Here is a 71,789-nt window from a genome sequence, read left to right on the forward strand (position 1 = left end):
TAGCATTAACCACCAAAGCGGCAGGGACACCATGTGGTCAGAATGGGAACTGCAGTCCCTATGATGAAGCCGGAAATCCCAATGGAATGGCATCAGAAGTAGGGATTTGGAGGGCAATTAGGGTTGGGGGGTGTCTTTAGAAGTAACTTTCCTGGTGGGACTCACAACTGTGTAAGAAGAGAAAGGGGGAGAAGGGACAAAATATCTCTCTGCTGGTAAGACACAGGGATAGACAAACTTTTATGAACTAGGCAGTGGGCTCCCACCAGAAGTTCAAAGAGCCTGTGCCTTAACCCTGCACTTCCCAGTCTCCAGAAGTGGGACATAGACATGCCAATGTCTAGCCCCCGAGCCTGTGGTGTTCTGTGGCAGCATCCTGAGCTGGCAGACAGACCCACAGGGGATGCTCCTCCTACCCAGGCCTCCCAGGCATGGCCACCACGGTACCAATGCTACTGCTCTGCCCACTGTCTCCACAGTTCCTCATGGTTCCCTCACACAGCTCCTCTCTGATGCCCAACAGTCCATCACAGTAAAGAAATCTATCTCTTAAATCACAGTCCCCTCAGAGACGGGGTGGGCAATCACACCCCCTTTCCTCCAGTCTCTCAGCTTCCCTGTGCCGTCCTTCTTGTGCCTGAATCATTGACCTTGAGCCCCCAGGTCCACCCCAAGCCCTGTTGTCCCTGTCTTCAACCCCCTCCCCCCGAATCTGATGACGCTCTCTTTGCTTGGCACCCTCTCATCCTGTCACAGACCAGCCATACTGATCCTTACATTCTCCCTTAGTCCCAGCACTCAAGTTCAAGTCCAAAGCCAAAAATAATTCTTTTGAAATATCAGTCTGGTCATGTCACTCCTCTGATGGGCGTTTTGCTGTGGCTTCCCTCATGACACTGGTGTGAAAGTCCACACACTCCTACTCTCTGCTGCCTGTGCACAGGTTCCCAGCCTTTGCTCGCTCTGATTTTCCACACACGCCCTGCCACACTCCTGGCTGTCCCTCTGGTGCCCCACTCCATGCCTGTCCCAGAGTCTCTGCACATCTCACTGTCTCATTTTAGAACCCCCTTTCCTTGGGTCGCCTTGGGCTCCCTCCCTCTCTTCCTTCGAATCTTTGCTTGATAACGTTTCATCTGGAAGAACATTCTTGGCTGCCTGTTCAAACTGCTACTCTCCTGGAATTCCCGATCCAGTTCCCAACTCTCTTGCTCTCTGGCTCAAGCCCCTCAGCATGCCCTCTATGGCACTCTGTTCTTCTTCCTTACTGGAAACTAAGCTCCACCAGGCCCTGGTTTTCTTTCTGTTTATCTTCTCTTTCTCCTCTGATGTTTCAAGTACCCAGCACCCAGTCCTGTTAACTATTTGTCCAATCAATAGATGTACTTCTTGGATGTCTCTGGCTCTCAGTACTGTCTTGGAGGTCCTCAGAACAAGTCAGAAATCCTTTCCTGCTTAAACCAAGTCCAAAAGTAACAACTACAAGAAATAATGGTATATTTTACTGCATTAAAATGAACAACTATCCATCAAAACACAGCTTAAAGAGAATGGAACTATAAAATGAGATAAGATACTTGTAAGAAATATAACCTGAGCCAGGCGGTGGTGGTGCAGACCTTTAATTCCAGCACTTGGGAAGCAGAGCCAGGCAGATCTCTGTGAGTTCAAGGCCAGCCTGGTCTACAGAGTGAGATCCAGGACAGGCTCCAAAACTACACAGAGAAACCCTGTCTCAAAAAACCAAAAAGAAAAAACAAAGAAATATGACCCAAATACCTGAAAGAGCAGCTTAAAGGAAGGATTTATTCATTTTGGCTCAAGGTTTTAGAGATTTTAATCATGCTTGGCTTGGCTCTATGGCTATGGTAAGGCTTAAAATCAGAGGGCTGAGATGTGCAGATGAGAAGACTGCTAATCTCTGGGTAGACAGGGAGAGGAGAAGATGGTGGGGGAAGGAGAGAGGAAAGAGAGAGAGAGAGAGAGAGAGAGAGAGAGAGAGAGAGAGAGAGAGGAGGGAAGGGAGGAAGGAGGAAGCAGGGAGGGAGAGAGAGACTTCTTTATTCAACTAGGCCTTACCTCCTACTTTTCATTCCCTCATCATAATGTTATCATATTAAAAAATCTATCAATGGACTAACGTATTGATCAGGTCCGAGCTCTCAGGATGCAATCTCTTCCCTAAACCCTGCCAGCTGGCGACCAAGCTCACACTCCATGAGTATGTGGGGAACATTAAATACTCAAACCACAGAAGTACGACAATTCCGTTATTTGATGTGTTGTATAATACAAACATGTCAAACTGGATGGGAGTAAGAAAGTTTACGGCAGGCTAGGGTGATGACGTAGTGGAAAACCCGCCTGCTGTGTAAGTGTGAGGCCCCGTGTTCGGATCCCCAGCGCCCACAGAAAAGCCATAAATGATGGACCAGCCTGGACGTCCCTTTGTCATGCCAGCACTTGGGAGGCAGACAGGGAACCAATGAGTTCTGGGTTCAGTGACTCCCTGCCTCAATAAATAAAGTGGGGAGTAACTGAGGAAGACACCCAATGTCAACCTTTGACCTCCACACACAAGTATATGCACACCCACAAACACACCCACACTCACACACATCACACACATGCAAGAAATACAACATTTTGCAATTGTCTAGTGATGTGTAGATTATCTGCAACTTGCTCCTCTAGAGGCGATGTTCTGAGTCCATGCATTTGGAGGTAACTCACTCAAATTACTGCAGTGTTTCCCAGCACAGACATCTCAACGGTCTGTTCAGTCGGCCACTGGGGGTGAATGTGCTGATCATCCATTTTTACCATCTCCAGGCAGTTCCGGGCAGTCCCTGAGATCTCTTGCCACGGTGATGTTGACTGGGTCCAAATCCCAGCTCTTCCCTCACTAATCATGTGCTTCGCCTAAATTTCAACTCTTTACCTGATATAGAGGAAGACAGCAACTGTTGGTTCCTAGGCTTGCTTTAGGGATTGAGACCTTCCATGTAGGGAAGAATGTAATTCTGTGTCTGGCTACGTTATGCACGCTTAGAAACACCAGCTCTCTACCCTGCAATGGAATCTCTCTCTCTCTCTCTCTCTCTCTCTCTCTCTCTCTCTCTCTCTCTCTCTCTCCCTCCCTCCCTTCCTCCCTCTCTGACAAGGTCTCACTATGAGCTCTTGGCCGTTTGGAACTCACAGAGGTAGAGTGTGCCTACCATACCTGGCTTGCTTTCAAAAATTATTTTAGGGGAGGTCTGAGAGAGGCATGATCCACCAAAAGGTATGAGTATGTTCATCTTCATTAGAACCACGTAATTACTTGTCTCAAAGATTGACCCAAGTCACATTTCAAGCAACAACAAATGCAAGATTGCATAGCACTTTTACCTTACATCTACCGAACTAAAGGGTATCAGGTTTTGGTTTGTCAATGAGATGGGAAAACATAATCAACTAACTTAGTACTTTTTTTGTCTTTATTCAGTCACCCAGATAGATACATATTTTTTTTTTACTTAACTCGATATATCTAAAATATTATCTCTCAAGTAACTACAGAGTGTTTGTATTGTATAGGGCCGTACAGGCCATTTTCATGGCAGCTCTTCCTTCAAGTGCAATTACAAATCTGATTGAAGATTTTTTTTCCAGGCCAGTCACATGATCTGAATTAACTTTTGCAAGTTTGTCATGTTAGAAGTGTTAGGATTCTGCCACTCCAGCTATATGACCGCACATGCGCAGTTCAGTAGCTAAGCAAGGGGTCTTACGTCTCACATCATCAGTGCGCTGCATGATTGTGCAAATGCGCGCAGTGTGGCCACACAGTCAGTGCATGCGTGGCATAGCTCCATAAGCCCACCTGTGCATGTGCAGAGGAATCCTTAAAAAGCCGGACACAGACTCCTCCCTCCTCTTCTACCCTCCCTCCCCCCGCTATTCTCTCTCTCCTGCATGTGTCTCTGGCCCAGGCCTGGCCACACTCTCTTCTGTCCTTCCCCATCCTCCTAATAAAGCTCTGATACTGAATTTTGTCATGCCTCTGACCTTTCCTCGCGCGGTAAAAGCGCCTTATTTAAAACCAACAAGAAGACAAATAGCTGGGTGTTATTAGGCAGGGTTCTCTAGAGGAACTACACTGTGTGTGTGTGTGTGTGTGTGTGTGTGTGTGTGTGTGTGCCCCCATGAACGCTAGCAATAAAGATTTATTAGATTGGATTACATGATCTGGGCGGAGGAGAGAGAGAGAGAGAGAGAGAGAGAGAGAGAGAGAGAGAGAGGAGAAGGAGAAGGAGAAGGGAAGAGAAGAGAAGAGAAGAGAAGAGAAGAGAAGAGAAGAGAAGAGAAGAGAAGAGAAGAGAAGAGAAGAGAAGAAAGGAGGGAAATGAATATGAATCCTTGTGTGAAAGAAATACCATGATCAGAATAGAAGGAGCTGGGGTCAGAAGATATTTCATAGCTCCACCTAGTGGAAGGACTGCATAACAACCCTCTTTGACCACCAAGGCTGTGCTTCCTACTTTTGCTAGAACAATCTGATCTCCACCTTTCCCCCTTGTTATTATTGCTGTATGTGTGGGTGGATGTGCATGCTCTTATACCATGGCACATGAGGGTCAGCGGACAATTTGTGGAGTCGGTTCTCTCTATCCACCTTACATGGGTTCTGGAGTTAAAACTCGGGTCATCAAGCTTCAGCTGCCATCACCTTTATCCCCTGAGCCATCTCACAGGCCCAATTTTCCCTCTTCAGATTCAGTCCTTGAAGGATTTCTTTCACTGAAGTCATCCCTGGTTAACCTGCTTTGGTCCCTCGCACAAGGGAACGGCCATGTGCATGAGACAGTCTTGTATTACCTGGGGGAAGGCATTGTAAAGGTTTTCTTTTCAAAATGTTAGCAACAAGAGTGTTAGAAAGTGTTCTTTAGGTGAAGCGTCCCCAGAATACATTGTTAAAGCGACAGCAAACAGCTAAGAGCTGGAGTTGTATTCGTGCAGAATTCCTAAAGACCATAGTCACAAAGTCAAAGCCAATTCTCCCGTAAACCGACCTGGGTTGTAGCAGACTGCTGTGGGATGGTCTGTATGTCAAGTGTGTTGCTGATTGGTCAGTAAATAAATCACTGATTGGCCATTGGCTAGGCAGGAAGTATAGGCAGGACAAAGAGAAGAATTCTGGGAAGTGGAAGGCTGAGAGAGAGACACTGCCAGCCGCCACCATGACAAGCCGCATGTGAAGATGCCGGAAAGCCACGAGCCACATGGCAAGGTATAAATTAATGGAAATGGATTAATTTAAGCTGTAAGAACAGTTAGCAAGAAGCCTGCCATGGCCATACAGTTTGTAACCAATATAAGTCTCTGTGTTTATTTGGTTGGGTCTGAGTGGCTGTAGGACTGGCGGGTGAGAGAGATTTGCCCAGACTGTGGGCCAGGCAGGGAAACTCTAGCTACAGCAGACCATTTGGGTGCAGTGTACTGTGTTAGGGGTGGGCTGTGGCATTGTGGTAGAGTGCTTGTCTGGCATTACAGGAGTCCATCCTCAACATTGAAAACCAAATGGAAACCAAGACCTCCCCTCATCAAACCCTACAACTATGCTGGGTTATTATTTAGGGGAGAGTATGTTCTTTTTTTTTTCCTTCTTTCTTTCTAATAAGAGTTTTTTTTTTAATTCTTTTCAAGATTTATTTATTTATTATGTATACAGTGTTCTGCCTGCATGTATGTCTGCAGGCCAGAAGAGGGCACCAGATCTCATTACAGATGGTTGTGAGCCACCATGTGGTTGCTGGGAATTGAACTCAGGACCTCTGAAGGAGCAATCAGTGCTCTTAACCTCTTAACCTCTGAACCATCTCTCCAGCCCCAGTATGTTCTTTTAAATGAAGCAAATTATAAAAACACATAAATATTCTAGGGGCTGTCGCAAAAATTCTGAGTTTATTCTTTCCTAGCATTCCATTTCTCTGAGACTTCAATCATGCAGAATATCAAGAATTGTGCTTTAGCATTTCGGTTGGGGATGAAGTTCCCAATGTATGAACTTTGGGGACATATTCAAGTCAAAACAGAAAAATGGCTGGGGTATTTCAGAAAACTCTGTGCTACCATAACCAGAACAAAAAGATTTCACAAAGCTGAGTAGAGCTCATTAAATGTTTAAGTGTCTGAATCCTTTTTTGGCCTAAAATCTGGGTAATAAAGCTTATGGTGAGAGAAGATAAACTCTTTAAGAAGAGGAAATGCCAAGTCTGGGCAGAGACAGGGCAGGTAATCTTTTGAGAACTGTCCAGTGCAAAAAGGGGTAAAAAGTGGAATTCATGCAGCCCGTGGTAAGCCTGAGAGAGTTGGAATTTTTTTTTTAGAAATAATACAATAAGGGCCAGTGATACGGCTTAACATGGAAAGGCACCAAGCTCAATGACTTGAGTTCCATCCCTGAGTTGGTAGAAAGAACCAACTCCTTCCAGTTGTTCTCTAACCTCTGAATAAATTCTGTGTGCACACACCCACGTTCCCAACAATCAACGTAATGAAAAAGTAATAATTCAGTAAACATCAGCCCTCTGCTTCCAAAGATGCATCTCCTGCCTTCCGGAAACTTTGCCACACATCAATTTGTCCCTTTCCTGTCAGTCAGGGTTACTTGAATTCCGGTCTCCCAACAAAACAACGCAATGTCTAGGACGTTTATCAGATGAGTGGTTGGACAGGAAGGAAGCGCCCTCCTTTACCCTCCATTTAGCTGAGTTTATTGTTTAAACAAAGAGTATGACTTTGAAACCTATCAACAACATATTCCGCAAAGCGCTCTCTGAACTTTTCCCTGGGCAGAAATCCCTGAGGCCTGATTTTTTTTCTTGTGGTTGTTGTTTGTTTCAGTCTCGAACAAGTTACAAACCCAGGCTGTTGATAGAAGTGTTCAAGTGGCCATGAAGTGCGAGGCTAGGATGACGCCCCTGCCTGACAGGATTCTGGGGACGGGGTGAAGATCAAAGTCCAGAATGGCCCTGCAGCAGCTCTCGGCCATTCCTAATGGATATTTTAATAGAGAGCGGGACTCTGCATGTCAACAAATTCTTCCTTTGTGAAGAGGAGGCAGATGGTGGAGGCCATCAGCCCCCAGACGCGGTGAGCGGACAAAGGCTGTCTGTGCTATTGTCTTTCCAAGTTGGCTGCACCTTCCAAGTCATGTTTGGGGATGAGCAGGGTGGCCCTTTGTCTTCTGATAACATTTCTGAAGGAAGATGTGCTGACAGGTCTGGCAGGAACTTCTCGGCTCCGTGGCCAGTGTGAGGCGCAACTCCCCACCCTCCGTGCCAACTCTTAGCATTTCATGATCTAGAAGAACAAACCAAACAATGAAGCAACATAAACAAGCAAAGTACAACCTAAAGTCATAGGGCAAATGGAAAAAGTACTTAAACCAAGCACGAAACCAAGGCTGTGTGTTGTGATCTGTTAACGTTGTTAAGCTTCTGGGTCTGGTACCTCCTTTCTACCAAAATGAATAACAGCTACATCTTTACTCACATAGGTATTTTCAGGTATTTATCTGTTTTTTTTTTGTGGTTGGTTGTTTGTCTTCAAGACAGAGTTTCTCTGTGTAGCCTTGGTTATCCTGGAACTTGCACTGTAGACCAGGCTGGCCTTGAACTCACAGAGATTCACCTGCCTCTGTTGTGACTCAAGGCCTGCACCAGCACCCCCAGCTGATTTCTGTTATTTACACTCAGTCTTGTATTTACTGCACTGTCTCCAAACGAGTTGTTTGTTTTCACACTCTGTAGTATTCTTCCCAGCAATGGCCTGGGCGCCCTGCTTGGAGGCTCTGTTCTCCCGACTCATATTTCCCTTGGCGTTTCTCTTACATCCTTTCCAACAAATGCCTTCGGCTTATCTACAGCTCCCATCAACCAGCCACCTTCTCTTTCCATCTGTCTCTATGTCTATTTTTAAGCACGGCTCAGGCCCACCCTCCGCCTTCAAGAAAATCTGTTTATATATCCTAAGAATGGCTGAAAGAGGTTTATAGCTTCTAATTTGATCTTTTCTGGCAGTTGGTGGTTGGAACTGAAGTTCTCTGAAGAAGCCACATGTGTGGTGAAGATCCGTCGGACGGACTGACCGACTCTGACTATGGCTTTCTGCTTTTGGAGAGGTGGAATGTTGCAGATTAAAAGGCAACATTATCGTGTACTGGTTAGTCTTCTCACTGGCCACTCACTACCAGCCTCCACATCTTTGTGACTATTGGGTAAATCTTTGGGAACGCACTGCTAACCTTAGCAGACCTCCAGCTGTCACCAACTCTACAGCTAAGAATGTTCTAACTGTAAGAGCCAAAGTTAATCTGTAAGCCCCACTTGCCCAAGGGCAAGGTAAATTCCCGGAATTCTGGGGGCTGTAGTTCTTGGGAAATAACAAGCCACATGTTTTCACTCCCCTAAACAAGTTTGTTTGACCCATCTGCCCCGGATGTGCTTGATCACGTGGGCGGGAGGTACCTAGGGAGAGAAATACGTCAGGATGTATGCTTACCCCTGATTGTACCTGATGGGAAACACAATGAATTGCGGGTTTTCCTTTCTTAAGCCCCTGCAAAGGGTGACTTGTGGCCATTTCCTGGGAACCCAGGGGTGGACCTAGCCAGAGTCCATGAACCTGGTTGGTATTCAATTAAAGCTTGCTTCAAATTTGCCTCCAAATTGTGAAATTGGTTTTTCCTCTCAAGAAGCCCAGGATTAGCAATAACATTTGAATCTTTCAGGAGAGGTTTTTCCCACTCTGAGGCAACCTGTGTAAACTGATGTCGCCACCAACATGTGTGGCAAACACACTGACTTGTGACTTTTGTTCTCTGACTATAAAAGGTTATACGAGCACATCCACAACGCAACGTATCATCCAGAGTAACCCGAATCTGTGTGTGCTTCCAGGCCGTAGCTGTTCATATTTAGCTCACAACAAACTAGGAGCAAAAGTGGTTCGTTCTGGTTTCACGTCTGTGAGTGTGATAAAATACCCCGACAAAAAGCAGCTTTGGGGAGGGGAAGAGTTGATTTGGCTTGCCATTCTGGGCTACAGGTCGAGCTGGGCTCTTGGGCAGCTACCCACATCACATTGACAGCCAAGAGCAGAGAGACACTAATGCCCCCATACCACCTGCTTGCTTTTGTTCTCAGTTAGCTCTTTCCTCTTTTATACTGTTCTATACCCCAACTAGGGAATAGTGAAATGAATGATAAACAGCGCTGGTTACCGGCACTGGTTACCGTTTGGAAAGGTCATGGTCACGACAGAATCCGTTGTCAGTTTCAGAGCTTTATTAAGAGGAAGAGGGGTGGGGCATGGGGAGAAAAACCAGGCCTGGGAAAGGAGCACGTGCAGAGAGAGGGAAAGATGGTGGGGGAAGTGGGAGCAGCGGGGAGAGAGAGAGAGGGTGGGGTCTGAGTCACGGCTCTTTAAGGAGCAAGTGGACCTACAGAGCTACACCCTGCGTGAGCTGACTGCGTGACCACGCCACGCGCATACGTGATCACCAGCACACACTGATGATGTAAGACGCAAGACCCTTTGCTTAACTCCTAAACTGCACATGTGCGGTCATGCAGCTGGAGTGAGGGCAGAATCCTAACAAATAGTGCTGCCCACAGTGGGCTGGATTTTACTCCTTCAGCTAACAAGCAACCTCCCCACAGACATGCCAACCTGATGTAGTCAATTCCACAACTGATACTCTCTTGGTGATTCTAGGTTGTGGCAAGTTGACATCTGAAACCATCCATCCAGTGGGCTGGAAAGATGGCTCTGCTGTTAAAGGCTGGGCTCACAACCCAAAACCAACCAGCACAGTGGTATTTTGCATCCATGTTAGTAATAGTCATATTAGAAATTCTCTAGAAATAAAAGCTTTAAGCTTAGTGCCCTGTTGGTTTCCCTTGTCACCTGGGAAGAGGGTGACAATTTTATTAAGAATTGCCATGATTAGATCGGCCTGTGGCCATGTCTTTGAGAGACTGTTTTGATTGATGCTTGATGTGGAAGGGTTCAACCACTGTGGGTTGCACCACCTCTGGGCAGGTGGTTCTGGGCTGTACAAAAAAGCCAGAGAGCAAGTCAGTAAGGAATATTTCTCCAAGGTTTGTTTCTGCTTCAGTTCTTGCCCTGACTTCCCTCAATGATGGACTGTCACCCGGAAGTGGAAGCTGAAACAAATTCTTTCCTCCCCAAAGTTGCCTTTGGTCATAGTGTTTTTCACAGCAACAGAAAGCAAACCAGAACACTTAGAACTGCAAACTGGCTTAAGGTGGAATTCACACCCCATTGGCAAACCTGAGGGAACATCCAGGGCCCACTGGGCATTTCTTAGGAAGGAGACAGTGAAAGTTGGCTCCACGTAAGGGACTAAAAAGGCCTTTGCTGTTACTATCTATGGAACTGACTGAGAATAAAATCAACCCAGTCAAGAAAAAAAAATTTTTTTTTTTAATTTGGTGCTAATCAGGCTTGTAACTTGAAAGACACAGGCTCATGGTCTTGAAAATGGTCTCTGAGATGTTCCAAAATAGTGGCTGTATTGATAGCTTTGCTGACAGGGCAGTTGGAAATCGCACTGTTTGTCAGAAATTATGAGGGATATTGGAGAAAGTCAAGCTCTCTTGTAGAAATGGTTTTGGGTGCTCTAGGTGTCTGTGTAGTTTTGTGGAAGAGGTCTGTTGTGCTGGTCAGCCCAAGATAACCATGTTTCAGGTAGCTGTTGCTCAGTTCAAGGGTTCGCTGTCAGGTGTCCAAGATCTGATGAACCATGGCCTCCCAACGCCATGTTAAGTGCCCAAACCAATGCTCTTCCATTTTGATTTTTCATTGACAATACATACTAGTTTTTTTTAAAGAAAAATTTATTTTATGAATTATGCCTACGTGTATGTATGTGTACCACATGTGTGCAGTGCCCATGCAGGTCAGAGGAGGGTATGGGGTTCCCTGGAACTAGAGTTACAGACAGCTGGGTGCTGGGAACTGAACTCGGATGCTCTGCCAAAGCAGCAAATGCTCTTCATTCCTGAGTCATCTCTCCGGCCCCCCATTCATTTCTTTTTCTTGTCTGTGTGTAAAAAGGCACTTCAAAACAGAAACCTTACTTTTGTGTGTGTATGCCCATGTATGGGAAGGCCAGAGATCAACCTCCTGTGTTGTTCCTCAGATGCTGCCCACCTTATTGTCTGAGGCAGGATCTCTTGCTGGCCTGGAGTTCACCAAGCTGGGCTGGCTGGCCAGCAAGCCCCAGGGATCTGCCAGTCTCTGCACACGATGCTGGGGTTACAAGCATGTGCCACCATGTCCGACTTTTACACATGGTTTCTAGAGATCAAATTCAGGTCCTCAGGCCTGCATGGCACAGTGCCTTACCAACTGAGCTATCTCCCCAGACCACAGTGACCTTATAAGTAGCTACCTCAGTTAGGCTTAACATTGCATGTCGGTAAGTCTCGCTCCTTGGGAAGCTCCTGATTTCTGCGCTACAGGACGCAGTGCCTGCGACCCTGACGGTTGCTCAAGCTGCAAGCTCAACACGACAGAAACAAAGTGTGTGTAGGTTCAGCTTATTTTGCTGAGTCCATTCATTCTAACGGGATGAAGACATCAGAGGGAAGTCTATTTAAATCACAAGCAGACGAGCATGTATGGCTCTGGCTCCCTGGAAGAGCCTTTATCTTCAACATCCATCCATGTCTAAGTGTGGGACAGGGGGCTGGAAAGTAGACACACATATGCTTCCCCAAATAATAATTCTTACTCTGAAAGAGCAGCTATCACTTAAAAAACGAAACAAAAAACAATTAAAGGTGCCCCTTTAGCTTTGTAATCCCTAACTGTAAAACAACTCAGTCACAAAGCATTCTCCCAGATTGGTCACGGCACCTAGATCAGTGGTTCTCAACCTGTGGGCCGAGACCCCTTTGCAGGTTGACCAACCCTTTCAGAGGGGTCGCCTAAGACCGTCTACATATCAGATATTTACACTAGGATTCATAACAGTAGCAAAATTAGTGTTATTAATAATTTTATGGTTGGGGTCAGCACACCATGAGAAACTGTAGTCGCAGATTCGGGAAGGTTGAGAACCACTGACTTAGGGGGATATTCAGCACTGGAGAATATGGAGCACTGAAATAAATGAGTGATTTATGTAAAGGTAGTTTTGCTGTACTGCACATTATCACACAGGACTCAAAGATGGAGGTGATATTCTTGTTAAAGCTTGGCAAGCATAAATATATATATAGGTTCCTTGCTGATCCATGCTTCTGATAAGGAACACTGTTCTATGTTGGCCTAGGTTAAAATGAATTGTCTGTTCAAGGGTTGGTTACACTATGGTGCACAGGGTTGGGTATCAGTGAAGTGTGACCGACCTTCAGGGTGGTCAGGCTGAGACCTATGACCCTCGCCTTATGCCACCAGCTTCTCCATCACCTATGCCTGAGGCAGAAGCCCAGCTAAAGCCAGAGGTTTAGAGCTAAAATGTGCAGAGCCCGGAGAGTGCAGTTCTGTTTGCCTTTTCCTGTGAAGTGCCTGAAATTTGAGAACACGCCAGAGTGGTTTAAAACCCATCTGGAAAGAGGCTACGGGAAGTGTGCATTTACTACTGGGTCTTTCTGTCAGGTATTCAGGAAGAATTTGACAAAGCTTTCTAGCAAATTCCCAGACCAGTGTCTTCTGCTTTCTACCTCGGATGCACAGCTCACTGGCTTCCTGGACAGCTACTAAGTGACAGGAATCCTTATCCCAAAGCAGCTTTATCCTTGGCTGCCTCTCACTCACGCCATCTTCAGAGAAGCACTGGGTGGCCTTCTGCATGGTATCAACAAACAGCCTTGAGAAGTTGCAGGCCACCTCTGAGCCGGGATTGCTCTGACTCAGAAACCCCTCAGGGCCACATGAGCTTCCTAAAGAGCTGTTTTTGGTTGCTCTTAAATTTTGGGAAGAGTAGGTTTCCTGATTTGACGAAAGTGAACCTTGGAATAATCTAATGCAAAGAAGTGAAATGTATCTAAGCAGGTATTTTAAGACTGATGTGGTCACTTCCCATGTGGGAACTGACCAGTAGCTCACTGAGTTCCAATGCTGCAGCTCACTTGTAGGAGCAGGCTGAGTGCCACCAGGTTGAGTCTGCAATGTCCCCAAAGGCTCCTGGGTCAGAGGCTGGTCCCTGGCTCAGTGTTAGGGGAGGCAGAGGAACTTTTAAGATGGGACTTAGGCAGGACGATTCTCAGGTCACTAGGGGTGTGCCCCTGAAGGGGAGCATGGTACTCAGCCCCCTCTCCCCAATCTTCGCTCTTGGCTGAAGGGGAGCATGTGGGGCCCAAGCCCCGTCCCCCTCTGCTCTTAGTTGAGAAGCAGGTGGTTCGGGCACTAGTCCGTGCTCCTGCCATAGTGTGCTGCCTCAGCACCAGCCCCAGACAGGGCCGACTGAACCTGAGGAAACCCTGAAGCCACGAGATAAGGGCGATCTTTTTTCTTTGTCAGCTGATAGTCTCAGGGGTTTGTGATAGTAACAGGAAGCCCACACAGCAATGGTCAGCAAACTTCTCTAAAGGACATGGTAAACAGTTTGGACCTTCTGAGGCCATGCGGAGTCTGTTGTACATTCTTTAACTTCTTTGTTTTGGTGGTGGGGATAGGATCTATGTAGCCCAGGCTGCCTTGCAATCTTTATCCCTTTGCCTCAGCCTCCCTGTGCTGGGATTACAAGTGTGTGCCACTTTGCTTAACTTTTTTTTTCCTATTTAAAAACAAAACAAAACAAAACACAACAATCCTCTTCTTTTTTAAGATCGTGTTTGTCTGGAACTCCCTATGTAGACCAGGCTGGCCCTGCCTCCTGAGGAATGAATTAACAGTGTGCACCAAGTTCAACTAGAGCAATCCTTTCAAAAGTTGAAAATAACACTCTTAGCTCAAAAGTCTTCCAGATTTCCAATGCTTGCTAGGTCTTGCTCTGGGAGTTATCAGAAAACATGGTGGGGGGGGGGGAGGGTTACTTTGGAAAGTAAGGTTGGTCCTTGCAGCAGGGATCCTGTTACAGGCCGAGAGTGCCTGTTTGTTTCCATTCTGTCCCAAACTTCAAGAGCAGGACCAGACCAGCGGCCTCTACATCAGCAGTGGCTACGCAGGGGAGGAAGTCTTGAGGAAGGCTCTTTATTGGCTTTTCCTTGCCTTGGTTTTAAAGGCAAATCCCCCAAATTCAAGGCGTTTATAGATTTTCATTGCAAAGATTATGAGGCCTCACCAGCAATGGGAGAGGGATACAGACTAAAGTCTAACACACTTCCTCTTTAGTACCAAGGCCACAGCCAGTTCACAGGGCACACCCCTGTGGGAATTCAAGGAAAAGATGCCAGCATGACTGCTAGAGTTCCAATGACAGGCTAGTTGTGGCAGGCCTGAGGCTGCTGGTGGCCAGCCCTTCAGAAACTGGCTCTCTCAAGTATACAGCAATATTCATTCCACTATATGTCCTCTGGGGCATGATCCACACATGGGCTGCTCAACACCACGCCCTCTACCTCTCCACGAGTGTTCTTCATCTAGAATAGTCACTTTGAAGAGATAGGGGCTCTGCATTTCCTTCATAAATTTGAAGTCTTTTAAGTGGTCAATGCAGCATAAACCACACCTTTTCTCTAAAGGTAACAGGACTTCGGAATCACCATTCTTCTAGAATCTCAGAGTTTTAAATAAACAGCTGAAGGTCCTCAAAATAGCCACTTGCTATCAGCTACTTCAACTTAAGTGTTGTAGAGCTAGGAAATACATGTACCACTACCACCACCACCACCACCACCACCACCACCACCACCACCACCTCCACCACCTCCACCTCCACCTCCACCTCCACCACCACCACCACCACACAACCACCAAAACCAAAGCCTTTGAAAAACAAACCCCCACGGACAGGGGATTTCTTTTTTTTTTTTTTTTTTTTTTTTTTTTTTGGTTTTTCGAGACAGGGTTTCTCTGTGTAGCTTTGCACCTTTCCTGGAACTCACTTGGTAGTCCAGGCTGGCCTCGAACTCACAGAGATCCGCCTGGCTCTGCCTCCCAAGTGCTGGGATTAAAGGCGTGCGCCACCAAACTAAACGCATAAAAACAAACAAATGAACGAACCCCCCACCAGCCTCAGGTATCCCCCAGATGTCTTCTCAGGTCTCTGCTTAAAACGTCACATTTGCTTTCAAAACGTGCCTTTATTTCTTGTTTTCAACTCAGGCTCTTCCATGGCATGGGCTTACCGTGGCATTTCCAACAACAATCAACCATGGGTGACGATGAGAACTGTCAACAGTGTGTGAGGTGTCCTGGAGGAAAACACTGAGGCTATCTGAACAGTGGGGTGCCGACCTGAAAGTGGAAGAGACCAGAGCAGCTGGCCAGCACAGACTTGCTTCCTGGAAGTGCTGGAGTACCTGCAGGGGACACTCCAGTTCTCAGACCTTTAAAAACCAGGGACCTTTAAAAACTTTCTGGCTTAAAAACAAACAAAACCAATGAACATACAAACAAAAACCCTAATTCTGCTGTAAGAGGGCAACAGAGTGTCCTAAACCCAGGGACAAGAATGGCTAATTTACAGGCATGGGCTTCGGCTGCAGCCAGACAAGGCTCTCCTCAGCAGTCCTTACACTCACAGCTCTTCAGGATGACCCCCTGGGCCAACATTCTGTCGCTGTTTGCTGTGAATGACTGACTCCTTAAGTCTGCCAAGAAAACACAGATAGGGACAGACCTGAACAGTAAATGAGATCGACACCTCTCTTCTAGGTTGGAGGTTTTCAGACAGGAGAAAGAAGATCTAACTCACTCCTTGCTTCTGTCCCAGGACCATCTGCAGTCCCATCTACACTGATGGAAACCTGCCCAGTGCCCCCCGCTATCCCGTGCATGCACTGAAAACGTAGCACGGCCTACAGACAACCGAAAACCTTACTGATGTGTGGCAGATACTGTGCAGCCCAAATTGAGTGAATTCCCTTCTGCCACTCCTCCAGTAGTGCTGCATTCAAACGGCAATGCCTCTGGACAGAGGGCTGACAATCAGCGGGTTTCATTTTAACAGGAAGGAAAGGGACCACAAAACCGTGGAGCACACAGAAACCCTGAGGCAAAAATGGCTTTTCCTGTAGAGTCCTCAAGTTGACACTGGCTCACAAGGGACCAGGGCCCTTCTGGGAGGGCAAGCCTTCCTCTATCCACAGAGAGCCAGTCCGGGGCGCCCTGCGGTGGATGCGCCGCAGCCGAAGCAGGTAGAGGAGGATAGACAGCAGGACCACCAAGAAGCAGCCAGAGAACAGGTAGTGGTTGTAGACGAAGGACACACCCCGCCAGTGCCCGTGGCCGGCCCGGAACACCTCCTGCCGGATGTCTCTGCGGGCATGGAGACAGACAGACAGACAGTGAGAAGGGCGCAGGACAGGGCTGCTGTCCCTGGCTCTCCTTACCGCTGGGACAGCCGACAGTTGGCCCAAAGTGAGTTCGCTGCCCACGCTATGCTCTTAGTGCTAAGACAATGACATGTGAAGGCTTGTCCATAAGACCCCGGCATTATAAACTGATAAATGTAAGGGCCAGGGTTTTGCTGTTACAAGGCAGTTAATGGAACGAACACATGCACATGGAACTATGTATAATCAGCAATAGCTACTGCACAGCATTTCTGGAGCTGACCCAACTAAAACTATCAGATAAATACAGTTTTTAGTGTGGGTCAGCTGAGCCAGTTCTGTGAACTTAAATGGGAAATCTGTATGTCTGTTTGACCAGCTGTGGACTGGAATTCAGTTATTTCCTTATGACATGAATCTACGTAGACAATGTCACAGTCTTAAAAGAAAAGGATTAATCGACACTTCAGTGCTGAGGGCAGTGACTGATGTTTTTGGCCCACATGATAGCCAGTGTCTCAGCTGTCACTCATCATCATGGTGAAGGAATGGACACGATGGTTCTGCTGTCAGACATTACAAGTCAGTGTGTAAATCAAGATGCCCTCTGACATCAACAATCTGTTTGCTACAACAGTGTCAGAAATGCATTTCAATACGATTTCTTCCACAGTCCTAGACATTATAATACCCATGGAAGGGGCCCAAAGCCATAAGAGTCACCACGGGACAGACCCTTCTGCAGGGGTTAGGGAATAGACAGCTGGGACACAGGATGGCCCACAGTGTTGTATGCTGTGGGAAGGGCAGCTTGAGGAAACAGGAAGCACTTGGGGAGGGAGGTGAGGAAGACCCAAGTGAAGTCTGGTTGGCCTCACAGCTCTGAAAACACGTCCACAAAAGACAGTCACCAGGAGGCACTGTGGTTTAGAGAAGCATCTTTTCTGAGTCTCCCAAGTTCATAGCCTACCTCAAGGGCAGAAAGCGGGTCCTGTAAAGGATGGCCCCCAGTGTCCACTGCACTTCCTTGTCATACACCTGCAAGGCTGTCTTCAGGTTTTTGTAGGTGATGGGAAAGGAGAAGCCCCTGTGGAACACCTCATACATCCAGGCAGATTTGAAACACTGATACCTATAAATGCCAAGCACATCCACAAGTCAGATGGGCACCCCTGTCAGAATGCACCAGGCAGAGACTGTCTCCAGCCTTCAGCAGGCCTGCTTGGAGCAAACAGCCACATATGTGCCTCTAGGTGACAAATCCAGCTCAGGTTCACCCCACACATAGAACGGTTCACCCGTCAAAACTGATAGCCTGAAACAGGGTCATTTAATCACTACTGTGAGACACTACCCTCCCCATGCCTTGGGTACTCCATCATTTACTGAACAAACACTGCCAAGTTCCATCCTCTTTATAACAAAATGAAAAGGCAGGAGGATGCTTCTCAGCTCTGATATTTCCTAATCCCAAATGTTCATTACAGGCTTTTTTTTTTTTGCAAAGTACTGGACTAAGTAAGTGGTGGAAATGGCAATAAATAAATAAAAGACCCAGTCACTGCACTTGAGTGACTTAAACCAAAGGGAACTTTATAAACTAAATCAGCATGGCTTCATCGGAGAGCGTGGTGAGTGTTCTGGGGAGTCAGGAGAGATGGAGTCTGGCTGAGGGGACAGAATGAGAGGGCTAGCATCTCACACAACTCGATGTGCGGCAGGGCGTGAGCAAACAGGTACAAAGGGGAATTCCTGTGGCAAGGAACTTCAAAACTGGGCAGAAAACCTGCAACGACACTTGTCCCATTTGAGAGAGGCCAGGGTGGAGAAGGACAGTGAATGAGGGGGTGACCGGTAGATCAGGACTTGACTGTCCACTACTTACTTCAGCCGATGGAGGTCAGCATGAGAGGCATACAGTCCTCGGTCAAAGCGCTCCCGCAAGATGGACCACTTCGTGGCACAGTAATCCTAAAAAAAAATTCCACCCCAAATAAATCATCCCTGAAAGTGTATTAAAGCACTTTTTCTACTCACAAATTGTTTACCATGTTCATCATCCTAACAAGCACAGGAAACACACAAGCAGAGGGAGAGTCTGTACTGTCAACATGAGACTCCGAGTCCCTGGCAACCAGTAAACGCTGCACTTGTTCTGTACCCGGAAATCCAGCCAGGGAAATCCTGCCCACGCAGGGTGATCTGACCTCTTCAGCCCGTTTACTTCTCCCATCATCACGGCCCCAGAATGAACTCTGGCAAAGGGAAACGGCCTTTGGCCCAGTCAGATGAGTCCTGGCTCTGGGGCAGACCTAGCACTGGGTGAGGACGGTGATCTGGAGTCACATTAACTGTTCACACCCACTGAGCACCACGGCCTTCTGAAGGACACCTGACCTCCCAACACAGCTCCTCTCCTCAGCTCTCTACTGACAGAGCTGGGGCTTAGAGAAATGGTGTGACAGGGAACACAGGGGAGTGTGCTCAGCCTGGGGCAAGGTCAGGAAGGAGACATCAGGAATGAAGAAGCAGACAGACGAGGGAAGGTGCACAGTGGAAGGACTCCCGGCTGCTTGTCATGCTGAGAGGACCCTGAGCTGGTGGAGGAGGGAGAGGCAGACTAAGGTCAGTGGGGCTGAGCATGGGAAGCTGCAGACGACTTTACACAGTACAGCAAGGGGAGTGCAGGGAGCTTCAGACCGAACACCCTGGACAGCGTGCAGGATGACCACCAGAGAACCAGACACAGAGGACCAAAGGGGCAGCTCCCGGGAGCCAGAGGCTTGGCAAGGACAATGACAGTGAACAGCAGGGACAGGCTTGAGAAATACTCATGAGAGGAACTATCACTGATTATATCGGGGTGGGGGTGGGGTGCGGGGGGGGGTGAAAGAGGGACAGAGAGAAGCAAAGGGGTTGGGGCACGACTCAGTGAGACAGCCTCTGTCGGGCATGTACCAGACATTATAAACAAACTATTGTAAGAGCCATGCCTGGAGGAAGGGGACTGGATGGTTGGTGGACTGTTAACTAAGATGGCACAGGAGAGAAAGACAAGGAGAAAACTGGATTTGTTTGGAATTAGGAAACACAATGGGTAAAAGACAGGGGTTAAGATCTGAGACTGAACGTCAGCAGCCAGACAACACCTACGGCACGGAGGGGACAATCCACGGATCTGTGAACTCAAAGGGCAATGGGCTGTGGCTGGGAGACAAGGGCCATCCAGGCTGATGAGGTACGACAGGGGAAACTTCTGACGAAATGGGAAAGCAAGGGGATCTGATCAGCAGTGTCTTGGCTGCTATGTGGGTGGGAGCCTGTTGAAGATTTTGAGAAGTGGCACTCAAAAATCAATTTAAGACTGCGGTCTGTACATTCCTGGTAACCAGTGTGGTTAGTAGAGCTTAGGTTTTCTTCTATGACTACCGCCCTCCCCACAACAGGAGAGAAAGGGCGTCACAAGGATGCACTACGACCACCTTTCCCTCCGGGTGTGACCGGGGAAGGACCTGCAGCCCCACGCTCTCTACACATCAGGGTCTCTTGGCGTGTTACCTTGGCAGCTTTAGTGAACTTAGCAGCGTTGTAGTCTCCCCCCATCCGCAAGACATCCTCGGTGCAATAGTAGAACTCGGAGAAGCCGTAGAATTCACTGTTCTGGAAGTGGATTGGGGGCTGGTAGACTCCATTGAGGGAAGTCTGCGTTTCATTGGTTTTGTTCATGAAAGGTTGGAGGGTCTCTCGACACAGGTCAAAGTCGCCTGTCCCCCGAAGGTACAGGGTCTGCCCATTTTGCTGGATCTCATCTTTAATGTCCAGAGGCAAGCAAGGGTCCAGGAATGGAGCATCGGGAGTCAGACCAGTCTGTTTACCCAGGAGCCTGTGGCACAAAGAACCATTTACCACGAGACCTCTGCTACACTGTGCTTTGGACAAGAGGCTGCAAGCCACTGTTAGGACCCAGGACCTAACATGGGTCCACAGAACTGTGTGTGGGAACACAAAGGGTTCCAAACCAAGTTAGGAAAATGGTCCCCCAACCCTCTGGAGGAGATCCACAGTGACATACACAGGTGTTGCTGAGTCTAAGTAAACAAGCCATGACCTGACTCTCATTTACTTATTGTGGGTATGCATGTGTATGCACACAACGTGTGTGTGGAGATCAGAGAACAACTTTTAGAAGTGGGTTGTCTCCTTCTACATGTGGGTCTCAAAAATTAAACTCAAGTCATCAGGCCTGAGCAGCAAGTTCCTTTCGCCACAGAACCATCTCAGGGCCTGACCCGACGCTTTTGATTCCCCTCAGTACCATCTGACAGGATGTCTGCGGAGGACCCAGCAACCATGTGGCCCACACCCCCACTCTGCCACTACTGCTTGACTTCAACTGTATAGAGCTGGGTGTAGAGTGACTGTGAAAAGAAATAACTGGTCCAGGAAAATCAGGTTGGATGTTTCAGAAAAACAAGATACATACACACTGCTAGAAAGCTATTGTCAGACTACACACAGAAGATTAGAAAACTGGGGAAAAGTAAATTCTAGAAGGAGGTGGTACCAAAATGCTTGACAAAATGTCATTACCTTGCTGGTATTCTTTAAAGCCAAGCTAACAGCTCAATGAAGATGCAGTGTGTGTAGGAGGAGATGGGGAGTCCAGGAAGACAGTAATTCATAGCCAAAGACCACCCAATGAATACGGGAGTGAGAACACAATGTGTAGGGCTTGAGTCTCTTCATCTGATTTTACCACGCTCATCATCATTACCATCCATCAACTACCAACCTAGACGGCAGTAGTTATTACTATTGTTGTTGTTATTAATCAACTATTGGCCTCGATGGCAGTAGGCATTATTATTGTAGTTGTTATTAGTCAACCATTGGCCTAGACGGCACTGGGTATTATTATTGTTGTTACTAATCAACTATTGGCCTAGATGGCAGTAGGTAGTAGCTGTTTTTGCTGCACTACAGGCTTTGAGGAATCCTGTGAAAAGAACTGTTAGCCTTGTTGTAACTGAGATACACCAGGCTCGTCACACCCCAAAGAGACACCCTGTAAATTACCCCCTGTCTTCCCACTGTGTGTGCATATTCAGGCAATCTTCTGAAAATGGAAGTGATGTTCACATTGGATACCACGAACTCATGGGTCTGACTATTAGGAGTTGAATACTGCTGGAGTCACTCTCATTCACTGACAGTCTTTTTTTAAATCAAGCTGTACATTCCTCAGATGAGGGTTATTCATAATGTCCTTCAGTGTCATCAGTAAAGGTCTTTGCCATAAAACGATGTACTCTAAAAAAATGAATCACTACTATAAGTGGCAGAGATAGGTATGAATTTCAAGGCTCAATTAACAACATGCTTATAATTATCAGGAATTCTGAGCAGTTAAATGTGTATCTCACACTGTTTCAGTTGTCCTAAATCTAGCTAAGGAGTGTCTCTGGACTATATATTACATATTATACAAAGCTTTTTTCTTTTAAATTGATAATAAAACCCAATTAATAAAACTCAGGAGTCAGAAGAAAGTGTTTAGTAAGTCTATGGAAGATTCAAATTTATATTTCTATTGAAAAATTTTAAGACTATTATAAACATAACTATAACAAAATGTTCTAGACATAATTTTAAAAGAAAAAGCAAGCACCATGGGACTACTGCTGTTATAATTAACATTTCTCAATTAGCTTTTAAAGTAATCAGAGAATTACTTCCTACTTATGGACATGAATTTTGGGCAAACTAATACCAAGTAGCTCTAACTTGGTCTTTATTTTTAAATAGGCCTTCATGGATATATTAAGACTAGCCGGGCGGTGGTAGCGCACGCCTTTAATCCCAGCACTCAGGAGGCAGAGCCAGGTGAATTTCTGTGAGTTTGAGGCCAGCCTGGGCTACCAAGTGAGTTCCAGGAAAGGCGCAAAGCTACACAGAGAAACCCTGTCTTGAAAAACCAAAAAAAAAAAAAAAAAAAAAAACTAAATTGGTCAGGGTTGGAGAGATGGTTCAGTGGTTAAGAGCACTGGTTGCTCTTCCAGAAAACTTAGGTTGATTCCCAGCAGTCACATGGCAGCTCACAACCATCTGTAATTCCAGTTCCAGGGGATCTAATGCCCTCTTCTGGCCTCACACACGATGTACAGACATGCATTCAGGCAAAAAACCATACACATAACAACAACTAATAAAATTTTTGGAAAGGATTAAACTGGCCAAGGAAACATACTATTACTTAGCTCTAAAAATCAGCATTTGTCCTTAAAAATGTTCTATCAAAACAAACAAGCCAGGAAGAGCAAGGTGTCTTACCTGCCAGATGCTTCTCTTCTGCTTCCAAACCTTTTCCCTGTTCTGATGGCATATTTCAAATAAGTAATTGCTATACAGCTAAACTTACTGTTTTTTAAAGACAGGGTCTTGCTATGTATCCCTGAGTGACCTGAAACCATGCAGACCAGGCTAGCCTCAAACTCACAGAGATCCACCTGCCTCTGCTTCCCAAGTGGTGGAATCAAAGGTATGTGCCATCATACCCAGCTAAAGTTACAAAATTTAAACTGGTGCCCTTCTTTCACACATTTTTCTACACCAGAATGTGTCACATAAACTCATGTTTTCCCTAAGTTTCACTCATAAAAATAGTGAAAGGGGTTAAGAGTAAGGAATGACCTTTACTCAGAGTAGAAACCTCACCACTACTCTAGACTAGTTGTTCCTGGGTGATACTGAGGCTGATTGCAGAGGCCTGGGAAAACTCAGTGACACAACCCTGCTGGTGCCCCCTGAGGCTCACACTCAGAAGGTGCCCTTGACCTCAGAAAGTCTCAAATAAGGAATATTCTATAGACAATGGTACATCAGTAGATGAGAACCACAGTGAACGGGGTTAAGAGTAAGAAATGATCTTGAAGTAATTTTAGTGGTATTAAAATATTTTTAGCCGGGCAGTGGTGGCACAAGGCTTTAATCCTAGCACTTGGGAGGCAGAAGCAGAAGGATCTCTATGAGTTCGAGGCCAGTCTGGTCTATAAAGCAAGTTCCAGGACAGCCAGGGCTCAAACATGTCTCAACCATGTCTCAAAAAACAAAAGCAAAAAACCAAGAACAATATATATACTTAAGCTGGGTGTGATGGTACATGCCTGCAAAGATCAGGCAGAGGTACAGAGAGAGAGGGACTATGTAAGCACACAGCTGTGGGACAGGGGCTGGTGGCAGGACCCCAAGGGCCTCTCAGTTCTTCCAGCACCATGGCAGCTAACAGAAGACATTTGTCCTGGTCTAGTTTTGATGAGGACTGAGCTGGGCCTGCAGCAGATGCTGAGGAGCAGCAGGTGCTGTACCTGTTTTTCTGAAACGTGCTGGCAAATAGTCTGTCTTCATATCTCTGCCGAGCAGCATTACCACCGAACCCAAGAAATGTGGCCACGTAGACTCGGTACACGTGCTCAGTCTGGTGGACATCACACCCCAAATTGAATTCAGCTAACAAGTTTTTAGCTACTTCCTCCTGTAGGCACAAGGACAACACATTTTAGTATTTTAAAACAACTTTAGCTCCAGTTAAAAAAGAAGGGTCTAAGAAGAGTTACATCTAAGAGCAGCAGATTCTGCTCTACTGTCCAAGGATGCTCTAGAGAGCGCTTTCACAACTCAGTATGCTGATGTAACTAGGGGAATTACAGATGCTGTACTGGTTGGGGTCAGGACTTCCTGAAAAGGAAGTCAGTACTATAGTTCCTTTCCTCTGACCCATAAGTCTATTTATGGTACCCCCTGCTGTGGAAATAGACCCAAATAGACCCAAACACGGGAAAGTCTTGATGCATATATACACAAAGATACATATCTATCTATCTATCCATCCATCCATCCATCCATCCATCCATCCATCCATCCACCCACCTACCCATCCATCCACAAATCTAAAAAGAATGGCGTCTGAGTACTTAACATTAAGGGAGGGTTAAGTTAAAGGCAGTAACCAATACTTTATAGAGGGATACACTATGAACTGTAAATAAAAGGCACAAAATCATAAAAAGGTAAAAGCATAACAATCACATTTTGAAATTATAACAGGAATAAAAATAATGGAAAAACTTCACCAAAACACTAACAATGCTTTTTTTTTTTTTTTTCTGTGATGATGAATCCAGGGGGAATTTTTATTCTTCAACTTTCCCTAAGCTTTCTTTGTGAGCACCTGCTACTTTACAAGGAAGGGAGAAAGTATGAGTGGGAGTCTCTAGGGGCATATCTGGAATGGGAAGTGGGAAACACAGGCTCAAATATTTGAATTTCCAAAGCACTTTTCCAAGGAGCTTACTAAAGACAGTGATAACACCTCCTGAGCACACACCAGGGAACTTAGAGTCCGAGCCACTCATCAACCATTCAATGGCCCCATGCTGTAGGGGCCACTGTTTGCATTGTTTTCTGGTACATGATCCCTACTTTGGGGGAAACAATGCAGGAGACCATGCTTTGGTGTCAATTTACATCTGGACATAAACAGTAATGAGAGATGTGGTCATTCTGGGACACAAATGGAAATGGCTCTGGTGTCCTGCTGAGGACTGCCAACTCCAGCTGACAGGACTGAAGGGATGGAGGAGAGATGGAATGAACCAGGTGTGCAGTAATAGGTACCAACATCAATATTTTCGAGAAGAGTTCAAAATTAGTAAAGAACAAAAATGCTTCTCCTGTTTATATAACTGTAAAAACCTGATGCTATAGTAATTTTAAAAGTGACCCAAGAGATAACATAAACAAAAGCTCAAGCATGCAACTGACATATACACCAGAGAAAACTCCAAGTTCAGAAAACAAACCAGCTAGGCTCAATGTACAAACGTAATGGGCTTGGCTGAGGCCTGCCTCATTCTCCAGCCTCCTTCCTCCTGGGTTGAGAAGATGGACCCTCAGCAAGCAGAGTAAGGATGTGTTCAGACTCAGGAAACAAAACAAAAACGGATGGAGACATGTTAAATGAAAACAGAAGCAAACGGAAGGCAATCTGTACAGATAATAACCTGCTGTGAGGAGGCAAAGCTTACAGTTTTGGGGACTTCGTACGCTATCTGAGTGGACACGCCTCCCATGTCAAGAATACCGGCTGTCCTTTTCCGGACGATGGCCTCACTGCTCTCACTACCGGGAATGTTGACTTCCACAACCGCCTCGTCATCTGGAGAAAGAAGTGTCCATTCAGCAGACGCCTCCTCGGGAGGCACGCTCTGCTTTGAAGACCACTCAGTCCACGCCTCCCGGTGAGCTCAACCGTAGTTCAGACAGCAGCTCTGCTCGCCCAGCCCCACACACTCAGCCGTCTCACAGCACTTAGCCCCTTTTCTGCCCTTGACCATAAACTATGGTTGTGACTTCCAACCAGAACACTAGTGGAAACATGGCACTTACCCTCTTCAATATGCTCAAACCGTCCAAGGACAAAATTAATGCCGATCCAAGCATACACACCTAGACATCGCAGAGCAAAATTAAGAAAAATCAAGTTGGTCTGTGCAAGCTTCTCACTTATTTTAACTCCTCACAGTCTGAGACAGACTCACCAAATAACACATTTCTACTGATGTTCTGTCTTCTCCTAGTGGTTTATAAGAACTCTCAATTTTAATACTTTAGATCAGCTATATCTGTTGAAAATATAACTTCTACAGGGACTCCACACTAACTTCCCCTAATCTTTCCTGCATCTTTCTCACCCACACAGCCTATCTTAGCCTATACATGTCAACATTCCCTACAGCCTATCTTTATCCCTTTCCATAGCCACCTTGACTTGTGTCATTATGCAGTGGAGGTGACAAGCTAATCAGTCTTCCATGGCAACCTCCTGTATCCTATCTTGTTGGGATGGTCCACAAAGTGACAGTACAAAGTGACAGGCTGATAATTCAAGATGTATCCAGCTCTTAACATCACCATCACCCTTCCACAGAGCCACGATCCAGCCAAGTGAAAACCCACATCGGTCCACAGTGGCACCCCTTCCCACCTGCAGCAATATTGATCATGTCTTTTAGTTGGACCATGCTTCCTCCACCTACTCAGGTAACTTCCTCTACTCTCCTCCCAAAGGTTTCACTTAGAACCATTCCTAGCTGGGCACGGGGAGGGAAAGAGGCCTTTTTCTTTCACACTCCCAGGATATTTTTTCTCTATCTTCCTTTGGGTGCCAAAAGTGACCTCTTACAATTCTGAGGGCCTTCTCTGTAAGGCGCTTATGATGATCAGCCTAATTCTGACTTTCCTGATGCCTTTCCATAGGGAACACCTGCTGGAATGGTGAGTGACATAGGAATAGATACCATACTTGTGGGTCTCTGCTTCTAGCAAACCATTTCACTGACTGGTCATTTCCTACTCAAGTGGAATAATTTCTCTGAAACAGAACTAATATTTTCTCCATTTATCAAAGGCAAGAATTCCTCCTTGCTAGAAGTAAGTCTTTATTAGCCAGGCAAGGGATACAGACTTCCTCTATCCTCTGTTCAAAATACAGTCCCTAAATGTGCTAAGAACTGGTGAGGTATGTTTAACAGCTTTAGGGTTCTATAATAAAGATCAGCCATATAGGACATGAATTCAGTCATTAAGAGTATTTCAAGGCTCTGGTCTCCAGTGATCCAATACAATGCACAGTGGGGAGGTCTGGTACCAACCTTCTTGTTTCCCTGAGATGACTTCAGCGTGGGAGTCAGAAAACAGGAAGTCAAAGTGCACTGGGATGTCAGTCAGGAGGTCCTCCAGGATAGCTTTCTGCTGGCTTTCAAGGCAACCCCAAAATTTACATGTCAAAATTATATGCTTGATTTTGTTTTAAAAACAAAAACAAAACCCTTGTGGCTCTGTTATATCCTACATGAAACAGTAAACTGTAAAACTACAGTGATTCATTGAAAAGATTGCTTATCTCAGGAATGTTCTTTCCACATGAAAAAGTTATGTGAATGATGTGATTTTTGGCTCACTGGGTAGTCCTTGTCCAGCATGCACCAGGCCCCGAGTTCCATCCCCAGCACTGCATAAACTAGGCATGGTGGTGTAAACTCATAATCCCAGCACTCAGGAAGTGGAGATAGGTAGAGGGATTGAAAAATATTCAGTTTGGGCCAACTTGGGACATAAGACTGTGGTAGAGTATTTGTACACTGTGTGAAGGTGTATTGCTATGATTATTGTAATAAAAAGCAGAACATCCAATAGCTAGGCAGGAGGTGTAGGCAGGGTCCTGGGAGAGAAAGGAAGAGGAGCAGGAATCTAGGCATGCAGGAGACACAGAGAGGAAACCGGAGGTACAAGGTGGAAGAGAGGTAACACCACGTGAGAGAACACAGATTAATAGAAATGATAGGATTTAAATGATAAGAGCTTGTTAGGAACAAGCCTAAGCTATAGGCTGGGCTTTCATAATTAATAAGAAATCTCCGTGTCATTATTTGGGAGCTGGCTGGTAGCACAGAGAAAGACTTGCTCCATGAGACTCTGTCCCCAACCCCTGCAAAGTGACCCTTATAATTTTAGTCACAAGTAAGTAGATTAAAAGCTCCTTGGTGAGGTCTGTTTAAGAGAATAGCTCTGAGACTAGTCCAGACTCAAGATGGGAACAGTGACAGAGAAGAGAGCAGCAAGCTGCCCCTCCCAAGGGCCCCCCTCCAGGCTGTGGAAGATCACCTTTCAGGAAGGACTCTCATTCCAGCTGTGCAGAGAATGTAGAGAGGCGTCTCTTTGTGTTTTGCCCGTGGCACATGTTCTGCAGCAAAGTTCAGAAGTGGAGAAATGTAATCGCTGACTTTTTCTGGAGAGGTAGCAAACTCTGAGATGCCTGCAAAAAATGGACAGTCCGGTTAGCAGGTAGAGCTAAGAGTAAATTTCTTCAGTGTGCTGAATCTGGGAGAAATTCAGACTTCACATTGTATTCTTCTTTCACGGATACTGATCCAACTAGCATCTACCGTGTGCCCCCCACGGGAGCACATTCTCGCCTTTGAGAATTGTGCCCCTCTCTCCTCAGGCAAACTCCAGTGGCTTTAACACCATCCACACACTACAGGTCTTCAGATCGTAGCACCAGTCCTCAGCACTCTTCCCAACCTGCAGAGCAGCTCACAGTGACTGTCTAATGCACACAGCCACTGCTTGTCCTCAGACACCCGAACATGACCCATGTTCTGCAGCTGGTACTACAGATCTCTTCCTGCTGCTTGTTCTACTTCTCTCCCTGTTTCTTTGGAAACCACCATCTGCTGCTGGCCCAGTGTAACCAACTACCTTCCAGGCTCCACCAATCCCTCTGTCTCCTACCCCAAGGATGCTTATTTTTGGTTTTAAACCCTTCTACGGCTCCTCTAACCAACCTAAACTCAACTTAGAGATACACAGCTATTCATACAATGGCCCACCCTTGTCTCTTCCCAAGTCCCTTCCTCTTACCTCAAAGCATTGAATTAACACTTCCGCAATAATGTAACCTACTGTGGCCTTCAGGCCTCTGAGTCCCCAACAGAAAAAGCCTTCTCTTCCCCTACCTCCTTTGCCCAGTCAACTTATACATGTCTATTTAGCTCCTTCTTCCAGAGAAGTCTTACTTAGTAGAACCCCAATGGAAACTAACTTCCCTTACAGCCTATGATCACCCTGCTACCAGCTACCTATCTATTCATCACACCAAATTACTTACTTCCTGTCTCATTACAACTGGTCAAGGGCACACACTAGGTCTTGTTCAGTTCATATCCCAGCACCTAATAGTGCCTGTCAAGTGGAGGTGTTCAGGACCTTCTGTTCAATGTTTATTATTAAAAGTGAGTGGGAGCTGAAGAGATGGCTCAACAGTTAGAGCATTGGCTGCTCTTACAGAGGACCTAGGTTCGGTTCCCAGCACCCACATGGTGGCGCACAACCATCTGTAACACCAGTTCCAGGGACTCCAATACCCTCTTCTGCCTCTCTAAGCACTTGCATATATGTGGTAAACATACACTCAGGCACACACACATAAATAATACATCTGTTTAAAAAGTAAATGAGAGCCGGGGGTGGTGGCGCACGCCTTTAATCCCAGCACTCGGGAGGCAGAGCCAGATGGATCTCTGTGAGTTCAAGGCCAGCCTGAGCTACCAAGTGAGTCCCAGGAAAGGCGCAAAGCTACACAGAGAAACCCTGTCTCGAAAAACCAAAAAAAAAAAAAAAAAAAAAAAAAGTAAATGAGCAACAGCTCTCATTGAACCTACACTATTAAAACAATGGGGATCTGAGGAGTTCCACAATTTCTTACTTCACACATTAGAGAACTGTACACCCAGAAAGATGGTATGTGAAAGGAATCAGCAGAAAATGGAGCAAAAGGCAAAACTTTTGACTCCGCACACAGAGCTATTTCAGTGGAAAACCAAATCCCAAACTAACCAGAATCTATTTTTAAAATGCTGAGAGCCTTGCTTATATTAATACTGGGAGACTAGGAGTCAAGACAGAGCATTGCTATAAAAAGGCACACTAATGGGCACCTGAGCAAGGACCATGCTAAGCCACACTGAACGCAGCTTCTAGCATACACCCCAATGCAGTAGCGCTGCTCAGCTGATCCACCCTGTGAGGCTGCTGTGACTGAGATCCTGGATTAAACCTCCAGGAGGACGTGAGTTTCATCTCTCACCATGCAGGTGTCAACCAGTGCTGGAAGCCACCGCGTGAAGCTCAGCCAAAGGCAAAGAGTTTACTGAGCTTTAGTTCTGAGTCTCCTGGTAAATTTTTATATGAGCAGCATTATGTTAACCCTGAAGACGTTTCTCTACATACAATGGAAAATTTAAAGTTATTACTAAATATTAAAATCTTTGTTTATGGAAATCCACGAATGTTATTCATACTTCTCAGATGGAAGGTAATAATTACAGAACAGTTATTACTTATCAATATTCTATCTTAAACTTTAAATGTCTATGGGGCATAGCGTGATGATCAGACACATGAGCACAACGTGAAACAATCAAAGGGAGCAACTAGCATGCCCATCTCTTTGAACACTTACCGTCATATCTTTGTGTCTCTCTAACATCTAAAAAGATAAACTCATTGGATAGTCTGCATTTAGTACTTTAGTACTCATGCACTAGTGAAAAATAAAAGTTCACTATTTCTGTTATGCTCTGTAGCCTACTGTTTTAAATCAGATCTTACTAAGTATTGGGCATGGGATAGCTATTTGAAAATGCTCCATTCCCAATGCTTCTGACATGGTGCCAATCACGAGCAGGGCGGAGATCCTGACAAGGTTGGAGACTGCTGTCTAAATCATTTAGTGAGGAAGCCAAGACTCAATTTCACACTTCACACTGGCTTAGAAATGATCCTATCTTTAAAAACTAGGTGTATTTACACTCATTCTTTTTAAGTCCCAAGGTTACCCTTCTAAATAATCTAGAACATAAGAAATACATCTGGGCAAGTGGAGCCTAGTGACTTGAGGCAGGGGGAGTGGAAGCTGAAGGTCAGCCTGGGTATCTTAGTAAAATAATGTCTCAAAAAGAAAGAGTGGGGGCTGGATAGATGGCTCAGGGGATGAGACCCCTGGCTGCTCTCCCAGAGGACCTGGGTTCAATTCCCAGCACCCACATGGCAGCTCCCAACTGTCTGTAACTCTAGTTCCAGGGGATCTGACACCTTCATACAAACATACATGCAAGCAAAACACCAGTGTACATAAAGTAAGAATAAACAAATCATTGAAAATGTTAAAAAAGAAAGAGAGGTGGGGATACAGCTTGGTGGTAGAGCACTTATTTAACACATGTGACTCCTGGAGTCAACACCATCACCATACAAGAAAGAGAAAGGGGCAAGGGAGGGAGGGAGGAGAGAGGAAGGAGAAGAGAGGGGTGGGAGGAAGGAAGACAGACATCCGGGAGGGAGGAGAGAGGAAAGAGAAGAGAGGGGGTGGGAGGAAGGAAGATAGATATCTGGGCAGTAAATTTAAAAAAAAAAATCACTAATACATACCAATATTTAAACAAATAATATGCTAATATTTAAAGCACAGATTGTCAAGAGCTATCAAAAATGTCTATCTTTAAGGAAGAGCTACCAAATAGGAAAACAAAGCAACCTCCACAACAGTGTTAACTAGCATGTGCGCAGACATCATGGGGCGACCGTGAGGATGGCCAGAGGTGACAGAAAAGACACAGGCTGTGGAGGTTAGGTCACAAACACAGAACAGAGAAAGGGACGTGGGAAGGGAAATGCAGGCAGCCATCAGGCCCTGTCTTGAACTCAGAAGCGGGCGAGGCAGTGTGGAGTGAGAGGGGAGGAAGTGAGTGGTATCACAGGATACTGGAGCACAACGTGAAACCCAGAACCTGGTTCCAGTCCTCAGGCACTCTTCTCCCGTACCGGGTTTAATTTTCATCACCACCGGCTTTCGGTTTTTGTCCCTCATCTGTCTGATGTCCAACAGATCGTGAGGGTTGCCGTTGTGCCGAGGCCAGCAATAGACAAATATCCTAGAACCACTGCTGCCGCAGTCCACCACAATGCCGTAGTTCACGTTGGGGTTGTTGGTGTCTGTAGCCTCCACGTCTGTGACTCGGGCCAAGTACCTTGGTTAGAAACACACAGGTGCTGTTACTTAAACAAGAGCATCCCCCGACTCGAACAGAGCAGGCACACTACAGAAGCCCCACATCATGACCTCCACGTTGTGTAATGATCTCTCTGGCACTCCCTCTATGGCCAGATGATGGATCAGAAGAAGTCCGAACAAAAGCTGCCCACGGGGAGCCTCTAACTCAGGTGATCAGCTCTCCTTAACACATTCTACAGGTTCCAAAGAGAAAACTGTTTCCAAGGTACAAACACGAACTCAGAACCCAGCTTAAAACGGACAGAAGGAGCCGTGAGGGTGGGACTATCCCAGGGCCTTCCCTGCGGCCAGCTGTCAGGCACGTCCACGCAGTCTAATTTATTAGAGGTAGTCAGCACAGGGTCCAGTTCCTACAGCCACAGGCTCCTTATATGCAGGTCCAGCCATACAGACGGTGCTAGAGCTGACTGCTCCTGTCCCTCTGATGTCGGTTTGCTGAGTCCGACCCTGGGGGCAGCACTATCCTGCCGGAGGCAGTCAGGTCAGGAGGAAGGAGACCTCAGAGCTACCCCACCCCTTCCCACCATGTGAACCGGGACAGGACACAGCCGTCACCAGACACCAACTTTACTGGCACCTAGCTCTTAGGCTTCCCAGCCTCGAGAGCTAAGAGAGCTACAACTCTAGGGTTTATAAGCTGCCCAGTGTTCTGTTACAGCTGCGGGAACTGTTACAGCTGCCGGAGTGCAGTCAGCCAGAAGGTGTGAGTTCCTTCTAGAACGAGTGAGTCTTGGTCTTACCTTTGAAATTTCTTGTCCTTCGACAGCCACCCATACTTGCTGCGTATTATGACGACAGAAAGGTATAGGAGGGAGACAGCTGCAGCCAGGATGCTAAGGACAATGACTTGGCGTAAGCTGGTGTTCAGGATTCGAGGACAGCCCGCGGGAGAGATGCTAAAATGCCAAGAAGCCGGAAAGAGACAGGAAATGCCGATCCTGAAATTCCGAAGACAGATTTTGAAGCGACAAGCTGGGGTGAGACCTGGCCTCACCTGAACAGGTGTTCAGCACAAGCTCCCCCTGCTTGCTGTCTGCTGCTGCCTGCACCTACCACACTCCAGGTTGCTGTCTGGTCACGGAGCACAGTATCATAAAATGACATCGGGAGAATGACACCCTGCTGGTTATGATATTCCTGCATGTCCCCCTTTTCTTGGGAGTATTACAAAAATATACCGCCTTTGTCCAAAAGGAAATCCCAGTTCATGAGTTTAGCCAGATAAACACATACATTTATACTGAAATCCAGTTTACGGATGAGGCCACCAAAGGGAGACTGCAGATACAGAGACGGCCTGCTGTAAGCTACCCCATAACTGCCAGCAGCCCAGGGGACAAACCATGTGCGTTAATGAGTCAATGGCTTAGGAGAGGTGAGGTTTTCTTAACAAGCGATTCTAAAGTAAATGTCTCCCCGATGGCCCAGTAATGGGGAAGGCGGTGTCTTTCAACAATATTGCCATAACGAAGTCACTAAGGGAACCCTGATTTTAGAAAGAGTCCTCTGAGATATGGTTTACAAATGGGAAGGTTTCAATTTATGTCATGAAAAAGAGGCAAACTGTGGAGCCGTCAGCAGGCACCACCTTTAGGGGACATTTCATTATTCTGTACTTTCTATCCTCTTTGTTTTATTTTTATTTTTTATTTTTTTTGTTTTTTGTTTTTTGTTTTTTGTTTTTTCGAGACAGGGTTTCTCTGTGTAGCTTTGCGCCTTTCCTGGAACTCACTTGGTAGTCCAGGCTGGCCTCGAACTCACAGAGATCCACCTGGCTCTGCCTCCCGAGTGCTGGGATTAAAGGCGTGCGCCACCACCGCCCGGCCCTCTTTGTTTTAAAAAGCACTTCAGGGACTAAAACCCCTCACTGAAGGAGATACACTGTCAACCCAGTGGAAATTCAGTTTCCCTTCATAGGCGTTCTGAGGACACTCCATGGCAATGTGTCTTCCTCTTCCGCACCTCAGAGGCTCTAGACAGCTATCCTGTGCCAATATAACATCCCGAGATGCCAGTGTGTAGGCCTAGACTGCAATTTACACTAACCTCTGTGGAGCTCACCTGGCTATGTTCTTTCTATGACAAGCACCAACCCCTCAACCCCCCAGGCTCTAAGAACAACGGTTTTGGACTACCAGTGTAACACAACTGCAAACACTTCTCTCTTGGGATTCAGATCTTCTTCTCTCTTAAGACCCACTTCTTCAGCATCAAAATCTCAGGGTTTACAGGCTAGCGACGAAGCCCATCACTCACCTCCCCATAATGAAAGGCCGAGGAGCAGGCAATGTTGTGAGAATCAGCTCTTGTCGTCCACAATGGCAGATTCAGAGCTGGGGTCTTCATGGAGTCAGAGCTGCCCTGTTTCAGGGTGAGAAAAATCAAGAACAGAGTAATCAAATAAAATCTCTATGGTCCTACCAAGCACACGCTTAAACCCAGCCATACATCATCTGACTTGATCCCTATGTGGAGACTACTGGGTTAGAGCAGCATGCTTGTACATCAGTTTCATGCTGTTAGAGATACAGGCCTCAATCAAGAGATGCTAAGAGCCTGGCACAAGTTATTACTCCAAGCATTCCTGTAATCTCAAAATTTCAGGGCATGAAATAATTACAGCGCTGAAATGTTAAGGGAGATTTGGAGAGGTGGGGGATAAGCGGGATTAACTCAACTAGCTCGATGGGAAGCATGTATTCATTTGACAGAATACGTTACTAGACGCTGCTGTACTGTACAAAGGACAGTTTTCTGTCCCCATTCTCAGCCTTCCTCCAGGCCTCAGCCCTCACATCACAAAGCCAGGGCCTCCTTCCAAGCTGCTGGGGCCTGAGGATGGTTTCCAAGTTCTCCTGGTCTTAACTCTCTGGGGCCTCTAAGGACTTCCACAGCCTAGTCAGCTTCTCAGCTCTGGGATCCTGTTGGGGATCCTTGGCTCTGTACCAAAGCTGTCTGCTCTTGAATCCCCCAAAGTTGTGCCTAGACTCCACTTTCTCCTAACTTAACCACTCCTGCTCTGACTCCATTCCCTCTTAGTTTAATGCCTCCAGCTCAGATTCATAAGCAGAACACTTATCAGATAACTTGTTTCTCCAACCCGACTCCTCTTCTGAATCATGTACACACGCGCCTTCAATCGCCACGATCTCCATCTGGATGCTGCACAGACCACATTTCTAGGGAATCCCAGACACTCCTCTCCTCTGTCCTGATTCTCATTCCAGGCTCCTCTAATTCCCAGGATCATCATCCTTCCTATCCAACTTCTTAGAACCCTTCCCTGAACTCCTGCTTACTTAAAACCCGTCCCTTTTGCTTATCACGGTTCCAGGTTAGGCTCTCTCGTATCATCTGCACTGTCTTCTCCCTTAGGTTTCCACCCAGGGCTCTCCACGCCACTCCGGGCAGAGATTCTTTCCCTGAGGCTGACACACTCAGATCATAACAGGTCAGGACTCAAAATCTTCCAGTGGCCCCAAGCTTTTCAAACAAATGCTGAAGACTTCCCTGTGACCTCCAGGCCTGCAGGCCCTGGCCAGCTGCTCTGCTCTGACGTCATCATCTGCTCCCTCTTTTCCCAGCATCCCAGCTGCACTGGCAGCCCCCACCAGCTTCTAGCAGTCCACTCCCTGTGGCCTGTGGCCTCCCTGCCCTCTGCTTTGGAGCAATCCTTACAGCTTAACCCCTGACCTCCCTCAGGTCTTTACTCAGTCATGTCACCTTCTCAGGGCTCAGTAAATACACACACAACTGTCCATCCAGCTCTCGTCCTTGATTTTTCTCCGTTAACATTTACTTTTTTGGTGTTTTTGTTTGTTTGTTGAGACAGGGTGTCTCTACACAGCCCCGGTCATCCTGGAACTCACTTTGTAGATCCTGAGTGCTGGGATCAAAGATGTGCAGCATTTCCTTCTTTACTAAATGCCCACCAGTGTGCTCACTGTGCTTAGGCTGTGCTCCAAATACTCACAGTTATTCAGTTCTCCCAAGACCCCTCCAGGTAAGGAATGCTACTGTGATGTTTTCCCGCCGAGGCAGAGGTGGGGCTGGATTCAAGTGTGTGAACCACACTGCTGTCCCTGCCCTCTACCTGTGCACCTGGTGTTTTCATTCTCCCTTCTCTAGAGTGTATGCCACACGGGACCCTTAGCTGACTGCTGCAGTCCAAGCCATCCAGCTCTGGGAAAGGTCCTAACATGGTGACAAGGGTCAGAGTTCTGGGAAGAACCTCTACATTAGATTTGTCTTTTCAAATCAAAGAGAAACCACTGTCCCCAAATTTCTCTCTTACTGAGGGAAAGAGCCCTAACTCCTCAGATGTGGAAGAGGGCCCCCATACCTGTGGGCTCAGAAAGCAGCTGCCTGCTATGTGCAGCTATTTAAAGGAACTAAACGAAACATTTCATCCAGACACAGTGGCACAGGCTTGTAATTCCGGCTACTCAGGAGACTGAGACAGGAGGGCTGGGCTGTAAGTGCACCACCCACCTGGGCGATAGAGTGAACTCAGGAGTAGCCTGGGGGAGTTAGAGAGACCTGTTTCAGAGAAAAAGTAGAAAGTAGGCTGAGGGCATAGCACAATTGCAGTGTTTGTCTGGCATGGGTGAGGCTCTGGGTTTATGCTCACTAGAACATATAATAATGATAATAACATTAAATATAAAAATATAAATATAAAATGTTTGAGATCTTCACAGCACTAACATCATTCCAAGTACTCAGCAGGCACACATGGCCTCTGCATGGTCTGTGCAAATGTTGAACGTGGACCTCATAGCAAAAAGCTCTTCAGACAGCATCAGGGACCCTAACAGATCCCTACACCAAATGTAAGCTATGGACTGCTCAGCTTCTGTACAGTGCCCCTCTTTGGGGTCTATGGTTGGAATCCATCACTCCTGGGGCACAAAGAGAGCATGAGCCTCTATAAGAGCCTCTCCAACACAGCAGAGGCTCTGGTGTTACACTCCTGTTGACTTTCTCCTTACAAGGCCATCCCAGGCAAGGACCAGTGCCTGTTACACAGTGATAAACAACTAATAGCTAGGAGTGAGAGCTATAAAGACACACACACACATACACACACACACCATTTGCACTATGCAAATAATATAATTAAAAACATTTTAAAAATTCATATAAAACTAAAAAAGTATTTCAATTAACTAAATGTTTAAAATTAGTTTTAATGTATTTTTATAAAATAACTTTTAAAGCACTTTAATATAGTGAGAAATTCAATGCCCTAAAGATTTAAATATTTAAAATACCCATTAAAAGGAAAGGTGATAATATAAGCAAATTCTGACATAATCGTAAACGAATTAAGCCCTTTCTCCAAATGATAGCAATGTCTCAAACCACAAAAGAGAGAAAATATAACTATGTATAATTTTAAACCTTCTGTATGTTAAAATAACAACAACAACAAACCCTTCTCAAACACACAGAGCTTTGGAAGTTAACTTGTACCATTTGAGACAAAAGGTAACATTTTTGAGGCTGGAGAGATGCTCAGTGGGTAAGAGTACTGGCTGATCTTCCAGAGTACCCAGATTCAATCCCAAGCATCCACATGGAAGTGTCTGGAATTCCAGCTCCAGGGGTCTGATGCCCAGAGTTCTGATGTCCGGAGCCTCCAAAGGCACCCACACTCATGCACATATACCCATATGCAGACATACATATACACATAATTAAAAACAATAAAAGTAATTTTTTTTTTACAAAAAGGTAACCATTCTTCACTTATAAAACATTCACATGAAGTAATAAAAGAAATGTACTAACACAAAAACAGGCAAGGGTAATTGACATTAGCATAAGAAATGATGCAACTTCAGGGGTGTGCAGATAGACAGAAGGAAAACAAGACCTGACAACTATCAGACTTGTAGAAGTGTTAGGGGTAAGGAGATGGGGTCATGAGGTACAGCTGACTGCAATCTGAGCAGGTACTAACCTAGAGGCATATGAGTGACATATACAGACAGGCTCAATGTCTCTATATACGTCTACAAACTTACCCTTGGGAAACAGTAGGGTAAAATTTGACTGAAACATGTATAAAACATTGTCCCGAATGTCCACTGCGAAGCTGGATACGTCACTCAGTAGATGAGTATACGTCTTGCATGTGCAAGACCCTAGGTTCCTTCCCAGCACCATAAAAACACAGGGAAGGCTAACGTGACTTGTGGTGAGGGCACGTTTACACAGTGGAACAAAACATGACTATTCAAGGTGATGGTGTCATCCATACTTGACATGGCAAGAGCACCACCACGAATAAAGGAGAACATTTTACCACACAGAGAAGACACGTGAGAAACAAAATGTTAACTTATTTCTGAGGGGCAATCAGATACATGACCGGCTATCCATTTCCCCTAGGCTCACCTACGCTTTCAAAGTGCATACACTGATTTCATCATCAGAACTACACACAGAATTACTTTTGACAAGCTCCCCGTGACCGATGCCTTCCCTCTTTTGGAAATAGGAAGAAAGATTACTTTTAAAAACTCAAGACAAGGGCTGGAGAGATGGCTTGCAGCCAAGAGCACTTGTTCTCCTTGTGGAGGGCCTGGGTTCCATCCCAGCACCCACATGGTGGCTCACAACCGTCTGTAACTCCAGTTCCAGAGCATCTAATGCTTTTAACTTCTGACCTCTGTCGGAATCAGGCATACATGTAGTGCAGACACAGATGCAGGGAAAACATTCATTGATATAAAAGAAAATAAATTTTTAAAAAAATCTTCAAGACATAGGAACTGCAATTTGAGTACAGAAGGGTCAATGACAGTTGTGTAATAGTTGAGCTAAGAACCAAAGAAAAGACAATTGCTAAAGCTTCTATTAAACATAAACTAGTCACGGGAGAGGAAAAGCCATTAATGGTTCAATATGACGAACATAACTGTAAGGACTAACAAACCACATTCCAAATAATACGGATATCCAAGAAATGAGGAAGAAAGCAACTAACAGCAATGTTAAATTCTAGACTCTTGGCTATGAGAGCTCAGAGCCCAGGAAGGCTGATGCCAACAGGAAGGGGAGGTGGGAAAGAACTTGGGTGGGGTCAAGAAAGGGGAACACATTTCTAAGAGGCACCTTACCAAGGATCTCAGCATACTTAGCAAACTTTATGACATCTGGTATTTGTCTTCGGACTTTCTTTTTAGTTTGAAAACTTTTGATTTTATTTTTCTTTATGCATATGTGTGTATAGACACATGTATGCATGCCTGTGGCAGTCAGAAGAGGGCATCAAATCCCTTGAGGCTGGAAGGCTTATGAGTCACCTGATGTGGGTGCTGGGAACTGACTATGAATTCTCTGGAAGAACAGCAAGTACTCTTAATCACTGAGTGATTGAATCTCTTCCTCCCCAGGGCTTTCTTTTTAAGGTATGAGAGGATTTTGACAAAAAGGATAGTCCATAAATTACTTATTACTTTCACTCAGGACACATATAAGGCTGATTGCTGCCAAGAAGTCACAATCCTGTAACTTAATCTTAAAATGTAAATCCCAGCGGCCGCTTCTGCACCCAGCAATCTTGGCACCAGAGCTCAGACAGGCAAACGCCTAATAATGCTGTCATGTTTCAAAAAAGTTCTAAATTGCACCAGGCCTATTACCAGAGAGAGCAAGAACCTTGGTGAGTTTAGCTTCAGGGTCGTCCCTCCCTAGCAGAACGTCATGGAAGGGAGTAAAGACTGTGGTGGTTTGAATAAGGATAGCTCCCACAAGCTTCATATATTTGAATGTTTAGTTATTAGGGAGTGGCACTGTTTGAGAAGGATTAGGAGGTGTGGCCTTGTTGGAGAAAGTGAGTCACTGAAGGTGGCTTTGAAGTTTCAAAAGCCCAAGCCAGGCCCAGACAATCTTTCTCTGCTTGTGGATCAGGATGTAACTCTGAGCTACCGCTACAGGGCCATGCGTGCCGCCATGCTTCCCACCATGATGTTAATGAACTCAACCTCTGGAACTGTAACCATGCCTCCAATTAAATGGTATCTCTGCACAGCAACAGAACAGTAACTAAGACAAAGCCCATCTGGTCCATGGGGCAATTTCTTGGTGAGTCTCCCCCATTATGTCTGTGGGAGGGCGTCAGGTCCCCTGGAAGTGGAGTTACAGACAGTTGTGAGCTGCCATATGGGTGCAGGGTATTGAATGTTGGTCTTATGGAAGAGCAGCTAGTTCTCTTAACCGCTGAACCATCTCTTCAGCCCCGTCTCTCGTATTATGAAAAATAAGATACACAGCAGCCTTGAAGCTTATTTGGCAAAAAACACAGACACAGTAAACAAGTATTATGGGACTTGGGTTAGTCAGACTCTTCTCCCGAGATAAGCACCTGGGAGAAAACCTTTCACAGAGGAAGGGCTCGTTGTACCTCATGGTTTTAGCGCTCATGGCAGAGCAGCATACATCATGGCAGCCAGGAAGCAGAAAGGGGAGAGAAAGAGAACGCTGAGCTAGCCCTCACTGGCTTTCTCCTTTTCCTCTGACTCCATCTATGTACCTAGCCTAGTGGGTAGTACCTCATATTCAGGGTGGGCTAACCCGCTCTGTCAGTCCTCCATGGAATCTCCCTCACAGGCATGGCTGAAAGGGGCATGCCTTACTCATCAATCTCTGAGGCATTTCTCAATCCAGTCAACAGCCGACAGTGACCATCGCAACACGCCTGAACTCAGCCAGTCAAATCCAGGTTAGACTCCAGGAGAGTCTAACTTCTGAGTTAGAAAGCTTGAGATGACATGGAGTGTTTCCAAAACTATCAAAGGACAATCGCAAACCCTGGGAGAGCCTGTGAGACACGGCTGCCCGTGTGCTTCGAGGTGAAGGCTGCTGCGCTGCAGGGACTCAGCTATCGGCGAAAGGCACGGCGAAACAACTTAAAGATGTACAGAGCTGCACGCGTGCTCCGTAGTTCTTCTACATTCATGTCAAACAGCCATTTTAAATAGCAAGTCCTGGTCCATCTTTTTCTCCCCCCACTGCTCACGTACTACTCTGGCACCACTTTGAATGGCCTTCTTCAGACACACCTTCCCTACACCGGCTCTGCCGTCTCCCCCAGAATGATTTTCCTCCAGTCCCAGGTCCATATCCAGTTCATTAAAGCCCTGAAACCTTAAACTCAGTTAAGCCAAGTATGGATAAAATATGTCAACTTCTGAATTCTCCAGGTGTAAGAGAGGTATCACCACCACTAACATGGTTACCTGGTCCTCAGCTTTGAGTCTCACTTCTCCTGTACCAACCAACATTCCATCATTCATTAAGTCCTGTCAATTCTTTTGTGTCTGTACATCCATATGTGTGCAGGTACACATGTGGTCGTGTGTGTGTGTGTGTGTGTGTGTGTGTGTGTGTGTGTGTGTGTGTGTAGGCAGGGCAACAGTAGGCATCTTTCTCAATCACTCACCACTTTAATTTCTGAAACAAGCTCTCTCACTGAACCTGGAGCTCATGAGCTGGCTAGGCTGGTTACCAATGACCTCCAAGGATCCCCTGCTCCCCATCCTTCTGCAGTGCTGGGATCTGAACTTGGGTCCTCATACTTTCACAGTAAACACCTTACCAACTGTGCCACCTCCCCAGCCCCAGGACCCTGTCAATTCTTCATCCGCCATCCCACACATCCAGGGTGACCACAACAGATAACATTACTTCAGGGCAGATCTTGTGGTGAACCACTTCTGCCTTCACTGAAAACGCTCTTTCTGAAACACTACCTTCAAAGTATGACCAAAGAAAAACCTGAAAGCCTGAAGATCAATACCAACTTCTCTGGGTACCACTTGAAATCCTCAATCCATCAACTATTCGGATACTGTATCAACAACCTGTTCTAGCCTCACTCAATATCTCTCTGCTTTGGCAAGCTGGGCCTGTTCCACACAAGCTCTTCTAATACTGGCCTCTGGCTTTTAATAATGCTGCTCCCTCCTCACATCCTGCTTGCACTATCACACGTCTTTCAAGGCCATTGGTCATTATTCTTTAAAATCTAGATTTAGCTTGTTAGACTTTCTAATGTCTTCCCACACTCCAAATCTCATGATTCACACGGAGCCTATTTTAAATAAACATGCTGAACAAATACATAGAGAAGACAGATCCGTAGATCAATTTCATGTTTGTCTCTTCTCAAAGTTTTGGCTCACACATTTCCTGATAGGTCTAAAAGAATGGAAGCCATGAATTCAGTGAGCAATAGAAACAGGTAGTAGCGGCTGGCAAGATAGCTCAGGCAGGTAAAACTGTCCAAGCCTAATTCTTTGAGTTCGTTTCCTAGAACCTCTACAAAGTGGTCCTCTGAACTCGACATGGGGTGAGAAAAGTGCATGCCCTCCCCCACACATCATCCACTCACACACATATACAATCATAATAAATTAAATTTTAAAACAAGTGGTAAGTCAACATTAAGATAAGCAAAAAATAAAAAACTTACTCGTATAAATGAGCATAGTTCTGCAATTATGTTAAAAAAAAAATAGCAACCAGACACAAAGACAACTCAAACATAACACAAAACAGATTTTAGGGCCCTCTGAGGATGGAAATTTAGGTAATTTTCTCTCACAAGAGTTGAACACATTAAAGACTGCAACCTAACGTTAACTGGGTGTCTAATTTAGGACTGTTATTGACCTTTAGTTTACTGTGTAGCATGCAGGTCCCGAATTAGAAAGCATCCCTTGTTTTCTAGTGGCATATGGTCTCTGCACCTGTGTTCACCTAGCTGGGGTCTGCGGCGCCCTGCAGGTTCTGGGGTTATATTCTTGAGAAGGGGAGACTTGTCCCTTTAAAAGGAGTCCATGCATGACTCAAGTTGAGAAACACGACCGTGCACCGTCACTCTCTCTCCCGATCAGCTCCATTTTTCCACGGGGAAATCTAACAGGAAACTTCCCCGAAGCGCAGAGCAAAGCAAACCATGCGTCAATGTCAGATTTCGGGCGGCAGGCAGGGGCCATCCGGCCCCAGGGCCAACAGCCCTCTCCCCTCAGCCCACAATCGCCGCCGGGGGTTCAGGACGCTCCGGAGACCCGGAAAGGTGTCCAGGGACAAGCACCTGTCACCGGGGGTCACGGGGCTGCGGCGGGGCGCCCGGATGTGGCGGCGGGGGCGGCTGGACAGGGCCGCGGCCTCCCGTTGCCCTAGCTCCACCGGACTCCGGCCTCACCTGCTGGGCGGGCCGCGGCTCCGGGGGGGCGGGCGGCCACGAGCGCACCGCATCCCGGCCACCAGCTTCCCGGAGGTTCGGCTCCTTTCCGGGAGCCACGCCGCGCGCGCCCGCCAGTACCGCGTCACAGCTCGCGCCGGCGCGCGCACGTAGGAAGCGAGAGCGCGCGCTAGGGAAGGTGGGAAACAGGCCTGCGTGGGGGCGGGGCCTGCCGGATGATTGGCACCGAGCGCTGGGCTAGCCTTCCGACTCCCGGCTGAGTGAAGGAGATTTCAAGTGGCTCCTGGCCACCTCTGGCTAAGCTGGTTGTCCCCAAGACGCAAAGTGATGGGGAGACTGCGGTTTATCTTTCCTCTTTTTTTTTTTTTTTTTTTAAAAGATTTATTTATTACGTATACAGCATGTATGACTGCTAGGCCAGAAGAGGGCACCAGATCTCATTACAGATGGTTGTGAGCCACCATGTGGTTGCTGGGAACCGAACTCAGGACCTCTGGAAGAACAGTCAGTGCTCTTAACCTCTGAGCCATCTCTCCAGCCCCCTATCTTTCCTTCTTGTTCCGGAGGATTCTAGGAAACGACACAGCCTGGCAAGGCTTAGGCATTGTGGCTCAACCCAGGACACTATCATTCATTCATTCATTCATTCATTACTGTGTGCATGATTGTGTGTGTGTGTGTGTGTGTGTGTGTGTGTGTGTGTGTGTATGTGTGGTGTGGTATGGGGGGATATGTACCTCAGTTCGCACGTGGCCATGTCAAGGATTACTTTCTGGAGAAGCTTCTCTTCTTCCACTCTTAAGTTACAGGAATTGAACTCAGACCCTACAAGGCTTGCATGACAAGCCCTTTTACTCAGTGGGCCATCTCAACCATCCAGTTCTGCATATTTTCCCATTCTGCCAGTAACTTCTTGCTTCAGAAATCGGAAGGTACTCTGTCAGTGAGTCTCTTGTCTCTCCCGGGTCAATGACCTATCCCGTGGTTAGAAGGAAAAATAAGGTAGAACTTGCATGCTATTCTGCGATGTGTTCCTAGCTCAAGGCCTCTTCATAGCTCGATTCATTGATTGAAGCAGCAGAGCTGTATGTTTAAGAGTGGAGACCCGGGAATAAGGGCTTAGACCACAGATGGGACCATCCTACTAGGCACTGAAAGATACTTTCATGTTTAGAGCTTTATAACTGTCTATTTATCAAGTAAAACATGCTGGCACAGAACCAGTTGTCCTCCATCTTAAAACAGAATCCTTGGTCTAGCCCCAATTTGGATCACCTGCCCTCTCTGGTAATGTTACACAAGTGGACTTGAAATTCAGTTAAATAAGAAATTCTATACTGCAGGCGGAATAACCGAAGCCATCCTGCTCAGTGCCTTATGGCTTCTACTCAGATTCTGCAGGCTTCTGGATTTCCTCCACAGGAAAAAAATTTCAGAGTGAGTGAGAGTGAAGCAAAGTCAGCAAATTTAGAAGACTCAGTTAAAGAGACTCAAGTGTGGGCATCAGGACAGGAATGCACCTCAGTCTCCCAGAAGTAGCTGCACACGTGACCTTGGGGTTTGAAGCTACCCCACATACAACTAAGTTTAGGTATTTGGCAAAGCCTATGCTGGTATATTTATTTTTGCTACCCTCAGAATTCTATCCTTGAAGAAGGGGCTTTTTAAAGGTATATGATGCGGGCTTGCAGGTAGAAAAGGGAATGCTAATACAGATAGAAACCCAAATCCAAAGGACCCTTATTTGTACATAGGTCACAAGAAGGTTGTCTGTGATGACTCTCCAGAAGGCGAGGGCAGTGCTTTTGCAGGTGGCTGGTTAGTTATGAAGAAATTCCTGGGGCTCTTCCCAGGAGAGAAAAAATTAAGAACCAGGGGATGAAGGGGACCCTTCCCTGCTTCATGTCCCCTTTTATTTTCTAACTAGATATCCTGCTTCAATTCCCTGCTCTGAGACTCATAATCTTGAGTTGATATGCTTGAAGCATCTGTGTTCTGTATAGGGTGTAACGTCTGCCTTTCTAGGGATTATAATTTGTGTGTGTGTGTGTGTGTGTGTGTGTGTGTGTGTGTGTGTGTATGTGTGTGTGTACATGGATGGATGTGTACCTGCAGGTGTGTGTAGAAGCCAGAGGCCAATCTTTACTATTGTTTCTCAGGAGGCCATCTAATCTAGCCTGTTTGTTCATTTATTTGTTATTTATTATTTCTTTTGAGACAGGGTCACTCATTGAATGTGGAACTCACTAATTTGGCCACCCCGGCTGGCCGCTGAGCGCCAGGAATCGACCTGTCTCTGCCTTCCCTTCTGAAGAACTCCAAGTGCACGCCTAGCTTTTTTATGTAGGTTCTGAGAATCAAGTTCAGGTCCTTTGCTCGCACAGCGAGCTCTCTGGGTTTGAAAGTTTTCCCATGTGTGATCTAAGGGGTACATGAGAAGGTTAGCTTAGAGACTGGAAGATCACCCTTTGGGAATCTGGACAGATGTCATCATCTGTGACACTGGACTATATAGATAATAAAGGATAGAGCAGATTGTCATGGCTAGTTTTAAGGTCAACACTGACAGAAGAGGGACATTTTTCGCTGCATTGAATCTGAGAGCTATCAGGCTATAACCAATCACTGAAACTCAAAACAGTGTGTGCTGGTGCTTTAATTTCAGTATGTAAGTCACGTGGGGGTGTAATATACACAGCATTCCACGTTAAAGATGGCACGGGTTCCCCCCTGCGCTCAGTCAAAATCAGTTTTGTAGGATGGCTGCAGCATCATTTCAGTGGCCGTGCACGCATTTAACCCCAGCATTTAGAAGGCAGAAGCAGGAGGATCTCTGTGAGTTTGAGGCCAGCCTGGTCTACAGAGTGAGTTCCAAGATAGCCAGGACTATGGAGAGAGACCCTGTCTCAAAATGGAAAAAAAAAAAGAAAAGAAAAGAAAAGAAAAGAAACAAAAAGTTAACTTTTCAGTTTAGCAGTGAGATCCCTTGAGGTGGATTAGTAAGGACTTTTTGTGTGTACTTAGCGGTCCCAGATATAATATATATAATATATCTATTTGAGGACTACAGCTAAAAACTAGATGGTTATGCCAATAAAATTCAGATGTCTGTCTGTGTCATACAGCTGGAAGACTTACAGGAGGACTTACAGTTTCTATCCAGTGTTCTTTTATCCAAGGGTGTCCTCAAGTCCACTGCCCAGTCCATTCTGGATTTAATGGGCAGAGGTCTCTACCACAGAACCACTTGGAACCACCAAGAGCAGCCCATCTAGTTCCGGTTCTCCAAATGTATATGGCATCAGAGAATCGACTTCTTTTAGTAATATGGTTGGGTGACAATCAGCATTGGGAATCCGTTTGAATTGTCAGCTGAATTTTTCATACTCTTTCAAGGAATGCTTTCTTTGTTCCTCTGCAAAGGGAGTCAGCTAACTGTCCTGTCGTAGGTGGTCTATCTGTAATCATCCCAAATCTGGAAACATCCTCCTGTATCTGTGATTATCTGGTCAAACAAGAGGAGCTGTGGGGGAGTTATTTAATTGAGGTTGAGCCAGACTGTGCTCAGAAATTAGTCTCTACTAAAGAAGAAACTTTCTCTGGCATTGTGAAACATGTTTGTCATCCCAGCCTAATGGAGGAGGAAGCAGGATTGGGGATCAAGGTCAGCCTCTTGGCTACGTAGCAAGTTGAAAGCCAGCCTGTTACATGAGACCTTGTCTCAATCCATCAGTCAGAACATGAACAGACCAATAGATACACACACATATGCACATATGTGTGCACATAAAATTTTCAGAATCTGGTTGATGAACACTGCTACACCCTTCCTTGACTGGCATGTTAAACTGGAACTATGACAGACTCTGTCTTGAGTTGTTTTTGTCTTGTAAATATTTCATTTTGGGGCTGGAGTGGTGACTTGTTGGTGAAGATCATGGGTTGCTCGTCCAGAGGACCTGGGTTTGCTCTCCAGCACTGGCATGGCTGCTCACAACCATCTGTATCTCCAGTCCCCGGGAAGCCAATGCCCTCTTCCGGCCTCCAAGGTCACTGCATGCGTGTGGCGCACAGACAGACGTACATGCAGACCAAACGCTTCATATACACAAAATAATGAAATAAAATACTTTTTCCACATCTTATTTAATGTGTGTGAATGTTCTGTGTGCATGTATGTCTGTGCACCATGTGTGTGCCTGGTGCCCACAAAGGTCCGGAGACGATGTTGGATCCCCTGGAACAGTTCCAGAATGTTGTGAGCCACTGTATGTGCTGGGGAGGGTCTTGTGCAGCAGCAGCAGCAAGTACCCGTAACCGCTGAGCCATCTCTCCAGTCCCATCTGTCTTGTGGTTCAGTGATTCATGATTCATGGCTAGCATTCATGTTTCTCAAGCTCCATATGTGGGAAAATGTCCTTTATTTTGAGTGTTGATTTTGAGTCTAGGCAAAACAATTGTCACTATGCTTTCTTGTTTATACAGTCCAATGTATCAGAAAATTATATCGTTTCTTCCAGAATCCATTCAGTGATCACCCTCTAGTGTCCAAATCTGACCTTCTCACGCCCTACCTCCCTTCCATCACTTAGGTGGAGACTTTCATTTCCTGAATAGTCAGAGTTGGTGTCCCAGCCCCACACTCAGGCTTCAGAAGGCTGATCTTCAGCCATGGTCAGCTCTGAACTTTAGTGCATCCAAGTCCCACAAGGAGGAATTGACATAGGATAGTTTATAGGAAATAGAGGAGACATGAGGAAGGAAAGGTCCCCTCATCTCCTGGTTCTGATTTCTGTCTCCACCTAGCTGAACCCTGGGAGTTTCTTCTTTTGTGATGCTGAAGTGCACTCCTGTCCTGACGCCTGCACTTGAGTCTCGTCAACTGAGTCTCTTTTTTCTACTTAATAAACTCTCTGACTTTGCTCCACTCTGACTTACTCTGAACTTCTTTTCTGTGGAGGAGGGGGATCTCAAGGAGCCAGCAACATCAAAAGAGAAGCCCCGAGGCTCTGAGCAGACTGCTTGAGCTTGCCCTGTCTGTATCCTTGAAGTGCATCTTCTGTTGCCAGTGGCAGACAGAGCTGCTGTTCACAGCAGTGACCAAGACTTTTGTGCTTTAGGTAAAATAACACTTGTCCCTCAGGATCTGTGGAGTATTAATTCCAGGACTTCCTCATTTATCAAAATCCATATATGTTAAATAGCTCATCTCCAGATTGCTCATAAAATCTAATATGATATAAGGTCTATGCATGTAGTTGCTATATTTTATTGTTGGAGAATGAGGACAAGGAAAAAAAACACCCGTACATGTTTACTACTGATGCAGTGTATGGAAAACCTTTTCAGTCCTGCTTGGTCTTTCTCAAGGATGTCGATGTGTCCCTCCGTTCTCTACCTCCACTGCCACCTGTTGTTATCTTAGTATAAATTTCTCTCTTTAAAATTTATGTTGGGCTGGAGAGATGGCTCAGAGGTTAAGAGCACTGGCTGCTCTTTCAGAGGTCCTGAGTTCAATTCTCAGCACCCACATGGTGGTTCCCAACCATCTATAAATGAGATCTGGTACCCTTTTCTGGTGTGCAGGGATACATGGAGGTAGAACACTGTATACATAATAAATAAATAAATCTTAAAAAAATAAATAAAATTTGTGTTTATGTGTACATGTATATTTATGTGCATGTTTGTATGTGTGGGTACAAGTACATGTGTAGGTGTGTGTGTGTGTGCACTTGTGCGTGCACGCACACACACACACGTGCTTTTGGAAATCAGAGAACAATCTTGGGTATGATTCCTCAGGTTCCTTCTAACTTTTGTTTGACATTTTGTATATAACATATATATATATGTGTGTGTGTGTGTATATATATATACATATATATGACTGCTTTGAAATATCATACAGTGTGTTTTGATTATGCTTACCTTCCATCACTCAAATCTTCCCAGCTCCACCCCCTTCCTTTCCCACCCAGTTTTGTCAAGGTCAATTTGTATTATCTAAATGTTCTTGATTGAATGGCCTTCAATTAAGTGCTGCACTCTTAGAGCAAATCTTAAAGCAAACTGACCCTTCTTCCAGCAGCTGACCATTGCCAATCGCTCCCTTGGCTAGGGATGAAACTGTGTGCCTACCTCCCCTCTCCACGCTGGGATTTGGTCTGGCTTGGGTTTGCGCAGGTCTCCTATGTGTTGTCACAATCGCTGTGCATGCAGATGTGCAGCTGCCCGGTCTGTCCAGATGTTTCCTTGTCATCACTGTCTCTGGCTCTCCCTCTCTCTTTCAGCCCTCTCTTCTGCAGTGGTCCCTGAGCCTTGGGAGGAGAGTGGATGTGTATACTCTAGTTCTAGTTCTCTGCGCCTTCTTCTCTTTTCTATAAAGACACTAGACATATGGGATTTAGTTCCCATGCTTATCCAGTATGAGTTCATCTGACCTTGACTGCATCTGCAAATACCATTTCCCATAAGAGCATATTCATAGGCTCTGGGTGGACATAGACTTGGGAAGGGGGCACGAATCAACCCAAGACATAAGAAGAACATTCTAATGGGGGTTGTCAAGGAAGACTTCTCTAAAGAAGAAAAAAAAAGCCAGGGGGTGGTGGTGGCCCACACCTTTGATCCCAGCACTCGGGAGACAGAGCCAGGTGAATCTCTGTGAGTTCGAGGCCAGCCTGGTCTACAGAGCAAGAACCAGGACAGGCACCAAAACTACATGGAGAAATCCTGTCTTGAAAAACTAAAAAGAAGAAGAAGAAGAAGAAGAAGAAGAAGAAGAAGAAGAAGAAGAAATGCTTCATAGTTGCATGGTTGTATAAATGTTCCTGGTATATCCAGGCTGGCAGAGATGCAGATGTTCTAAAGAGACACTGTGTGCTTCTGTTTGACTGTCAGACTGTTAAAATAATGGACCGGAAGAAACTACAGTTCTTCCAGAACTCTCATGCTGGAAGAAGAGAAGGATTAAAGCCTGGACCAGTTGGAGAGGAAACTTATCCCCTGGAACTTGTTAAATTTATCCCCTGGAACTTGTTAAACTTGTCCCCTGGAACTTGTTAAACCACCCTCTACTTAAACCGTCACCTCAGCTCAGGACCCTGAAGACGGACTTGGAAGGCTGCTAGATCTCTTTGTCTCTCTTCCTAGTGTGGTCGTATTGAATTAAAAACCCCTTTCTGCTTTTACTATTAATTTATATCTACTAATCGACTTATTCGTGACAGGTAGCTGAACCTGGCTTGTAGTGGCACAGGCTGGAACACTGGTGTCTGCAGCATCATGAAAATGTCTTTAGATTATAAATGCTCATGATGTGTCCTTAATTGAGGTTCTCCTCTGTCAGTCTAGCACAGACACCACAACTACAGCCCCCCTAAACTTCACATGGGGAAACCGAGGCCTTTCACAGACAGTGAAACTGGGGCAGTGTGACACATCTGTTTTCTGTTAACCTCATGGAAGCTGGGGAGACAGATCTGGGACAGGTGTCACTGTCCCTCTGGGCCAGGTTGAATACAGTCAAAGTTTCTCATGTACCCAGGGAGCATCTGTTCAGTCTCCAGTGGGGCCTCCCAAAGCTGACCCCACCTGGGAAGTGCCCTGTGTGTACAGCTGGCTTCCTGCCTCCTGGCTGGAGAAGAGGCTGGCCTTCTGACCTGCCGGGCTCTTGTTTGTTGTGTTTCTAAACAGTGCTGAAAGTCCTGCTTCCTCCCTGGTGAAACTGCTGCCTCCCAACACTGCTGTCCAAGACTGGGGCAAGAGGTTTTACATTTCTGCCTGCTCCATGCCCGGGTTTTCTACTGTGATGATTGTAACTGGAAGGGGGTTATGAGAAGGTTAAGTAGCAGGTTTAACATGTTTTAACAGCATGATAGGCTTCCATTGCTAGCATTTCACCCAACAGATCAGTTACAGCTTTATGATTATAAAATGGCATACCGAAGCCTTGAAGAGCAGGGAACATATCTAGCTTGATGAACGTTAGTTAGTATTAGGGGCCTGATGTTGTCATGCAAAAGCAAAGTTCCCAGCTCAAAGGGGATGCTAGGAGTTTATTCTGGAGCCAAATATGAGGCCTATGTGACCATGGCCTGGGAACACAGATTCAAGCTCCCCCAAATTCCATCTTCCATGTGGAAGCAGTTTCGTGAGATTTTTAAAAACAGTAACGGAACAAAGAACTTCATAAATCAAGGTACTTTTCCTATACATTGGTGGGAACAGTAAGTAGGGGGTTACAGGAACGACAGCTTCTGCGTTCCTTGTTTCATCGTGGCCCCTTCCTCCATTTCAGAACCAGCAGCAGTCAGGTCTCTCTGGCTGTGAAGCCTAAGAAGATTTTCTGTAGGACTGAGGGTGATTATATGGTTGTGGTTCCACGCTGAGGGAGAATGGGTTCACACCCTGGGGGGGACAGAGGAGGCATTCTAAATTCTAAAGAGAGATACTTGTGTTCTCAATGTAGAGAATGGAGTCAGTGAAGGCAACCTGAGACCTAGGGGCCTTCCCCTACTAAATAGCCTCACAGCCAATCTATACATTGGATAGGAGTTAGCTCCCTGTACAGGTAAGGGCCCGTGGCCAACTACAAGCTAGTCATATAACCTAGGAACAAAGAGAGTGCATACTTTAATTAAGGACCAGTAAAACAAGCCAAGGGAGAAAAAGAATGAGGACTGCAGCATGGGGCTCTTCCTATGATTGGGTGAATAGCATGTGATCATCTCCCAGGTTGGACTAATAGGGCATACAAAGAACGTGTGAGCCCACATTGGCTTAGCTTGTGATCTGCCCAGAGTAGAACCAATTTCAATAAAATTATCTCAGCTTTTGTTCAGTTTCTGCCATAAGTCCAATAAAAGGCTCTAGATGGCGCGGCTCAGTGGACGCCCTCCCTTGGGACCCCTCCTACTCTCAGGAGTCTTTCTCACTTCATCTCAATAAACTCTCACTTTGTTCAGCTCTTTGTCCAAGTTCCTTATTTCTCATCAGCTTGAGAGCCACAGTCTCATTGTGGCTCTGGTGACTTCTGCTTGTATGGTACCCGAGTCCCCTGGGTTACGCCCACCAGAGACAAGAAAGGCTCTGTTGCTCTCAAAGATCGGACATCAGATTCTCCTGGCCTTTGTCTCGTGTTTTCTATGATTTGTAAGACTACCAAAGACACAGAGGAAACAGCCCCGCTCTCCTCCTATGTTCATACTGGAAATGAATTCACTTTTTAAGAACAGTTTATTTCCTAATCTCTTTTGGAATCCAGGGAAACTCAAGTGCAGATTTATGGGCCTGAGTGCCCAAGATCAACTGTAAACTATCTCCTCCTCTCTGGTCTTCAACTCCAGCAAAGCTCACTGTCGCCGTGTGAGATAGTGGGTAGAGAGAGGGATTACTTTCACCACAACACCTGAAGTGGAAATGAAACTTTAAAGAATACATACAGCTATTGAACATATAATATGATTCATCCACTTAATTAATGAGTGACTAAATTGGATGCATCAAGCACAACCGCTGTCCCAGCAGGCCCCCACCCCAACCAGGGCTTTTACTTGCCGGGGTTTCAGTTATCCATGGTCAACCACTGTCTGAAAATATCAAATGGTAAATTCCAAAAGTAATTCACCAGTTTGAAATGGCACACCACTCTGAGTAGTTCAAAGAAATCTTGCACCATCCTGCTCTGTCACCCAGGATATGAATCACTATATTGTCCAGTGTGTCCATGCTGTGTACACTACCTTCCTGTTAATCACTTAGAGGTCATCTAGTCATCACATTGACCATTGTGGTACTGCAGTCCAAGTAATCTTTATTGTACTTGATAACAACCCCAAAGCCCAAGAGAAGTAATGCTGGCAATTTTATTCAAGTATATGGCTATAATGTTCTATTTTATTTTTAGCTAATAGAACCTCTTACTGTGCCTAATTCATAAGTTAAACTTTATCATAGGTGTATATGCTTCGGAAAATCACTAGTATATATTAGTATGTATGTATGTATGTATGTATATGTGTGGCTGGCTCCAGGGGTCTTGAAAGGTAACCCCTGGAGATGGGAGGATCACTGACTATTGCACAGTCCCAGAGAACTCTTCACTATCCAGCTGATTCACATAATTCCTAAGATATCAAGAGGGTTCTCCGTTGCCTCTGACCCTGTGGCCTGTCCTGCATGTAGAATCCCCCAACAAGACCCTTGTTCTTTCTTTTTGTCCACTCTCAAGCCCTGTAGTGCAGCCTTCCTCTTTCGGAAGGTTTGGACGTGGCCAAGTCGTGATGCACCATGGTACAAGGTGGAGAGGAGAGTTGGACAGAAAGGAAGCCTCGAGGTGGTCTCTCTGTCAGATGACAGAAATGGCTAGGCGCCCTGTTTCCCAGGCATGGTTGGCATGGACAGGACTTTGTGGCCTGCATGCATTTGTTCTTGCACTCCCAGGGCTGCTGAGGTTTTGCTGGCCTCCCTCTGTATTTAGAAAGAGATCCCTGGAGAGGCTGTTTGATTAGGTGACTAATGTGGTTAGAAACAAAGAGGAGAGCAAGACAAGGCATTCAGAGACTCTTCTGGAAGCCTGGAAGGTGAGGGTGTGGCGGAGGGAGGGAGGCTTCTAGGCTCAGGAAGTGGATTTTGGTGACATGGACATCTTTTGAGATGCTTTGATGGGTTCTGGGGCTGGGGGCTGGGGCTCAGAGCCCCATCATGACTGACTCTGAGCGTTGCCTCTCTAGTGTGTTGCCACCAAGTCCTCTTGGAGCCTTACACTGGGACTAGGAATGTGCCACTAGAGGTCACTGGAGTTTGTGTCTCTGCACCTGGGCTCAGCAAGGGAACCAACATCAGATGCCTCTGAGGGGCGGACGGCAGCCAAATCAACACCTGGACACAGTTTTCAGGGACAGTGAACGCACTCCCTAGGAAGAAAGTCCACTGCTGCACTGGACAGTTTTTCATGTCATTCACCCCAATCACCCTCTCATTTCTGCTCCCACATGCTAATTCTGTACTGAGAAGACCTGGCCACTAATGTCTCTAGTGTTTGATCCATCAGGGCCAAGCTAGGAAGTTTTAGCTCTATGTCCTGGATCCAGTCTAAGGAAAATATGGCCCTTCTCTGCCTCCAGCAAGGGTATGTCCTCAAAGGAAGTGTCTCTTTCTCTACTGAAAATTAAGTTGTTCCATAATTGTTCTTCGTTTATTTGCTTGTAGGCAAAAGGAGGGAAGGCTGGTTTGGGTTTGAGGTTTGGGTCTTATTTTATAAGCAAAGTTCTTTCTAGACCTAAGGTCCTTACTTTAAAATTTTATTACTCTGTGTGTGTGTGTGTGTGTGTGTGTGTGTGTGTGTGTGTGTGTGTGTGTGATGGGAAGGGGCAGGCATGCCATGCTGTATGTCTGGAGATCAGAGGACAATTTTATGGAGTTGAATCTCTTCTTCCACTTTTACATGGGCTTCAGGGATCAAACCTGCTGAGCATCTTGCTGGTGCCCAGGGTTCTTATTTATTCTATTTTTTTTTTTTTTCAAAATGAAACTAGAATTCTCGCCAGAGAGAGCTAAGGGTAATGCATGACCTAATGTAGTGTGCACAGCACAGTGTGACACTCAGAAGAAGCTTCCTTATGGTCTCATTGCTCCTCCTGAGGGATCCAGGTCCTGTTTATTTACATCTGTCCCCTCATGGAATCACAAAATTTAGCATGTGGCCGTCCTTATGTGTTTTTAGCAAACAATCAAAGTAGCTCACATTTAGAGCTTGGGCACACGGATTTTGACCAACATTTTTTAATCTTTGTGGAGGATTCAGAGGTCTTATTAGGCTAATGTCGTAGTGCATGCCTGTGGTCCCAGAGCTCAGGAGGCAGAGGCAAGAAGATCAGGAGTTCAAAGTCATCCTGGGCTTATGGGATACATGAGACCTTTTCTATATCCTTCCCTGTCAAAGAAGTGTGTCTTATGAAATTCTCACCATGGTTCTTGTTGTGGGGTATTCACCAGAGAAGACTGCTCAGACACGGAATTAATTAATCAATTCTTTATTAGCCAGCCAGTGACTACACTGGGTGTTTGGGATCCCACCTTTCTCAGGGTGAGCTTTTAAGCACAAAAAGCCATGTGCTGGGTTGACATACTTCAGTTAACAAGAACTGTTAGCCAGAAGCAGAACTCCAGAAGCCAAAAAGCAAGTTTAGTACATTTAGAGACCTTCCCATAACTATGGACTTTGATGGATTAGGTCTTTGTTTTCATTTTGGGCAGGTGGCGCTGTCTGTGTGCTGAATTTCACAGCTCAAATGGCACTTCCATCGTGGAGTCGGCTGTGCTAACGTCTGTGGGCCTGTTCTAACTGGAAGAAACAAAATTAAAACACAGCTAAAGGGGCCAGTGCAATAGCTCAGCAGGTAAAGGCGCTTGCCAGGCAAGCCTGGGAACTTGAGTTTCACCCCCAGGGCCCACATAAAAGTAGAAAAGAGCCAACTTCACGACGTTGTCCTGTGACCCGCATACTGTCCTATGCACATACTGGCACAGCGCCTCCCCCATCGTGCATACATCCAATAGTAATAATTAAAAAAAGAGTAAACACAGAAATGAATACACAGAAAGTGACTAAAATGTGGAACTTGAGTTGTTTAGAATGAAACATCATTTTTTTTGTTTGTTTGTTTTTTTGTTTTTCGAGACAGGGTTTCTCTGTGTAGCTTTGCGCCTTTTCCTGGAACTCACTTGGTAGCCCAGGCCGGCCTCGAACTCACAGAGATCCGCCTGGCTCTGCCTCCCGAGTGCTGGGATTAAAGGCGTTCGCCACCACCGCCCGGCCTGAAACATCATTTTTAAAGCAGAGGTCCAGGATGGATTTGTATCTGGAATTTTTGCCAACAGTGAGCTGTGTCAAATGCTGGAGATGAGGAGACGGGGACCGATTATACAGCAGAGACTCTGTATCGGGGAGGCAGATTTTAGGGTGTAGGCAGTATTGGGAGAGCACTTGGCTGCCGGGAGGTAGAGTGGAAGTGCCTGGATACAGGAAAAAGCCTCGGGAAAGAGACGCTAAGGAGGAAGACACCACTGTCTCTGCAACATTTGGCTGTTGATTTCCTTCTCCTCCAAGGTATAATAAAGTCATATAATTAAAACCCAGGAGTGTTCTGGCTGGGCCCCACACCCAGTGTAAGGAGTCTTCATGTTACATTTCTAAGTTAGAGCCATCGAATCACTACTTCATATACGCCGTAAGTTCACGGAACTGACTCTCTAGGAGGAAGTCGCAGTCCTCCTCCACCAGACAGTTCCGAGTGGCATTTAATCCCCACTTGTGAGCTGTGTCAAATGCTGGAGATGAGGAGACGGGGACCGATTATACAGCAGAGACTCTGTATCGGGGAGGCAGATTTTAGGGTGTAGGCAGTATTGGGCATTTAATCCCCCCAGTGTTTGCTCAGGGCAGCTAGTGCCATTCCAGAGCCATAGACTGAGTTTCTTCCTTCTTCCAGGGTGCCAGTTACACTTATCAACAGCCGATTTCACGTCTTAGCTCTGCGTTCCCAAATGTCACTACTACTATCAAACGACTCTGAAATGATCCCTTGCCTCTCAGCCTGCCACCCTTTCTGTAGCCGAATGGGGAGCCACCATCTAGGTGCTTTACACTCAGTTTCTCTGCTATGCCATGATGTAACACTAGATGGCGCTATGGGCAAGACCCCATACAGTGCTCCTGGACTCCATGCTAACACACTAGTCCTGTATTCATTCTCAAGTGACCAACTGTGGGACTTATTCAGAATCCCATCTTGCTCTGTGAGGTGATGATCCCATCTTGACCCCATCTTGCTCTGTGAGGTGATGAGCATTACCAGATGCTTGTCTGCCCAGCATCCAACCCTCCATTTCATGACAGCCATGGAGTTTTCCTTTGAAGAACCATTTCCTCACATTACATCTTGTGGTTCTTAGGGGTTCTGCCACTTGGAGATGTGTCCACATTGCCCAGTGTGGCTAGTCCAGGTTGGCATGTATGTTGCTATGGCGCCAGGACGAAGCAGGATCGGGACCACAGGGAGCTGCGGGACAGTTGTCTGTTGTTAACCGAGGAGAGGCAGCCTGTGAAGGGAGTTCAGTCAGAAGAGTGCAGACAGGGAGGCTACGAGGGAGCTCCTGGAGCAGGATTTGTATTCTCTATCCAAACAGGACTGAAGCCAACCCCCCCCCCCCCCGACTTCTAGTTAACCTTCAATTCGATTCTTTTTTCTTTGTCTTAGTTTCGTTCAAATGCAATTTCTGACATTTGAACCCAAGGGCCCTAACTGCACCCTTTGAGTCCCCCACCCCTCCCTTCTGGGGTGACAAGTCCTTATGCCCACTCTCTTGTTCTCTCACCATCCTGCCTAAATACTCTGTCTGCCTCTTTCTCTGGGTGAGCCCTGCTTTTCTTTCAGGACACCAGCTCCTTTGAAGACCCCAAGAAAACTGCCTGTAATTCTGCAGCAGTCACTAAGACATTCATCATGGATGTAGGGGCTGTTTTAGCATTTGGTGTCAAGTGCAGCAGTGGGAAGTTGGGGTGCGGTTGAGAAAGAGTCCAACAACAACTTAGAGGGAAGGGGCACACAGTGGGCCATTCTGTAGTGATTCAAACCGTAATCAAGGGGCTGAGAGGTGGCTTAACTTGGAGAAGTGCTTCTTACACAAGTGTGAAGATTGGAGTTTGGATCCCCAGAGCCTGTGCAAATGTGAGCTCACCAGCCTACAATCCCAGCACACAGGAGGGGAAAACAGGACACCCGAAGCTGGCTACTTAGACTAGCTGAAATAGTGAACTCTGACTTTAAGTGAGAGACCCTGCCTTGATACATAAAGTAGAGAGTCATCTGGAAAGACTCCTGTTTCTCTGACTCCCACACACACGTATTCAAGCGCAATTGTACACACACACACACCCTACACCTGCCCACTTGAATCCAAGGAATGACTTTATATGAAAGAGTTAATCATTTTTCAATGGTAGGATTATTAATCATTTCCCATTATTTTTATGTATCTATATTTTAACATTTTACAATGAGAATGTATTATACATACTGTAGCAGGAAAACTGGAAGGTATTTTGATATATCTAACATGGTATTAAACATTTTGTTCTTATACATGTTTATGTGCATTAATTCCACCTTGGAGATTAGATGAATTCCACCTTGGAGATTTCCTCTAAGGAAGTAATTGAAGTTATAAAATATGGTATGTTAATATGACCTTATTTGTAACCATGTAAAACTGAAACAGTCTAACACTATAGAAATGACAGAATATGTCACTTCTTCCAAATCAAAGGAAGACTGTTAAGATTGTGTCTATTCTTCCAGGCCTGGAGGTGCATGCCTTTAATCCTAGCACTTTGGAGGCAGAGGTATGCAGCTCTGTCTCTGAGGACAGCCTGATCTACATAGTGAGGCCCTATCTCAAAAGAAAATTGTGTCTAAGTTTGTTATAGCAATGACAGCTTGTGAGTTATTATGAGGTAAGAAAATGTAGAATATAATTATATTCTGACTACTAATATACTACTAATATTTTTTAAAGCATAAAAATAATGTACTAAACGAATCTAGAATACAGGTTATTTTGATTGGTGTGATTTAGGCAGACTGTAGAGTATTATTTTCTCTTGTCAGCATTTTCCAAGTACGATCATTAAGCACTTATGTTAACAGGAACAAACATGTAATTATTTGAAAACATGATGTGCTTGAGTGCTGAAGGAATTTATCAGTCTCTGGAGAGCCTCCTAGGGTTTGGGTGGAGACAGAATGATAATAAACTGCTGTCCTTTAGGGTCCCAGGGACCCATTCTCAGAGAACAGGGCCTCAAGCCACCCTTTATCATATGGAGCATACTGATCCCAATCCAACCTGGGCTCTAAAGGTCTAGCTCAGGACTGGGGTCCCTCCTAGGGTTGGCTACTACCTCAGAGAGCTAGAACAGAGTCTTCTTTCAGCTCACTCCACCCTAGGCGGCCCCACCACAGTGGGGTGAGAGAGGACTCTCCCCCAATAGCTTAGTCAACATCATGGAACTTGAACCTCACCCAGGTCTCCCCCACCCTTCCACAGAATGGCCCACCCAGCTGCTGGCATGGCCCATCTTATCTCCAGGCCCAGCTGTTCCTTGAAGTGCCTTCGACTCCCCTGAGTATCTTGCTGGGGCTGGAAGCAAGTGACAGGCTTGGCTCACTGGAAGAGCCAGCTGCCCAGGGAGCAGGCAGCTGTGAGAGGGGGATCTAGTCTACAGGTCTAGCAGGTGAAGCCAGGTGAACACAGACACTGGCCAGTGCTTGGGAGTTCTTTTGAAGTGATAACCTGCCTCTGAAAGCTGTGTATGGAAACCAGAAGGGGCCCCATGCTTCCTTAGGGATGGCGTTGAATTTACAGGCCACTTACAGCTGTTTGTTTGACCCTAAGCCTCATACCATCAACCAGCAAGTGCCCACAAAACTCCATTGTGGACTTGGCCACTTTCAAGGACACAGGGACGACCCATATCCTTGGCTTCCTGGGAACCTCAGTTTCCTTATCTGCAAAATGAGGGCCTTGTCCAAGAAGATCAAACTTATAAAAAAAAAAAAATCATACTTGCCTTCTGAACATGCTTTGCTTACCAGAAAGGCGGGAAACTGAGGCCCCTGATTAGGACGATCCCATAAAGTAGGTAGAGTGCAGCCAGAAAAGAAAACAGAAAAACAAGATGGAGCTTCCCGCTTTGGAAGGAAACCGTTTTCTTACTAAGGATAGAACTTCACACCCAAGAAGGCTTGCAGTGGGGTCCTAGGAGAGACAGGGCCGGAGACTCACCCACACTAATCCTGATGTATCTGATGAGGTCCTGGTGTGTTTCACCTTAGCTTTTGTATGGTAGGGAGGGGAGGGGTGGGTGTGCATGTGCGTGTGCGTGTGCGAGTGTGTGTGTGTGTGTGTGTGTGTGTGTAACTTCTTCTTCATGAAGAGCAGAGATCAATTTTAGGTGTCATTCCTCAGAAGCCATCCCGTGTGTGGCATCTGATGACAATTTGTGGGAGTCAGTTCCCTCTACCTCATGGAACCTGGGGCTCAAACTCAGGTCATCAGACTTAGCAGCACGTGCCTTTACCCACCGAGCCATCTTACCCATCCTGTGTGTTTTTTTAAGTCTACGAGGTCACATGCTTTGTATTTCTCCTCTTCATCTCCTCTTCATCCCTTTGATCTCCATGTCCAGAGATGTTCTGCGCACAAATTTCCACTCAATCTGCCTAATGACTTGGAAACCAATGTCAGTCTTCACCCAAGTCCTCAGCTCTCCTAGCTTAGGAGGAAAGCATGATAGGAAGGCAAACTTCGTCTGTTTCATCACTTGTAAGAACATGAATTTATGTTGATGAACTGTTTTCAACCTTTGTAAAGCTAAAAAAAAAAAAAAAAAAGGCTCATACAGTTCATGCCATGCTTATGATGCCATGCCATGATGGAGCAGGAAGGGCTGTCCCTGGGAGATGGAGGAGGAAGGGCTGAAATGTAGCAAGGGTTGAGCTCTCTCCTCATCCTCCAGACACTGCATATTCGGTTACTCCCTTCATCTCAGGGGTAATGTTGCCTAGAAGGTGGTATGGCTTCCCAGATTAAGTGCCTGTTCACTGGTCAGCACTAATGATCTAGGACCCCCAAGCAGGTATATTCATTTCTAAAGGCTACATCATTTCACAATGATGGGCTTAGCAGGACTAATGAAAGCCTCCTTTCCAATCCGACATCTTTTATAAACACTGATGCACATGATCAGGTCCAAAGGAAACTCCAGTTCCCCAAACTCCAAAAGGCAGTCCAAATATCCAGAAATGAGCTCAACCTGGATGATAGGAGGATTTTTGGTGCTTAGATAAAAGCCAGTGTTCCTCAGGAACTTGAGAAACTGGTTCCCATCTACCAAACAAAGTCATTTCCCTTACCTCTGGTAGAAGGGAAATATGGCCTCAAACTCACTGCAGCAAAGGTGGGTCTTGAACTTGGAATACTACCTTTTTTTTTTTTTTTTTTTGTCTTTTGAGACAGGGTTTCTCTGTGTAATAGTCTTGGTTGTCCTGGAACTCACTCTGTAGACCAGACTGGCCTTGAACTCACTGAGATCCGCCTGCCTCTGCTTTCCAGTGCTGGGATTAAAGGCGTGTGGCACCACCACCCAGCAGAATCCTATTCTTACACTCCCAAGCAGCTGCATTGTTTAACCCACCAGTTTGTGGTAATTTGTCAGGGTAGCCATACAAGATAAATGCAAATACTATTGATTTATTAAGAAGAAAAACTACTTAAAGACATAAAAGCCTTTTATATGAAATAATCAATGACAATTTATTACAATCAAAGGTCAAGACTGTTAGGTCAGCTTTTGGATATTTGAATGAGAAGTCATTTAAGTTACACATCAAAGACGGAACTATTAAGCTAGGCTTTGCAGGCTTAACTTTGTGTTAGAGAGGTGAAATTTTTGTTTTTGAAATTTTCCTTGAAAAAAAGACCCTTCATGTTCTTCCTCATATGTGGATTCTAGCCTGTAATGTATACATGCGTACATATAAACAAATGTATGTATAGGCATAGTATAACAAGTAGAAAGGAGAACAAGAAAGGGTAGCATTAGGTGATGAGGAAGAATGGAATGCAGGGGAGGGACTAATGAGTTGTGAAGGAAGATATAAAGCTATTTGTTTTTCTAGTGTTAGCTGTGGTGTGTGTGTGTGTGTGTGTGTGTGTGTGTGTGTGTGTGTGTGTGTGTGATGGAGAAGAGCATAACAATAAAATCCAATGTGAAGGTGCACAGCTTCAGAACAGCTGTTCTAACTGTGTAGAAGTTCACTAAGATGTGTAGGCTTGTATCTGGCTAACTTTTATTTGAAAGTTCTTTACAATAAAGTGATCGTTATTTTTTTTTAAATAAAGTTACAGATTTCTCTATGAGACTTCTGTCAAGTCTAGCTATTACCGATGAAGAAAGGCTCCTGCAAATCTGGATTGGGGCTTTGGGGGTTAAGTAGTGGCCTGCAGGTGACAGGTCAGAACAACATGGGTGATTCTCAAGCTAACTGGGGTCTATGAAGAAAGGTTCCTTAGTACATACCACAAGGGCTGATGCTATTAGCAAGGTGGGAAGAAACAGGAAATTGACCCATATTGCCTCTGTGTGTTTTCATTCTGGTGAAGAATTGCCCATACATTTCTTTATGTGTGTGTGTGTGTGTATGTGTGTGTGTGTGTGTGTGTGTTTGTGTGTGTGTGTGTGTGTATGTGTGTGTGTGTATGTGTGTGTGCACACACATGCGCATGCTACAACATGCATGTGGAGGTCAGAAGGAGTTGGTTCTCTCCTTACATCATGTAAGTTCCAGGAGTCAAACTCAGGTTGTCGGCCCACTGAGTCATTCCCACTGGCTCCTCCACCTCATTTTTTGAGATAAGTTCTCTCACTGAACTGGAAGTCCAACCTTTCAACTGGCCTGGATGGCACATGAAGCCCTGGAGTCAGCTGTCTCCACATCCCAGTGTAGGGTTGGTGGGATGGGCTGCAGGGATGGGCTGCTGGCGGTTTCTATGTGGATGCTGGGGATTAGGCATCAGGAAAGAGCCGAGCAGGACATGGAAAGCGAGGATCCAAGAGCTGGGTGCTCCTGGTCTTCCTGGCGTTCATGGGCCCGCTGTGGCCATGGTATTGGCAGCAGGCTGGACCAAGGCAAACGTCTTACATCAACTGCTGAGTTAGACATGTACATGGAAAACAAGTCTTTGTTTGTATACGTGTTTGTTCTTTTTCCAGGAGGAGAAGTCATGTGACCTTCAGCTTTGACATACTGCTTGGGTTTATTTGTGCTTTGTGTGTAGTGTTATTTATAATGACACTGTGTGTCACACCTGTTAACTTACAGAAACAAGCATTGACTATACAAATTGCTGTTTCTAGTGATGACTGTTTGGACTATAATTCTTTTGTGGATAAATATGGGTTTGAACAATATACTCCTTAGACCTAATTGCACAGTTGCACACGGAAGTTATGAGTGTTGCTCTGTAGAGACCGACCTGCTTTTCAGAGCAGCCAGCCAGCCAGCCAAAGAGCTCATTTAGTTCTGTCATAGTGACAGCGCAAGGATAATGACTGTGTACTCAGCACGCCATTCATGGTTATCTTCCTGGTGACAGGACCCTCGAGCTTTCTCGCAACCCTGTGTTGAGACAGGAGTTTTAACTGCCACTCCCTCTGGAGCCATAACTTTTGCAGAGTGGAACCACCACGAACGTAAAACACTGGCATCTAGTTTGCACGTAAGCGCGATGTTAGCAAGCACACACACAAAGAAAGAAAGAATTATTTTCCATGTACATGTCTAACCCAGCAGTTGATGTGAGGTGTTTGCCTTGGTCCAGCCCCAGAAGCATCAGTGACAGAAGGCAGGACTCTGAGGCTTGAATGAAATGAAAGGGACTTAGGTCACTGGAGAGCAAATACTCGGCAAATCTGGATTGGGGCTTTGGGGGTTAAGTAGTGGTCTGCAGGTGACAGGTCAGAGCAGCATGGGTGATTCTCAAGTTAACTGGGGTCCCAGTGAGCCTCTCTCTTCCATCTGCCATCATGTCCTCAGGTGAGAACATACATGAACATCACCAGAGTCATTTATGAAAGACCTAGCTCCTGCTGCTTGCCTCAAGAACATTCTGGGATGGAGTAGGATTTCAATGTCTCCTGCATTCTCATGCAAAGGACTCATTCCCAGCCTAGGCTGGGGCAGATAGATATTCAGAGAGCAGCTCAGAGTGCATTGTGGGGGAGGGGGGGTAGGGGGGTGGGAGGAGGGGGGGTGCTCTCTTAGAATGGCCAGATGATTCAGAATCTGTCACTTGAATCACTCCCATCACCTACTCTGGATTTAGACTCTCTGAAATCAAACCGTGTTCTTCTGTTGCCGATGCTTGACCCTCCTAGGCCCACAGGAGTACATCCAAAGCCTCAATCCATCCGGATACTGGGAAAAGAACTGGGGTCCTTGGCAAGAGCAGAAAGTGCTCTTATCCAGACTCACTTGGAACACTTTAAAGGGTACGTACATTTTGGGCTTCTATTTCTTCTGGAAGGAAAAGGACTAAAAGCCCATTTGACTCTGAGGCCAATAGACAGATACGTGAATGTCCTGCTGGACTCTATAGACCTGTGGGAGGACTGGCCACGGGTGACACACTCAGATAGAGCTGGCTGCTCCCAAGTGAGAGAACTGGTTTCCCTCATGTCCAGACTAATGTCAATTCCTACATGCAGACAAAGCACAGGAAGCTGATGCAGCCCCCAGCCCCACTCTGTGACATCACTAAGCTGAAAAGTATCTCTTCACGTACAGATCCAGGAGTAGCCAGTGTGAATGGTAGGTTAGTTACTATCCTGACAGTCTTATCCAAGTGGATACAAACAGGAAAGCCTAACTAGATGATCCCGATGTGGTTATCGCTAAACTAGATGATCCCACTGTGCTCATCTAGATGATCCCTACGTGGTCAGCTCTAACTAGATGATCCTGTTGTTCTCATCTAGATGATCCCGATGTGGTCATCTCTAACTAGTTGATCCTGCTGTGGTCATCCAGCAGAGGTGCTGAGCACTTTCCTACTTGGAGTAAGAGGGTCTTCTCACCGTAGGGTGACACTGTCGAGGGAAGACACCATGCCTTGGATCCTATAGTAACGGGCAAGGGGTAAAACACAGACCCTTGGCCATGGGCAAGGGGTAAAACACAGACCCTTGGCCATGACTCCTAAATCTGCTGCGCTGTGAATTGTCCTGCTGTGTTAACCTCTCGGGTGCACATCAAACCCATCTGCTCTGCCCAGGAAACCACTTTGCTGGCAACTCTCCCTATTGCCTTATCTCTCCCCACCTCCTCTTGCTGTTTCTGTGTGTTTTGTTGTAGGCACAACACAGATCAGGCCTGCCCAGCTGGATGCTATCGTGTATGGTCGTCTGCCTCCAGGGCTCACCCTTCCCTAACAGATGGCCACTGAGGCCCAGAGATGCTCCAAGAGACCAATCTGGAGTGGCCCAGCCTTCTGTGGACCACAGCTGATGGCTGGCTTCCTGCTTCCACAGATTGCTGGGGGTGGCTGCTGAGCACCCCTGTCCCTGGGCATGTTTCTTCTCCTGGGAGCTGTTGCTCTGTAGTCAACAGGGGTAAGAAGGGCTCTGTTGTTCTGTGGCCCTTATGGCCTCCAGTCATTGGTGATAGTAACCCTAGCTCTGTGTAGTCACAAAGCCTCTCATACCCCAGGGTCCCTATCGGAATCATCTTGTGAAAACAGAACTCTGAGAGTAGGAAATGCAAAACAGCAGCCTCCTGCTAACATTTTGCTGTTTTAACACGTTTTTTGTGTCTGAATGGCAATGTGTGTGTGATCTGTCTCCCGCCTCTCCTGCCTTTAAATAAGGCTTTTCTCATGGAGGAGTAATACATGTTCATTATGTTATGCAAACACAAAAAAAGAAAGCAAAATAATGCCCGTTGAGAACTGACAATATTTTGATGCACATCTTTGGTCTTTTAAAAAATCTTTTACTGTATGCAAATTGGTGTTGTGCCATGTGTGTCCCCTGGAACTGGAGTTACAGACGGTTAATGAGTTGCTATGTGGATGCTGAGAATTGAACCTGGGTCCTCTGGAAGAGCAGTCAGGACTCTTAACCACTAAGCTATCTCTCCAGTCCCAACTTTGGTCTTTTAACAAGTATACTACAGCAAAAATATAACAGTACACAGCCTCATTTTTACACATTTCTCCTAGCTTTCCTCTTTCATATGAATCAGTTTGAACAGTTTTTATATCAATGACAGAGAGACACAGAGACAGACAGACAGACAGTGTGTATATGTGTGTTGCCAGGGCTCACACTCCAGGCCTTATGCATGCAGGGCAAGCACTCTCCACTGAGCTACAGAGCCAGCCTCCTTTTTCTAGGACAGTAACATACACATGTGCTGTCTCTGATTCAGCCAATCTCCCATCTTCAGCCCTTTAGTTCGGTTCTCCTTTCTCCCTGTCTTAAACAAGGCTAGTGGTTGCTGAAGCTTGATGCTTTTCTTGCTCTGTTGTAAGACTTCTGTGCCCCCCAAGACTGCTCTCTTTAAAGATGATGGATTGTATCTGAGACTACATATGAAAGTCTTACAGTGCTGTACTGCTACTTTTACATCGACATGATACAGGCTAGAGTCATTTGAGAAGAAAGAATCCCAACTGAGAAAATGACCCTACCAAATTGGCCTGTAGGCAAGTCTGTGGGGGCATTTTCTTGATTAATGATTGATGTGTGTGGGCCCATCCCACTCGGGGTGATGCTATCCCTGGGCTTGTAGTCCTGGACTGTATAAGAAAACAAACCGAGCAAGCCATGGGGAGCAAGCCAGTAAGCAGCACTCCTCCATGGCTTCTGTATCAGTTCCTGCCTCCAGGTTCCTGCCTTGAATTCCTGTTCCGACTTCCCTCAGAGATGGAGTGTGACCTAGGAGTTCTAAGTAGGCTCTATAGTTATAAGTTGTTTTTGGTCAAGGACTTTATCCCAGCAATAGATAAGCGAGGCCATGGTCATTGTGGCAAGTCCGTTAGGAGAAATGGCGAACGCGCTAAGGAAAGAGAAGCACGCACCAGTGTATGGCACATGTTATGTACCAGGTAGGGTTCAAAGTTCTTCCCATTGTTAACTGAATAGACTACTTTGTACCACAGTAAAGAGGAGCAGAAGGCTCTGAGAGATCCCATAGTGCCCCACCTCAACTTCCCACTCCCCAGTGCTGCCTCTGTTACAGATGATAAACCAAAGTGACATCATGGCTACCCCGAACCCACTCTATTTCCTTATTGTCTAGACTTTTCCACAACTGAAACCATACAATAGGTGGACCTTTTAGATTCGCTTCTTTTGCTTAGCAGTGTGTATTTAGGTTTCCTCTGTGTCTTTTCAAGCCTTGATAGCTCACCTCTTTTAAGTGCTGAGTAATGTTCCATTGTCTGGATGTACCACTGCATCCTAACACATTTAGTCCCTACAGTATCCGATTGAGGTAAGCACTATTGAATAACTCGGCTTTTGTATGATGACTCTCTGAAGCGCAGAGGGAGTAAGCATCTTCCTCAAGATCACAGAACTAGGAATCAGTGGAGCACTGATTCTAACCTGTCTGGCTTCTGAGCTTATGCCTCTCTTAAGACACAGTGCCCCTGAGTTCCGGATCCTAGAAAGGGGGGATCCAGAAGACTGTGAAACAAGAGTTTGGGGTTCCTGGAGTGGTGAATGATTAGGGTTGGCAAGCCTGTCTCAGTTCAGCAGCCTTGAGGGTTGGAGCATGCAGGTGACGAAGTACCTGGTCATGAGCAAGCAGGTGTCATTTAAAATAAGAGGTGGTACTTTGGGGTTAAGGTGGCATGGTGTGTTCTGTTTGCTTTAAAACAATCATTGCTGGGGAAACAATGCTGAATAGATGAAGCACATGTGATAGAAACTTAGTCCCCAGCTGAATTCGCTGGATCTGGGTTGGGTATGCAGAGACTCTCTCTCTCTCTCTCTCTCTCTCTCTCTCTCTCTCTCTCTCTCTCTCTCTCTCTGTGTGTGTGTGTGTGTGTGTGTGTGTGTGTGTATGTGTATGTGTGGTGTTTGAGTGCGTACAGGTGCACATATGTATGTGTATGGTGGCCAGAGGATAACTTTGGCTGCCATCCCTAACTGTCCATCTTCTTTTTCTTCTCAAGACCAGACTGGCCTGGAGCTCACCCAGAGGATCTGCCTGTTTGCTCCTTCCCAGTGCTAGGATTGCACATCTCTAGCTATCCATCTTCTTTTTCTTCTCAAGACCAGACTGGCCTGGAACTCACCCAGAGGATCTGTCTGTTTGCTCCTTCCCAGTGCTAGGATTACACATGTGCAACACTGTGTCCAGCCTTTTACTGTGGGTTCTGGAGCTGGAACTCAGGTCCTTGGTGCTTATGAGGCCCAGCTCTCTCTTGGATTACGTTTGCTCAAAGTGTTTCATGCTAAGTCATCTTAAAGGGGTGAGGAGGGGGACATTTCAAACCTCTGAATGGTTTATAAATGCTCTGTTCGGGGGAGCCTTCCAGCCCAGGATGCAGAGGTTCAGTGAGGAACATAAAGTCAAACCCAGCTGGACTGTGGCTTTCTCAAGAGCTTTGCTCATCCTCATTGGTTCGGGGGAAGAGTTACAAAAAGCTGTGCTTATTCCTGTTGGATTTGTAAGGCTGTGGAATAGGTGAGATGAGCCTCGTTTGTGGAATGAGCCTTACAGGTTTGGTCCTTTTGGGGTGATGTTAGTTTTTCATCTTGGGAACCACTGTGAGGAAACAACTGAGTCTGAGATGCTTAGATAGTGAAAAGTTAGGTAACAGATTGCTCATTTGTCCAGGGGAGGTCGAGGGCCACTGATGGTCCTTCATTGCCCCTGCCCAGAGCTGAGCCAAGTCCTGTGGGGAACAGCGAGGGAAGGGGCACTCAATCTTTCTCCAGCCATATCCTTTGTGTGGGAGAGTCATGGGGTAATGGGGAGCCCATGTCACTGGATGCTGCCACTCCCCCATCTATTTTTATAACCATGGCCTTGGGCTCTGTTGTCCATGCTTCAAAGGACTGACTTCCCAGCCACTGGAGCCCAACAAAGTCCTTCAGCACCTCCCCTCCGCTTTACTGCATGGCCAACGTTAAGAAAAACCAGGCTGTTTTGTATTTTGCTGGTGATTGAATTTTGCCAGAAGAATAGCAGCGTAAGGGGATATGTGTAATGTACTACAAATACCTTTCTGTAGCCTAAGAGGACTTACAGAAGACAAGCCCTTCAGGAGTGAGGGGGCTGGGTGCATGACAAAAAGCTAGCTAAGAAACCCCTGGGAAGGTCCTGGTGTTCAGGGCCTCTCCCCCTGTCCTTTCTTCCCTCACTCCATTCCTCTCTCCCTTGGAAGCCCACACTTGGTTCTTGACCTAGCTTTCTATGATCTGTACCAGGATTAAGGGCAACAGAATCCAGAGGTGCCCCCCTTTTGGATTTCAATCAAGGCCAAAGACTTGTTCATTTTCCTCATCTTTCTAATCTGGAGCTAGCAAGAGAGATCTGATCAGGTAAGACCAGGAAGCCCCTACCCAGACCCACATACCTTTTTTTTTTTCATTTTATTGAAAATAGATTCTTTTCTCATACAATATATTCTGATGATAGTTTCCTTTCCCTCTACTCCTCCCAGTTCCTCCTCCCCTCCCCTCCCCTCTGGATCCACTCCCTTTCTGTCTCTCATTAGAAAAGAACAGGCTTCTAACCAAAGATGACAAAATAAAATATAATAAGATGAAGTAAAAACTATCATATTGGAGTTGGACATAGCAATCCAACAGAAGGAAAAGAGTCCCAAGAGCAGACACAAGAGTCAGAGACCACTCATTCTCAGTCAGGAGTTCCATAAAAAAACTAAACTGATGGCTTAGTGTTATACACAGAGGACCTGGTGCAGACCCGGGTAGGCCCCTGCTTGCTGCTTCAGGCTCTGGGAGTTTATATGCACCTTGCTTAGTTGATTCAAAGGACCTTGTTCTCTTGGTATCTGTCATCATCTCCTGACTCTTTCTGCCTCCTCTTCCTCAAGATTCCCTGAGCTCTGAGGGAAGGAATTTAGTGGAGACCTCCCATTTAGACTGTCTCTCTGAATAACATCTGGCTGTGGGGCTCTGCATCTGTTTTCATCTGCTGCCAGTGGATGCCTCTCTGAGGGTGACTGGATAAGACACTGATCTATGAGTACAGCAGAATATCATTAGGAATCATTTTATTGATTCTTTTAGACCAGTAGTGTTTGGTTTTTACCTTAGGTCCCTGGGCTATCTAGTCTCTGGTTCTTGGTTACCCAAGCAGTGTCCAGTATGGGTTTCTTCTCATGAAGTCAAATCAGACATTGGTTGGCTACTCTCACAAGTTCCGTACCACCATTGTCCTAGTATATTTTGCAGGCAGGACAGATTGTAGGTCAAAGATTTTGTGGCTGCCCCCTCTGCATCTTGGCCTGTCCTTCTAGGGCCCTTCAAGAGGTAGACATGGTCAGAGCTCTGTGTGCGTAGAGAGGAAGAAGCCGACTCAGGCTTCCCAGGGCCTGAGGAGCATGAGTCACAGGTGGCAAGTGTCACGAGTTCTTTGCCATTGTGCACACATACTGCATTGGTTGGATGGAGCCAGAAGATGGGCCTTGACAGAGGCAAGGTTATCTGATTTGTAAGTGCAGACATGAGCTTGGATGATAGATACACCTGCCCCTCATTGTCACAGAGGCCCCCTCCTTCTGTGAGCCCTGAAACTCCCTCCATCCGTGAACACCACTCTCCTACCGAGATTCTTTAAGATTTCACCAAGGGGTTTCCCCTTCTTTATACTTGGCTTTGAAGATTCTTTACAAATGGTTTCCTCACCACAGTAAGTCAGGAGTCCATCCTCTCACCATGGGAATCACCCTGTAGAACATGTGAATGGGGCCTAATGGCAAGGCCAAAGAGGAGCTAAAGCTGGCATTCACTAACCCCCCAAAACAAATGCAGCCTCAGATTCATTCAACCCAGATGCATTCAACTTCAGATGCATTCATTTAAAGCATGAAAATATTTAGATTATGGAATGAGAGTCTCCAGTGTATTGCATCAGTGGGGTGGACTCTATAAAGCGATGTTTTACCTTTGAAGGAATGATAAGCTATTTTGTAAAGTTTCCAGCAAGAGACACTATGTTGTTAAAAAGCCTAAAATATGTGCTCAAGGGGGTAGTTGAAGGAATCAAGAGGAATCTGGATGGAAGAGATAACACTGAAGGGGATATATGGCTACCTGAAAATCAGCAAGGTCTTGCCTGGTTCTTAAAGGCAGACAAAGGTCTGAAAAAGGAAAATACTTGTAGATCAAATTTGACGTTGTAGGAGCAAGAACTTTCTAGAAATTAGACCTACAGTCATGTGCTGCATAATTACAGATTCCATGAGCATAGTGGTCACACACAACTCCACCGCCTAGCCATGTCCCCAGATAGCCTGGTTTGTGTAAGGACTCTCTGAAGTACAACAAAATTGCCCAATGTGTTGCACTAAAAGCATCTCTGTTATTAGGTGATGGATGAGCACACTGAAGAATGGGAAGAATCAAGGGCGATGGTGAGTCAGGGCCTCCTTCAAGAGGGCCATCCGGGTCGGACAAGCCACCAAGGTTGGACAGCTAGGGGAGAAACACTACCAGAGGGCAACCAGCAGAGAAACTCATCTCTCTGAGACTTAATTCTAGAAGCTCAAGATAAGGAACTAGGCCAAGACTTTCATGCATTCTTAGAGACATTTC

The 71,789-nt window shown here is 46.0% G+C and overlaps 1 protein-coding gene across 6 annotated transcripts; it reads right to left on the reverse strand.

The window, feature by feature from the left end:
- Window positions 1–15,243: 15,243 nt before the first annotated feature.
- Window positions 15,244–43,497, reverse strand: Entpd4 (ectonucleoside triphosphate diphosphohydrolase 4). 6 transcript variants are annotated; one of them, XM_059273395.1, is made up of 14 exons: window positions 43,367–43,487; window positions 36,491–36,668; window positions 34,405–34,509; window positions 32,889–33,086; window positions 31,899–32,104; window positions 28,179–28,329; window positions 27,167–27,270; window positions 25,902–25,961; window positions 25,517–25,671; window positions 23,822–23,988; window positions 20,016–20,340; window positions 18,343–18,428; window positions 17,428–17,589; window positions 15,244–16,440 (listed from the first exon to the last, which is right to left on the reverse strand). In XM_059273395.1, the coding sequence occupies exons 3-14, from the start codon at window positions 34,410–34,412 to the stop codon at window positions 16,221–16,223; spliced, it is 1,842 nt and encodes a 613-aa protein (XP_059129378.1). In that variant the 5' UTR covers window positions 34,413–34,509; window positions 36,491–36,668; window positions 43,367–43,487; the 3' UTR covers window positions 15,244–16,220. The 6 variants fall into 6 exon arrangements, with proteins under 6 accessions (XP_059129378.1, XP_059129383.1, XP_059129377.1 ...); XM_059273400.1 differs by lacking the exon at window positions 36,491–36,668 and having other exon boundaries at window positions 25,541–25,671; window positions 43,367–43,497; XM_059273394.1 differs by lacking the exon at window positions 36,491–36,668 and having other exon boundaries at window positions 43,367–43,497.
- Window positions 43,498–71,789: the final 28,292 nt, after the last annotated feature.

Source organism: Peromyscus eremicus, chromosome 9, assembly GCF_949786415.1.
Source record: "Peromyscus eremicus chromosome 9, PerEre_H2_v1, whole genome shotgun sequence".
NCBI classification, from domain to species: Eukaryota; Metazoa; Chordata; class Mammalia; order Rodentia; family Cricetidae; genus Peromyscus; species Peromyscus eremicus.

Bases quoted from the DNA above. Each gene is read 5' to 3' on its own strand.
- Entpd4 (XM_059273394.1), bottom strand. The intron at 28,330-31,898 runs GTACGGGAGAAG...CATTTTTTGCAG, and splicing joins GGTGATGAAAATTAAACCCG to GCATCTCAGAGTTTGCTACC. The intron at 25,962-27,166 runs GTTGGTACCAGA...TGCGATGTCTAG, and splicing joins CATCTCAGGGAAACAAGAAG to GTGTGTATGCTTGGATCGGC.